The following is a 59,677-nucleotide window of genomic DNA, read 5'->3' on the forward strand; positions in this document are numbered from 1 at the left end:
TATATATATATAAAAAGGATCACCAACTTTAGAACACAGTTACAAATACTCTAGTTCCAGTGCTTGATGGAGAGCCAAGAGGTCCGAATGACTGGATATCCTCCAGAAAGGCATGTTGTGCTGTGTTTGTTAGAGGGGGGGAAAAGGTCAGGAAAGACGAACAATGTGACACAGGGCGGTATATGACACATGAGGCTACTCAGGTTAACACCACACATTTTATGCTACTGTGTTTCTGGATTGATTTTTGCTAGTAAGGTACTGACAAAAATCAGAGCAAAATAGATCTGAGCTTGATAGTTCAACAGAAGTTAAAATAGCTGGATAGTCTTTCTTAATAGTTTCTTTGTAAAAACTCCATTATTTAGTAAGAGCTATTTGCTTATTGTTAGCGTGCAAATGCATATGAAGGAGCTTTAATGGGAAATCCCTTTCTGCTCCACTTATTAGACTTTGCAAAATACCGAATGATCACTTAAAGGGCTATAAGACTTTCCTTAAAAGAGGCCTCAGACACACCACTTTGAAACAGAGTTGAATTACACTTTTTTCCATCGAGGAGATAAAAAGAAATCTTATTGGATAAGAAAATAACACATTTCTGGTTTAAAAAATATAATTTGAGTTACAAAAAGCATCACCATCTGTGAGATATGCAAATATATGCATTATTCTCCTTCAGAAATTCACCAGAATAAAAAAAACCCAACCCATACTTTCATGTTGTGTTCAGATCTATTTGTAATGTGCTATATTCATCCATCTCTCTGAATTCTGTATATATCCATGCAGTATAGCCAACGTTAAGAAAAAAGCATGCCAAACTGGAAAATGCACAATCCAACCATCTCCGTTTAGCACAAGCTATAAAAGACCCATCACCAGAACTGTACCTATATTAAGGAACCATTTGGAATGAGCATTTTGGATATTTTCATTTTGTTTCCATTCCAGCTACAACACTAAAAAGGTTTTAGTATTTTTCTACTCCTAGCACAATGATATTTACGTCACTTGCCCTGTGCAGACATTGTGAGGCAAAGATTTTCAATTTCTGCACACTTCCAAGATTATACTAGGCATTATGGTGCAAATTACTGATTTAAATGGTTTTCGAACATTGAAAACTTTTTTGGTGAAATTTAGACTTGAATTATCAAGAGAAAATTGAATATTTCTAAAGAAACAGTTATTTTGTTTAAACACAGATATAGTGCAAAATCTCTATGCTGTGTTCTTTCTTCTTTTTCAGATATGTCTTTCTTGAAGCAAATTATATGTTCATCATATTTGCTCCAGTAAACTACAGATCTTCATCTATGTTAGTAAAAAATTTGCACATTCCTTTAGATGTTTTTCCACACTCTGTATCACTTCCTGATGTCACCATTTAAAGCAGACCGCCACCCAACCATCATGTCATGGCCCTTTCTATCTCTTCTGTTTTTCTATAATTTTCATGAAGCTACTCAGAAATTTTTACTGCAATAATTTTTAATTCACTTTTAAAATAATTTTACTTTTTTTATTTTTAATTTCCAAACAGAAGTGAAGCAAATGCTAGAATCCAAATGGTTCATTTTACTCTAAGTTTTGATCTCATCATGCTCTTGTTGCCTTGCATCTGTGGACTGAAATTATTTGTCATTCTGCCATTGTGCAACACTGACAGAAATGCAAACAGAAAGGCTTGCATTAGTAGCTATGTATCACACCAACATTTCAGGAGACAGGTTACCTTTTTTGCTGCCTGTTCTTCTTCTACACCATCCCCAATTACAACATATACTACTTTTCTGCCAAACCTTTGCATTATTCGTTCAAAGCAACTCTCTTTTCCTGGAAGATAAATGAGATAAGAGTTCAGAGTGAAGTTACCTGATTAGCTGCATGTTCCTCATCTCGGCCATCTCCAATCACAACATAAGTTATGTTAGTGCCAAATCTGGACACTATACGCTCAAAACAGCTCTCTTTGCCTGAAAAACAATGCACTACTTATTCAAGCTATCAAGTGAGTTATGGTGAAGCCCTACAAAGGTTAATTGCAGTGGTAAGACAGTATTACTACTACTTTTTAAAGTTCCCAGCCTTGGGATTTAAAGCTGAAACTAGTGAGAAACAATTAATTTTCTTAATGACATTAAGCTGCTCCAGGTAAAACTAAATCTCTTTCTTAAGTGGTACAGGAAATCCACTAAAAATGAATAGGTCAGTGAATTAATAATTGAATTTAAATGCTTCCCTATTATTCTGATTTTTTTTTCAAGAAAAGCAGCAATTTTAATTCTAATGTATCTGCAAAAATGGGTGATGTGCAATGGAAAAACTGTTCAAAGAATAATGGACAAGTAAAATAAAATTAGACAGTAGGTTTCTGGGATCACTTCCATGAAGCATTTGGCTCTTTTGGAGAAATGTAGAAGCATGCAGGCTAAGCCAGTAACAACAGTATACAGGATTCAAAGGGACCAAGCAAAGACATCTATTGATCTTCTCATTGTACTGCAGATTCAGTTTTACCAACAAATGCTTGTGCTACTGATCCTAAAACTGTCCTAATACGATGATTTTGCTGTTTCCACAGACAATCTCCATGTTTAATTAACTGTTTCCATCAGGAAGTTTCTTTTTTGACATGCAACCTACACATGCCCTATTGCAAAGAAATCATCAACTCTTGTCATACCTCCCATCAACATAGAGACTGATTATTTTTTTCCTCTCTGCAATAGCTTTTTACCTTGTTTGTTACTATATCTATCCCCAGCATAAGTATTTCAGTCTCTTACACAAGCTCATGATCATTCTAGATCTTTTTCAACTGTCCCACAGAAAAGGGCTTATGATTAGGAGAAGCATTGTATGTATTAACTGCTGAGTGAGGGCCCGATTTCAGTCTGTGCAAGTAACAGCTGCAATTATAGTCTTTTACTCAGCACAGTGCAGAGATGAAAAGTAGAGACATCTTGTATCCCATAGAGATTATTGTGCTCCTGACAGGGGTGTAACAGCAGCCACACTATTCCCAGAATGAATTCCTGGTGCAGAATTATTTTGACAGAGCTTCCAGAGGCTGTGCTTCACTTCAACACCCCCTTCTGTGCTGTTGGCACTATTTCTTAATGCTCCGTCCTTTGGTCCAAGAGCAATATCAGTGGCTGAATCCAACATGTACAGGCTGTATGACAGATGACATTTGTTCCAGAGGCTGCTCAGTACCATGTGGTATTTGGGATACTTCATGCCTTAAGTTTTTAAAGTATCTGAGGCACTTCTGTCTAGGGGATGGCTACAGCTCATTAAAGGATGATTGCAGTAACAGTTTTTCCTCGCACTGTTAGAATATGCATTGTTTATTCATAAGTGAAAATCATTGAGGAAATATATTGTAATGCTTTTGTCATTGAAGTGTCACACTCCACGTTATATAAGGTGTCATAGGTATAGAAATTAAGCATTCCTGAATTAATAGTTGGTACATCATGAAATCTGACAAAATTATTGGTCATTGTAGACTGTGTCACATTTCACAGGAATGACGTGTCTTGGTTTGTAAGAAAATTTTGGATACAATTTCCAAAACCCATTAATTTCTGAATTGTGATACACAAGAGTTACATTATTATCAACAGAATAAGGAAGTGCCCTTGTGGCATCCATCAACACAGCTTCTGTTGTCATTACCACCAATGATGTGCTATGCTTCCAGAAAAAGCTTGTGAAGCAGTAGCCGAGCTTACATAGAGCTGAAGGTCAGAACAGAGACTTTAACAGAATTTCTGCTTAGACTCGAATTCATAAAACACTTTTCTTCATATTTTTTGTTTTCTGCACTGTACTTAGGAGTTTCTGAGGCTTTTAATCAGCACAGGAACATTTATTCCTTCTGGCATCACTGAAAATGAGCTGAATTTGGAAATTATATATGTAAACACCTATAAACATATGCAATGCCTTATAACTAATGCTGTAAGTGTCAGGGAAGTGGCTTGGAATCCATCCATTACTAGCAAAAAGATATTGTTAATCCAGTGTAGTCAGAATGGATAAAAGAATAATATTCTTACCTATTTTGGTTGCACTGTAAATATTTTCAATAGGAAAAGCTCCTCCTAAGCTGTATAGCAGAACTTTTGCAAGTGCTGGGATAAGCTGGGTTGTTGTTACCAATACATTTACACAGTTACTCCTAAAATGAGAGAAGTAGTTTAAGTTTAAATAGTTTAAAGCCATTACACAGATGCTGATGAGGTAAACCAGCTGTGAAGAGCATATTCAGAATTTCTTAACATTAACTTTTACCCACACAGCAGTGCTGCTTAGCACCATCACTTCCAAAGAAATATACAGAAAACATTTTTGGCAAAATACTTTAAAAAATATTTGTAGGAAATATTGCACACTAGTTTATAAAAACCAGTTCCTTGAAGATTGGTCTACTTAAGATCACCAACTACCTCTGAAAATAGACATTCAAATGCTTTGAAAGAATTATTTTCATTCTAGAAATTAATTGACAGTAGCTACCAGACAAATAAAGTGCTGGAATCACTGAAAATGAAATCACTTTCCATGGAATTTTTAATATGTTCTATTCAAGAGTCATATTAGACCTGTCCTGTTCTTTAAAGGAACTAATTTATTGTAAACTAAAAAGTCAAAAAATAGCTATTACGGTTCAAAACTAGAAATTGTTTTACGGTGAACTCAAATACATACCTTGTGCTGATAATTGATAATGATTTAAGTGCATTTGTTAGCCAGGAGTCTGTCAGAGCTTCAATCTCCGCTCTTAATTGCAACCATGCATCTCTTTTAGCGGGACCCAGGAGGCCTTTTATGTGAAGAAGCAAGAAAAGAAAAAAAAAACATATTCTGTATTAGCTGGAATGTATAGACTTTGTGGTCATTGTTTCTATTTTAAATCCCACTAAAACTTGAAAACACATCAAATAGAAAATCTATTGTCCTCAAGGCTTAGTAAATGGGTCTCTGTTTTAATTTGCACTCCACTATATCAAGCAAAGTCAGAGAGCATTGTTAATGTTAAAAATTAGTAATCTGATTTTTTTTCATCTATTCAGCCTACTTTACTACATTTCAAGTATACCTTTCAGAAATACTCATTTTTTAAACCAACTCCTTACATACATCTTGCACTAATTATGAGAGGCAGTCACAGGGAGATCCATGGCATCAGGATCACAGGCAGAGATACTTACAAAAGAAGAGACTTTAGAATAAACTTGCCTTTGTAGTATCTGCATATGTTTAAAACATCTCTGATTATGACTTTATATATCTGTGAACCTCAGGTTACTCATATGGAAACACATTTGTTTGCTGATGGCTTGCTCTTCATGTTCTGTTGTTGTTAATAATGATAGCTCATTTTATAGCATTTACAGCCCTGAAAGGGCTGTATATCATGTGCTCATTTCTCAGTTAGTCCTTAATAGCACCTTAAAATCTCCTTTTGGGTATGAATGGTCAGTTTTTTAAAAATACCCAGACTATTGAATATTGACACATGAGTTCTTTGGAACCAAGCAATTTTAAATTTAGATTTGGTCCCAGAAGAATAAGGAAGCAGGCTTCATGATGTTTGGTGTCTCTCTTTTTCACAACCCATGTTCCCAAGAAGTGGTGATGACTGTCTTCAAAAATCTGAAATGAAGCAACCTAAAAATATGTAGTTTGATCTGGCCTTCTGTTGCCTTCTACCAGCTATTTTGAAATAAACAGATACATATGTGATAACAAGATTATTAAAAAAGCTAAGAAGTAGAGGATGGATGCCCACTAAGGATGGAATATATTTCAGAAGCAGGATTTGTGGGAAAGAATAAAAATCTTAATTCAATGCATCCCTTATCTATACTCTGCCTTTGCAATGATTGTTCCTCTTAGTGTGTTTCTCTAGTCTGTGCTCTTGGACTGAAGCTCTTACTAATGTTAAAGGTTTTATGAAATGTAGCAGGTTTAAAATCTTAGGTGCATTAGGAGACCTAAGAAACACCAGTAAACATTTGGATAGTGCAAAAAGGCAGGGCAAGTGAAAGCCAATCATTTACGATCACCCTCAGATCCTATTGCTTCATCCTGCAGCAAGTAAAGACACTGAACTTCTAAGAGGAAAGAAATATTTCAGGTTTATGTAGTTTAAAAAATGATTAAGGTAATGACTAATTCACTGTCTGTATTAGTAGTACTGTTTCCCATTTTTGAGAGACTACAGGACGTGAACACCAAACTGTCTAGTTTTGCTAAAGGTGAGCTTTACTTTGAGTTTCAGGTTTCTCTGAAATAAATTTGAAATGAGTTGAAAAGGTCCATGCCATAGAATGGGAGTGTTCATTTGGACTCCTTACTAGTGGTGTTGGCCTCTTTTTATCCTCAACTGTGGCTGTAGCAATAAAGCTACAGCAATGTAGCTTGAAGACTTTTAAGTATTCCCTGTTCTCACAGTCTCTTCTTGAGGGAGTCAGTTGACACATTCGTCTCCTCAGAAGAGGCTGTCCACCTGTGCAAGTCACACAGACCAGATTCTTTCAGTTCTGTTGCTTGATTTCCTGCAAGTCTGATGACGTGGACACAAGTCCATGAATGAGAACAGTAACAGGAAAGCTTTCAGTCCAAATGAGACTCTGGACCAAATGAGATTTCCTGCTAACACAATTAACTGTGCAAGCTACAGAGTCAACCAAAGGGGCTAGTCGTATGACAGTGCTAGAGTTTTCTTGAATCCACTAGTGAAAATAGACTAGCAGGTACCCAGCAGAGAGTTCAGCAAATAATGTGTTGTTATCAACCAGATCATGAAAACGTAGGATGGAAAAGGCCAGCCACAATCACTTTGCGCTGTGGAAACTATACAACGTCCTCCCTAGAATAACAGCAGATTTGACCTAAAATAAGTGGTGAAACCAATCAGGAAGGTAGGTATAACCCAGCTGTGTCTGAAGGAGAAAAATGGACTCTGTGGAAATTAAACAGAAGCTTGCTTGGTTTCTCCATCTTTGGTTCTCCTACACAACAGCATGATGTTGGCTTTGCCCTTAGAGTCAGTAGCTTTCAATAGCCCAAAGTCCAGTCACATCACTTTCCATTTTCCGACACATTCCCTTGGCGAGAATCCATTGCCATGCAGTTTAACCTCATCAGCATTCTAAATTGGTTTTGAAAATTAAACTCACCTCCTATGTTGTTCTTGTAAGTATTATACAACTCTTTTACTCTTCTGTAACGGAAAGCCAGCTTCCTCATCCAGTCAACCCCTCCTCTTACACCTGTTGGCAGACAAAGGTTTGCACTACTTGCAGCTGCATGGAAGCCATCAGTTGCAAAACTGTAGGTACTGCAAACACCCAAAATATAGTAAAAATAAATACAATGTATTCCTGTAAATGCTCAATATATTTAATCTTTGAAGGAAAAAAAAAAAGTAAATGCTTTATCTCACCTTAGGTCTTGTCCATTATCATCAGAAGAAACATCATCTATATGAACTTGATCACACTCCTGCCGAAAAAAAAAAATCAAATTATAAATTATCTTATAAAAGCGTAAGGTCTCCGTATGATTAGTACATATGTTAAAGAAATGATCGGTGAAGGCCACTAAATACACCAGAAGATGGCAGCGTATGTACACTTACAGCTTCCTATTACCACCAACTCCTCCTACACTGTATAAATTAGTTAAAATAGGTCATTAGAAAAGCGATATGTAATTTTAACATAATTTTAGAATAAAATTATTTTATTTGAAAAAACCCAACAATTAGAAGTGTCATTTATAGTCTCCCTAGTATACCATTATTCCAAAATCACCTAAACCTTATTTTCCCACTTCCTAAAAGCTGCTGCTGCTGAAAAAAACAGGCATGTAAATTCTGTTAAGTCTCTAGGAGTTTGGATGCTTATCAGAGTCTTTTCTTGATTTATCCAAATGCTTTTGACTGGAAAATCACAGAAGATCAAGCAGTCCTGCAGAATTTCATTATTTCCTGGTTTCAGAAGAGATGGAAGTAACTCCAGGAAACTGAGGTACACTGGAAAACTGAACTCCTCTCCAAGCTGTTTTTATAATTGGATAGCTACCAAATATTCATTTCTGCACAGTGGTTATGGCAGAAAGATAAGAAAATGTGGGAGAAGCACAAATAATAACTCAAGCCACCATGCTGCAGTAAATGTGAACAGGCATCATATTACAGTTTCCTGTAGTTGCTAGAATTAACATCTTAACCCAAAAGACACATCTGAAATTCAGTGTCTGGAAATTTTACTTTCCTGTACATAAGTAATCTTTCTACATTTAAAATAGCTGCCATTAACATAATCCTAATATAATTTCTGAAAAAGTTCAAGGATGTATGTAAAAATTACTCCCCAGTTAATGTTTTCAGATACATTAATCTTATCACTAATACAAAATGAGGCTGAGCTTTCAAAATTAACAGTTCTGTGACTCAAATAAAAAGTCTCCTGGGTCATCTACTTTAAATAAAGTTGCTGACAAGCAGCAGTTAGTCAGACTCTCTGTGACATGCACGAGTATGCAGTCCTAAGTTTCCAATCTCAGTTTTGTACCAGTGCTAAGCTGTCCAGATAAAGGAGAACTCTGAACAGGGGATTGGTTTCCAAATGTGTATGCCACAAATTCCTAGAATGTGAATCTGGGGAATTACAATTTCTCCTTTCCATTTTGTTTCCTTTGCACTGAATGTTAAGACTTTTACTCATGTGAAGTAAGTTTTTTAAAAAATAAATCAGCAATTTTTGTATAAAATAAATACATATGATTTCATTTTCAGACACATAATTTCATTCAATCATACAAGCAATCATAATTTAAAATTTTGTGTCAGGACTAAAAGAATGAGTGGCCAAACTCAGCTCATCTGGCTTAATCCATTAAGACAAGCATGAAAGAGGAACAGAAATGAAGCACTTTTCTCCCCACAGAAGAAATAAAATATTGTAGTTCTGTCTCAGGAGACTATCTGGAGCTGTAAAATATTTTAAAGCAGCTCCTTTTGGATGTAAATAGAAAATGAAAAGAAAAAGAAAAAGGGAAGTGGTAGCTGAAAGGAATAAAATATTTATTTCTTTATCCTTATTATTTACATTCCAGAAAAAAATGCAACTGTACTCCACCCAGTGTAGGACATGCACTCAAAAATCAGAGAAAAAGCTCCACTAGGACAAATTCTAACTGTATTTTGCAATGTCTGAACAATATCTGGCTTCCTTATCAACTTCACAGATTTCCCTGGAACTGGTCAAAGTGTAAGATAGTTTTTAAAAGTTTAAAAATCAGTCCTGTGGATTTCTACAGGTAGTTGTACTAACTAAATGGAGGGCACACAGAAGCCCTGAAGGATAAGATAGAGTGTCTGGTGCTGTTTGGTTTGGTTAAGCCTTTCAGCTACATTGTTCCAACCTTGAAAGTTCCAGATAACTGCTCTGATGGTAATTTCATTATTAAGTTAAACATGAGTGGGTGGCAAAGGCTCAGCTGTTTACTTTTTTTTTTTTTTATCTCACAGTTTGTTCATTGAGTCCAGGAACAAGAGATGAGGGGAACAGGCAGTTTTCTGATTCCTTGCCCCTTGTCCCTGCAAGAAGATTCTTAAGTTTCCAGCCACATAAAAGCACTCTCCAGCGTCCTCCTTTTCCTCCTTCCTCTTCCCCTTTATGGCTCATGTCCTCACCATACTGTCAATATGCATTTGGTGACCAACAACAAACTCACGTGCCCACCAGTCCTTGCTTCGTTTTACTTAGTTTTCTTGTTTACTTATCTACTTCAATGAACATGTTTACATTTTACAAATTCATTTATATGGTGTGAAAAATCTTTCTGGAAAAAAAGAAAAAGTGGAATAGATTTGAGATAGTTCTCTACTTTTCCCGAAAGCAACAGGAAACCGTGGGACTACATTATATCTGAGTTTGCTTTAAAAAAGACTAAAGAGTTGCAGGGAGGGAGGAAGGAAAGCACATAACCTGTCACTTAAAATATTAAGGTGAAATAATTTTCACATCAGCTACAGTACTGGCTACACTCAAGTCACAGTTGATCACTATCAGTGCAAGGTCTAAACTAAGAAAGATAAAATATATTTCATATTACTGAGAGTACAGTAAAGGAATCTAGATACAATAACTGGCTTTATCTTGAAGCAATACTAACTTAAATTATATCTGATTGAAGTCAATTCTTTGCAGCCTAAAAATCTGAGAGTACAGAATCAACAAATTATCTATAAAAATTATCTTCCTGGAATGGATAGTAATTTCATTATCCAGTAATAACACTGAGTCACCACACTGAATACAAAAAAGTTATTATTGAAGGGATATTCAGCACTACGCTTTCTTAGGCTATACAGAACATGCCTTTTATGTATATGCTTCAGTCTCTGTTGAAACTAGTTTGAACTGCCTCCCAAATTCTGATTTACCTATATCTTATCTTTTATTTCTTATTTCCATTTCTAAAGAGAAAAAAATGTAACAAAATCTTATTCAAAATATGGTAGGACTATCATAAAAATGGAAATGTAATTCAGTTTGTTTGAAAGAAATACTCTATTTTCATCATCATCCTGAGAGTGGAGGGGGATAGCGGATTTGGAAGATTCATGTCCAATTTCTTGCCATTTGTAGAAATTTAATTTTTTGTGTGAATAGTATACTCTCCCAATATTTCTGAAATCTGTCTTAAAATTAATACTGAAATAGGGAGAAAAACTTAATTTTATTCCTTACCTGGTTGAGAACAGAATGTGTTAGTTTGGATATTATTACAGATCTGAGTCCCATCTCTAAGGACTGTTTTAGGCACATGAACTTTCTAGAGCACCAGACTCCTAATTTCATGGCAAAACACCAACTGCCCTCCCAAGAGATACTCCTCAAGCTAACTAAAATTTATACACTGAGAATGAAATAGCTGGAGAACAGCTGAAATAAAAGTGCAGCTTGGCTGATTAGAACAAGGGTTACTGGGTCAGCGAGGAATGTCTCAGCAGATTGGAATTTCTGCATCAGCAGTCATTGTAGAGAGAAGGTTTTTCATAGAGGAAGGAAAACTTCACTTTTTAATGTGATAGCTTTCAATAATTAGGCTTTGGTATGTGGTCTTTGCAACCAAGAAAGAGAAGGGGAAAAGAGTGCTTAGAGGATGTAGTGCATGGAGTCAATATTCCTGGAATGTAATATTCATTAGTACATTACAGTTGTCATTGCCAGATCCACCAGGTTTATTGTGGGACGAAGATGAAAGCAAGACAGAACGTATGGGATCTGATGGCTCAGCATTAAAAAAGTAAGATGATGGAAAGGATAAGTAATCTGTCTACTGAATAAAGGCCTCACTTCCTCCAGTAAGAAGTGAAGGTCCTCTGTCTTGATGGCCATGACCACCAGCAGCTCAGCACTCACCTTTCCTCTCCTGGGGGAGGATGGAGAGACAGAGAAAAAGAGATGAAGAGAGGAAGAGGGATGAGAGAGAGAGACTCCAAGTCAGAATTGGGGAATTCTCAGAATTACACAGTCATCATGCAGATGCACTGTAATATTCAGTAATGACTGTGTGCTCTACAAACAAATGTGAACAGACAGATTTATTCATCTGCATATTAAAGAATACCTCTGTGTACTTTGACAGAGGATGCCATCCAATTATATCTTATTTGCTAAGACAGAAAATTGTTGGTCTTCTGGCATGTGCCAGAATGTGTGCATACAGCTCATTTCAGAACAGGAGGTTTTGATTTGGAGTTTTAGTAATATTATAAGAGAGTTGATTTTAAAACAAAGATGAATTCTAGACTAGAAAATATCTAATTGCCTATAGAAATTAGTTATAATCAAATCAAATTGATTGAGTTATGAGATTCTCCAGAAGAGTCCCCGAGTACTATTTTTTTGATTTACCTAACTGTTTGGATACTGTTCAAGCTCTGGAATGAGCAGGAGTATGAATTTTTGGGAAGGATATTACAACTACCCTATGAAGAATATACAAAATGTGATGATCCACCCTCAGCTGAACCTGAGATCTACAAAGAAAACAAATTATGAGCAAAAACAATGAAGCTTTAATGGCAAGATTAAAGAGGTATCGAAAGAGAACATTTTTCTGAACTCTTCCATCTGAACTCTGCACGTTTGAAGAAATCTGGGCATGTGCTGCTGAATGATTTAAAGTTCATTGGGTGCCACATGAAATCTGAACACACAGGAGCAAAGGTCTGCTAAAAAGTAACTTAAACAATACTTTGAAAAATTTATTTGGAATCTATCCCTGGTACAGGGAACCAGAAAGAGAATATTCACTGAATGCACTTGCGTTGTCAAGTGATGACTCACTAAGACTGCAATAAAACACCGACTGGCAAAGGCATGTCCAGGGCTTTACTTTCTTACATTTCTGCTGCTGGAAGGAGGAAGTGCAGCCCAGCTATAGAGTGGAATTATCCCACTTTCTTGACTTAAAAGGAAACAAGAACGAATGAGGTCTGCAAGGGATGACAAAGACTGTCACAGCCTGGTACCTTCTGCTTTTCTTACTGTTTACAGTTGACGAAGTGCACACTAGAAAAATGAACATCCTAGTGAATGGAAAAACCTCACTTACCCTCATTTTTCCTATTCACTCATCATAGACCTTTCTCTGACATTTAAAACAAAACCTCAGTCTTCCAACTGCCATTAGTGGCCAAATATATGTCCACGGAGGGAACTCTGGGATCCACTCCGAATAAGAAAACAATTGATTTAGACCAGGGAAAGATCTGAAAAGCCCATAGTTTAATTTGAGAACTATTTTTCACCGCATGTCTGTTGACACACATGGTTGTAAGACTGTCACTTTCCATGTTAACAGATCCAGACTCCCAGAGTGAAATGAAATGTCTGTAAAGTCCAGCTGATGGGCCTGCTTCCCAAACCACTGTTGAGATCCATCTGTGTGCTTCTGGCAGGTGAGCAGTCCACAGCAGTCACTCCCTAGAAAGAGGTCTCTTCTCTTTCTGACTGGATGCCAAATTGCACACCCTGGGTATGTCATGACAAAACATGTGGGTGCCCGGTTTCCTCAGGAACAGACATCACTGATGAGTTCTTCTGTCATAGTCCTAGCTCTCTGATGTTGCTGCCTTTGAGGTAAACAGAGTACTCTACTTTTGAGCAAGAAAGGTGGTCTTTTGGCCAAAAGTCTACACAGGTGTATGAAGAGAAGAACACAGCCTTTTGTGGTCAGATGAGGGCACCCATTGAAAGCAAATGTAAAGAACTTTAAGAGAAAGAATGGAAGGCACATACATCCCACTGCTGGAAATGACTGCAGACAGCTATCTATGGAAACTGAAAAGATGGCCACAGGACAAAGAGAGGAAAGGGTAGTTTGCAGATTCCCTCTCTCACCCAGTTTCATGGAAGGACTGTGGTGCCACAGGAAGTCACTGCCACCTGGCTAACCTTCCTCTGATTAGAGGGAGGACAAACTCAAAGTCTAGGTATGCAGAAAATGTCACACACAACAAACACTAATGCACAAGAAATCATGACATTAAGAACCCAAGCATAATGGTGTTTATGTTCCTTTGTTTCTTACCTCTAAATCATTAAAAAATAAATGTGTGTCAGCAAGACTAAAAATCATTTCTTCCATTCGCAGTCCAAGGGTCACTGCCATTGGTGGATCCTTAAAAAACAGAAAGCAAGGTTAACTACTCAAATACCTTTAAGTTATATCAGAATTACTTTAAAAACTCCTGTATAGAAAATGTTTTGAAAATTTAATGCTGCCAGAAATTTCTTTAAAATCTTTTAAGTATTAAGTTATTTTAATACAACACTACAAGAAGAGACTGTTGAACTTGTGAGAGAACATTTGGGGAGCTGAGAATGTTGAAACATCAACATCAAGTTTTTTGAAAGCAAATACATTTGTAGCCTGATTAAATTGACAGGAGTACCTACACCTGGTGGCTGTATATAAACCTGCATAAAGGCGGCTGTAAACATATATCTCACAAAAGATATGTGTAAAAAACCCAATATTTATTATAATAACAATACAAAAAGATTTTCATCTCTGAGCCTTTCATAAAAGTATATAAGTATATTGCTTGTCAATTTGTGGACAGAAAAAAGCTGAGTCATGGAGCAGTACCTAAATCTTTCTAACCCAATACACTGAGTCAGAAGCAGAGGTAGGAATAAAATTATTTCATGTGACACTCAATCCACTGCAGAATTCCTCTGATCTCTTGGCTCTTCTTCCCAATTTTTTCGGCATGCAGAAATCCTAACCAAGTTCATGCTAAACTGGACTTGGAAAGGTAGTCATCTCTACCAAATGATTACTTTGTAGGCAATTATCCTACACTGTGACAGGAAGGTGTGTCTTAAGAGGCCTTTTCAATTTCTAATGTCTCTGCTTTATAAAAATACAGAAGGTAGACTGAACCTATGCCCATTTTCCTAAATTGAGTTTCACTTTGAATAAATCATCACTGCCTTGCCTATGCTTACACCTATATGGCTTATTTCCTGTACTTTCTGCTGCTCCATCATGTATCCTCAAACCCTGTGCTTGGTCCTTCTCCATCTCAGTGTTTACCATTCTACCATGGGAATTCTACACACTGTCAAATTTCCAAGCTGTCTTTTATCATTTTATTGCAAGTTTTCATTCAAAAAAGTGCCTGTAATTGTTCTTCTAAGTTCTCTTCAGTGTGTCTACAATCGATGGCACAATTCTTTAGGTGGTCCACAGGAATGGGACAGCATATGCATGTTAGTTTGTTTGTTTGTTACAGATCATCCCTTCATTTCTGATGAAATACAGGATTCTTGTCCCTGAATGCAATTCATTCAAAACATTGCATTTGTTTGTAGGTCAGCTTTCACACTGTCAAATCACTTAAGCTCAGCAAGATAACCCAAATCTATCAATCTGCAATAACAGTTTGTCTGAGAGCATTTAGTGTATAGTAAATGTGAGATAATTAATTTAACTTTGTTAGGCTTGCTAGGAAAGAAGTTAAGCCAATTTGCATGACCTTACATTTGTTTTAGAATAAGAATGCACATGGACAGTTCCTGATACTTAGCTGAGACCTGGAAACTCATTTTATCATTGCCTTAATCATCTGCCTGAGCTCGTGATGTTCAGTTTAAATTTTTTATGTTTAATGTACTGCAATGGACTTCTAAAATACACATGATCCTCTTCTCATTAGAATAAGGAACAAAATTTATATTTCATAATTTAAAACCTGATTGACACTAGCAAGTTTTCAGAAATACTTGAGACTTAAAGTATAAAAGTTTACCAACATCTGGCAACAAAATCACACAAAACCTCAAATGATCATTTGTTAGTATTAGAATCAAAGGCTTCCCAATCAGAATCAGACATCTGCTACTCCAGGGCTTTGCAACGACAGAATAAAAGATGGCTTCTACCCTCAAGCACTTAAAAACTAATGGCAAAATCTGAAACATAGACTTATTTTGACCTTTGCTCATGAAAAGTCAAACTTGAAGGGGAGAATAGTGTATGAGAAATTGTAATGATCCAAAGTTAGACCAAATTCTCTGGCAGTGAAAGGCAATATTATTATGTTGACCCTTGAACTGGTCTAGACTACCTTTCAGAAGTAAAAACCTAATGCAGTGCTTAGTAACATAACTTCACCCCCTATGTCTCATGCAGTCATGTTTACTGGATCTGAAAGTCATGTGTCTGAAGGCAGCAGCAAGAGCAAAGGTCAGTTTTCCAGGGAGATGATTAAGGAACACACATTAGCAGATTTGCTAAACTTCATGTAAGATACTTAGAACACAAATCATCAAAAATACTCTGGACTCAGGAGATTCCTTATCAAGCCATAATGCTTTTATCAAAATGTTATCACATATGAGAGAAACATGTGTTTCTCTCTCCTTTTTCTTGTGTTCTTTTCTGTGCACAGTAAATTATATATTTTTCTTCCTAGATACAACATAATAGAGAGCATTTGCAATGTGCTTCTTTACCTCAATCCTACGAACACTAAGGCATATGCATAACTTCATGCACAGGTGGTAACTCATTATTATTTTTGTGAGTTAAATTATTCACTGGAGTGATTCCAAGACTGGAATCTCATACTTTTGATTCCCAGCCTTTTTTTTCTTCTTCCTGGGTAAAAGCAGATTTAAATGCGGAAATTTGCTGTAACGTATTCCATTATAATCCAATTTATTTTTTACAGAAACTACCAACTATGTATTGCAATTTCCTGCCTTGCCTAGTGTAGTTGAAGGACATAAATGTGACAAAGCTTTTATGATTTTCTTATTAGTAGTATTTTTGTAACCAACTATGCCAGATTTTATTACCATTAAAATGAGATTTCCTATATTCCTGTTTTGACAAAGGCCTGTATCGGATATTGCTAGGTACTATATGTAAAATAAAATACAGCAGAGAGAATTCATTTCAGCTTAGCATGAAATCAGTCTGGGATCTCCCCATAACAACTTTTGCTAAGAAGAGTCACTGGAACTGAATTCTCAAAACTTGAACCTTCCTCTAATAAATCAGCCAAAACTTGCACTGCAACTGGTTAATAAGAATTAAACATCATGTTCTAACTCTTGCCATGTTACATTCATTCCTTCACATAAAAAAACTAGACCGAGAAAGCAGATTCGTCAAGATCTTGGGGTTTTACAATGTTTGTGCAATGTGGAGGAACATCCCAATCATCTTTCAACTCGAAGCAGAAATTGCAGACTGAGTCAAGTGTCACAAATAACTTAGTGTTGAAAAGAAAGCAAGAAGGATATGCAGCTGATACAGATTTGAGTACAGTAAATTGAGAAACTGAAAAAAAGGCAGACAGAACTTCTGCCAAAATGGTATTTTGTGCTACTCTGCACAGGCATATACAAAAGAGGAAACAATAATAATAAAAAAAAAATCTGCACATTTTCCTCAGATAATTTTCAGTCTAAAGAATTGCAACTCTCTGGACTTCAGAGGCATGATTTTAGCCAGTTATCATTAGCATGCAAAAGAGTCAAGGCCAGCTACAGCACTTCTGTATACCAAAATATAAATTAGTTAGGTTAGTATGAAGGCACTACACTGGAGCCAGACTGTCTGTCTATGGACTTCTGTACTAGACTGGTCCATCCACTGGAATGCCTCCTGGGAGAATAGGTAAAAATATCCTGGGAGGACCAGTACTGAAATGTTTTGACCAAGAGGAAAGTGACAGGAATATAGACCCAAAAGTTCAGTGTCCATTAGAGAAAGAAAACTAGTTAATATAATCTTGGAAGGTCAGGTTTCAACACAAAATGTTCAAAATAATGTAATTTAGTGGAAAAATAATGCAAAAAGACCAAGCTCTTTTTTAAATAAAAGCTCAGAAAACAAATAGATAAATAGATTGTCAGGTAGATTCATTGTGACAGGAATTTGTATGCATGAAGCCTTAAAAATAAGCAAGAAAACAAGCAAAATATGAGTAACACTGTAAGACTAGATTTTAAATGGATGGCTGTCCTGAACAGACTTACTTAAATTAACTTCTGGAAAAAGTGGAAATGCTGAAGTTAAGTACCAGTATTTTTAGCTTAAAGACACTTGGCTATGTTATGTAGGAATCTCAGATCAAGTTCAACTCTCACTCTCTCACAGGAGACACTTGTTCATGTGGGTGGCAATGGAGGAAGAGAATAACCATATCTGGTGGCTGATGAAGGAAAACTCATGTATTCCATAGGGAGTTTATGTTCCATGCTCTGTAGAAGGCAGGAGGAAAATGGACTCAGAGGTCTCAGACAATGAGGGAGTGAATGGAAAGGACAAATGGAGGTCATGACAGATACACTATTGATACAGGTGGACAAAAGCATATTTAGGAGTGAATTTGGGAATGTCATCACGGGTGCTAATGGTAACAAAATTTTTCTGTTCAATGACTGGTCAAGCAGAGAGTTAGTAATAAAAAGCTTCTGAGCCCTTTCCAGAGAAGTGGACAAGGTCAATGTGGCCTCCCCAGCAACTTTCTGTCATTGGTATGTACATTGCTATCAAAAATGTCAAAATGTGATGATCAACTGTGGACTTGTTTTGATTTTTGCATTTGGAAATTACATTCTCCCTCTTCTAAGGTCATAGGGGGCTTCCATTCTTTTTTAGCCAGTTGCACCTTGAGTCACAGCATTTCACACAGAATCACAGAATCACAGAACATTAGGGATTGGAAGGCACCTCAAAAGATCATCTAGTCCAATCCCCCTGCCGGAGCAGGAACACCTAGATGAGGTTACACAGGAAACCTAGATGAGGAACACCTAGATGAGGTTACACAGGAAATTTATCTGGGCATCCTTGCCCTCTGGATTGACCTGGGAGAAATGAATGAACTATAAATGCTTGGAGGTACATAAAACTCCAGCTTAACCAGCCTTAAATCAACAAGAATAACTGTAATGCACTGGAACAAAGGATACATACTGTTCACAGGGAATAAGAATGTACCTCATAAACTTTTAACAGATGATGACATCTCCTAACACATGTCCTGTCACATCAACAAATTCTCACTTATGAGCTCAGCACTGTAGAAAACTCTATCTGCCAACTGGTGCTCAGCTGCAAAAACCATCATCAGCCACATAAGTCATAACATAACAGCTCAAATGCCAATGTTCATAATTTGCTACTGCAGTAAATAATTAAAAATAGAAATAGAAATGTACTAGTTTTATGGAGTATGAAGCAGATGAGCAAATGAGCTGAGCAATGAGAGGTACTCTTACTGCTGGGAGGCAGTACGTTTTCCCTGAAACCTAACAGAGGTATAGTGTAGTTTTTATTCTCTTTTTATGTTACCTCTGACCAGCCCAATAAAATAACCACTACACCAAAAGTCAGACAGAAACACCCACAGGTAAAAAACAGCAAGCTCAGAATATTCTTGTGGGTAAGTTTTATATTTTAAATATCGAAGTGATGAATTTACCAATCTCTGGCCAAATCTCTCCCACTTCAGTGGATTTTAAAGCTATACCAGTGCCCAGATAAGAAGTACTAGTTTGCCTTATGTTTGAAATGAGATGCTTATAGCTGCATTCAACAAGTTAAATCTTTCAGCAAATCACTGGTTTTGTTTTTAACATGTTTATTATAACAGCCATATATTATTCTGAAATTAAATAATTATCACACCATGCAAAGTGCTGGACAAGTATATGCCAAGGAGAATGTCCATTCTCAACTTCAGAAATCCTCAGGCATAAATCAGAAATCTGTTTTCTCTTGACAAATATGTGACCAGAAACTTGCCTACTGGATCCAGGCCTTCCCACATAATCTTTGCCAACAAATGCCCCCATTCCCTTTGGGGCTGTTGGCTTGCCTTTCCTTTTTGTCTTCTACTCCAACTACTTGTTAAGCAGTAGAAATCTTTTGAAACTGTTTGTCTGCTGGTACCACTGCACCTCTCAAGTGCTTCTGCACTCATGTACTGGTCTCACCAAATCTGTGTGACATTACATGCCTTCATTTTTTAAAATCAGATAGCAGACCGCTGCAATTAAATAATTTAGTATCAGCATTATTTTACACTACCCTGATTTTTTTTCATTATGAAGTAACTATTTTATGCCACCTTTCTAGGAGAAACCGTTATGTCAACACTATTGAAAGACCTGCGATGTGCTCACAAGACTTCACCTGAGAACCTCCCAATTCATGGACTACTTACTCTCATGGCAACAAAATTCTCATAGTAATCCAGACTGAAGTCTGGATTAAGACCTTGTTTACAGATGTAACTCATATGCAGAAAAGATAAGGGCCACATCTGCTAAAGAGGTTATTCACCAAAGACTGACTGAGGTCCAGCTGTACTATCTTTCCCTTCTCCCTTGTCTAATCTCTTAGGCACTTGGGTTCAGACACATCCCATCTTAAATTTAGGCAACATTTCAATGACATGCAAAAGTTAAAGCTCTCCATTTCCTTTCTAGCCTCCTTGAAGTCAACAATACATATATTTGAGTTTCATTGGCAATTACTCATTACTTTCCCAACAAGTTCTCTATAAATATGGCAAAGGTAGCCACTGCAGGAAGGAGAAAATCGACTACTTTTATTTTACAGACACTGGAAACCAACACATTTCCCTACTTGCATGGATGCCACATATCAGTACAAGAGAGGAAAAAAAAGATTTTAGTTAAGAATTTCTCTCCTTTTTCTTCATGATTGTTCATGACATTTGTTTACTGGTGCTGAGCTTGGCAGTATAACTACAAGAAATTCACTTGCCCTTGAGATACTCTTAGTTTATACAAGTCAACTTTATCTGCTGTCAGTACTACTGGCTGTTAATATGCCATTACTGTTTCGAAGGACTCTGTATGGAGAGTTAATTATAGTAGCAGATGTGCTTTTAAAGAACAGTGGTACTGGTTTTTTTTCAAATATCCCTACTTATAACAAAGTGAGAAACCAAGAGGAATTACATTTCTGTTGCTGTCTCCAAGACAGCTTTCAAAGTTATTCACAGATGTTCGTGAGTTACAAAATGGGCTCTGATTTTTAAAACTTTGTATTAAAGTTTACCTAGACTTTACTCATACTTTATATAAGATGGAGCATGAGATGTAAGTATCCTAAGGGCACAGTCAAAAAAGGTGAAAGGAATGACTACATCACTGGGGCAAGTTCTGTCGCAGTCTGTGGGCTTCACTCAAAAGTGATATAAATGTTCATGTCCAGCTAGGTTTCTCTCTTGCTTTGACAGCTATAAGCTAGAAATGGTTCTGACAGTCACTGTTGTTGCAGTGGTTGAAAAACAACAGAAGAGGAGTTTTTGACAGAGTACTGAATTGTGGACCAATTTGGCACCATGAAGCTGCAAAACAAGCAAGGCTGTTTTTGCAAGACATGAATAACTACCCTTATCTTAGCATTCAAAAAATTTGAATTTTTGCCTAGGCTTGTGAGTTTTCCTGTTAGCATTCTTTTTTAACAACCACAAACAGCTGTCTCAAAACAGGGAGGACTGGACCATCTGTGGTTATAATTCACAGATCTTGCTTTGGACATTTCTAACCCTCTGGCTGGGGAGGTGTGTGTGGAAAGCATTTCTCTCATGTACTGTTTCTCATGTCCCTTTCTTAAGTATCTGATTCTGGTTGGAATAGAGAGGCAGAAAACTTATGCTAAGTAAGCCCTAGTATGGACATAGTTAGGTTCTTAAAAAGAAATATTTTTGTATTAATTACACTTGAATGGCACAAAACCTAGTAAACCTACATCCACGTACGTACATACTAACATTCTCCCTGTCAGTTTTCTTCCCTTCCATACATTTGTCCTATTTTTTTTAGATATAAGATACAGGTGTTAGCTCTATCCCTTCCAGCAGTCTGCTCCTGCTGCTAAGCACTGGTCTTCCCACCAAACCCTACTTCCCTTGCCCAAGCACCATTCCCTGGGATCCCACCAGCAGCCCTGCTGGACTGTAACTGCCTCTCCCTGCTTCTCCCTGGCTTCCTCCTGCTCTCCTGCTCCATGACCCGAACTCCTTTTGGATCTCGGACAACTGTCTGTTTGGGGAGGGATTCACTCCCCAGCATTACTCACTCCAGAGCCAGCCAAAGGAACCAAAGATTCAGTGGAAAAGATGGGGAGTCAAAGAACATCTGCTGCTGGCGTTGAAGCAGGTTTGTCTCTTCCTTGCTCATTCTGATTAATCAGTTTCCCCATAAATTCACCTATCATTTCTGTTTATTTCTTATTTCTTCCTCTAAGCATCCAAATGGTTAGTTATTTCCATTTGTCTATTACCTCTACTATCTCCCTGCAATGTTTCTTCCAACTAATCCTTGTTCCTCTATAAACTCTTCCCTTATTCGCAGCATCTGCTTCAGCTCTGCCTCATGTATTTTTTGGGTCTGTGTCTCATTTCTCTCCTTGATTTTTCCATATTAACCCTCTGAAAATGGGGTTTACTGTACACTTTCCCTCTACCTTTATGCAAGCTATGATGAACATGGAAGGTGAAAAACATGTCCATGTGCAGGCCAGATAGCTCTGATACAGTGGATCAACAGGAATTTGTGGATCACATACCTTGCCATACTTCTGTGCATAGGATCCCGTGAGCAGCGAATGAAAAACTATGATTGTTTCATCCAAATCCCAAACAAATACACGCTGAAAAAGAAGTGGGGACACTATTATTAAACAAATAACATCAAAGTCCTACCCCCATCCCACCTGAGAGGGCTAAAAATCAACTCAGTCATAATCTTTAATGAATCACTTCACCAAGCAGTTTTTCTCTGAAAATCAGCAAGAACAGTGTATCATGCACAGTAAAAAGTCAGAAGGAGAGTAACTTTTGAATCCTTCAACCATTTTTTATTTACCCCTTAACAAGCTTTTCAAAACAGCTGTATAACACAGATTTCAGAAACGTGATGGGAGTCAAACATAACTGTTAATAATAAACATTACTCTCAGATACGTCTCTGCAAGTATTACTGATTCAAGATTCACAGAATCACAGAATCACAGAATATTAGGAGTTGGAAGGGACCTCGAACGATCATCCAGTCCAACCGCCCTGCCAGAGCAGGATCACCGTGACTAGATCACACAAGAATGCGTCCAGGTGGGTTTTGAATGTCTCCAGAGGAGACGACTCCACAGCCTCTCTGGGCAGCCTGTGCCAGTGCTCTGTCACCATTAGAGTAAAAAAGTTTTCCCTCATGTTCAGATTGAACCTTCTTCTCTAATTCTCCAGCATAGCTAAAATTAAGTCTTGGGTAAATGTGCTATATACCACATGTAATGTTATACAGAATTTAAATAATATTATAGGATAAAACAGATTATTCTAATTGAAAAAAAAGGAAAGAAACTCCTCATATTGATAAGAGGTTTATTTTCAACAGTAAACTATAAACAAAACAGGAAAACTGAAATGTAAAAATTTAGAGCCTTTTCACTGGAAAAGTTAAATCTTTTAAAAGGCAAAAAAAAAGTGTAACAATTTCTGTATAAAGGAATGGCATTTACATTCAGTGCCTAGCACTGCAGCCCACCTTGCCACCCCAGGAGCTAAGTTCCAGCAACAGAGGCCCCAGCGCTGGTCAGTGAAGGCACAGCAGTAGGGCTAGCCAGGGCTGCTGGCTCCCAGTGCCAGTCTTGTGGCAGCAGGGGTCACATGGCACTCCCTCCTCCTCCTCCTCCTGTCATTGTAAGGCAGTGCACTGCTAACACAGGAGTAATAGGACTATAATTACTCCCTTGCTAAGAGGTCACCTGTGTTTTAAATCGTCACGCCATATATTAGGCAGATATATTTCTTCACTATGTCACTGATCTTGCATGTACTTAAGTACAGCCATAACTTCAGTGATGTAAGCTGCCTCATTGAAATCCACTGACGTTACTTACAAGCACAAGGACAAACCTGTGCATAAGTATTTGAAAGGCTACAGCCAGATGATCCTGTATATTTATAGTACATGTAATGAAGCTGAGTAATATATTTGAGATTTTCTATTCAAAAAACTAAAAGAAAATGTAACAATTTTGTATACAGAAGTCTCACAATTTTATGGTTCTATTGCATGAGAAACTGAAAGACACGCAATCTTAGAGCTAAAAAGTGCAAGACTGAATCACATTTACTTCTCTGCCTAAATTTTTCATAAAGAACATTGATGTCTCATTGTACATGTACGTTAAAACAGCAGCTAATATCTGTTATGTTTAGTTAGCGTGATGTTTTCTATAATGCCTCAAGCTATTTTCACAGCTGTAGTTTTCAGAAATCACTTTTCATCAGAAGAAACCTCCATATTACCATTCATCAGTTACTGCAGGCATACCTCCAAGTCACTGTCCGGAGGGGGTGATGGATTATTCTTCCGCCCTCTACCCCGAGACTTTGACCCAGAACTCCTACATGTTCTCTCATCAAGATCTTTGATTGGTGTGGAGGGGCTCTGCACTGTGTCAAACTCCCCTGTAAAGTCAACCATTCATGTCAAAATTAGTGCTGGATTTTTAAATAATAAACTTTTTTCTCGTAGCTGGATATTTCTGTGTGCAAACTCAATCACAAGACGCAACTCAAAAAGTCGTATAAAATGAGTGATAACAGGATTCGTCTTATGTAGATGGAATCTGCAGATGCCACATACACCCATGACTGTGTTATGGTTTAAGAGTTACCAGTCTGAAAGGGAAGGACAGGTGGTGTCTGTAGGACCCTGGAGGGTCAGAGATCAGTACTGTTCCCTCCCCTTTCCAGCCACAGTCTATAAAAAACCGAGGTTGTCGCAGGATTTTCCTGGCTTTCCTGGGCTGCTTCCTGTCGCATCTCGGGACGGCTGGGCCTACCTCCACGTGCTTGGCAGCATCCGCCACCATCTGCTCCCCGGCACCACTCCGGTCCCTGGTGATGAGTCACAGCAGTCACAGCGGCCACGAGGCACTGCTTGGACATTTCCACTCGGGACTACTGGGATCGGGTTTTGTATATAATTATCCTTTGTCCCTTATTAATTCCCTTTTCCTTTCCCCTGTTGTTTTCATTAAACTTGTTACAGTCTTAACTTCCAACCTTGTGTGAAGCAATTTTTTTTTTTATTATTATTATTCTCTCTCTATTCCCTTCTCTTAATCCTCCCCCTGGGAGGGGGCAGAAAATCCTGCTCTCTCTCTCTCTGACCCTTAAACGGAGACAGACTGTTGTAAACCTTAGCAGAATAAGAGAAAGATTAAAATTACAAATATGTATGTGCCGACATATATACAAGTACACATAAGCACACGCAAAATATTGATAGATCCAAGGGAAATGTATTTTAAAAGTCACACTAATGACTTCTCAAAACATGAAGTGCCGTTCAGTTACAGTAGTTCATTTTCCATGTTCAGACTCCAGCTAGACTTCTTTCCAAGTCCTGTGTTACTTCTACTAGAACACCCTTTGGCACATGTCCACGCACCAGAAGACCCAGCCAGCTTCCTGATCATCTCCTCTTCCCATGTCACCTGCTTTTTGGTAAAGTTCACTTCCCCCCCCCTCCACCTTAACTCTGCCCATAAATTGTCAAAGTCATATTAAATGCAATATTCCTGTTACTACCAGAAAGATGGTGAAGTCATACTTGTAGTATTCTGATAATCTTTATCTAAGTAGCAGCTATTGTCTGCCGTCAGAGAGAAGATGTGCTAGAAGGACCTTTGATCTGACATAGCATAACTGATTTTAACACTCAAGCCTATCTCTGACTTACCCTTTTAATCTGCTTTGCCTTTGCTGGTAACAAAGGGCTTTCAAGGTGGTCACAAACCAGCAGCCATGTAAGACAGACAGACCGCAGGAAGGATGGCACGGAACTTCCCCTTACAATGTACTTTTATGCCACAGCTCAGTAAATGGAAAATACCCTTTTCTTCACAACACAGTACCTTCAGTGCCCTTTTAAAACTGATAGAAATAAATGCAGTTTGGCTAGGTTCCCAAGTGCTAAATGACATAAATCCTCATTCATCATCTATCCTATTAACTATTTGATTTTTCTCCATTAAAGAAGGAAAGGGTACAGCTTAGAGCTGACATCTGCAAAGTGTGATTCAAGGGAGTCCTCGTGCTGCATATAATTGTGTGCTTCTGGGCCACTTTGGTAATCTTTGTTAGAAGTGCTCATCATGGCACATCTGCAAATGGATAAATTAACACTTGGTACAAACACATTTTGAACTTGCAAGACCACATCTGAAAAAATGTCTAGTTTTGGGTGTCCAAATACAAGAAAGATACTGACAAATTTGAGTTAGTCTGGGTAATGGCCACCAAGATATTTAAGGGGCACAGAGGAGGAAGGGCTGAGTGACTCTTCACAGAGGTATATAGAGAAAAGACAAGCAGCAACAGACAGAAATCACAGCAAGGGATAGTCCTGTTAGACAAAAGATGAAAATCCTTTACTGTGAGAGTGGTTAGGCCCTGGGATGGGTGCCCAAAGGGACTGTGCATTTTCCATCCTTGGACATACTAAAAACTCAATTGGACACAGCCCTGAGCAAGATGGTCTAAGTTGGCTTGTCCATGAGTGGGTTGGACCAAAAGACCTGCAGAGGTCCCTTCCAGCATGAATGATTGAACGTTTCTGTGATCTTCCCCAAGTCATTCACCTCATTATGCCTCCACAACAAAAAAGAAAGCATTTCCAGTCTAGCAGGCTCAAAGAAGAAAAAAATAGACTGCAGTCTCAATTAAGAGTCTGTGCATAACGTAACACAATAGCTAAATTCTTAATCTCTTCCATCATTTATTTATACCTTACAGTGTAACACATACAGAAGATTATTAAAATAAATACACTGGGAAGATATATTTATATGTCTTAACTGGAAAAATACTGTTGTGTTTCTTGGAAGAGTAAAATTTAAGCCCACCATGTCACATTCCTGAATGGGAGCTCTTGACATTGTGAGGAAAGAATTCAAGATTAAAGAAAGGGGGAGAACAGGAAGAAAGTTAGTTCCCAAGCCTATTGGTTAGGACATTTACCTGGAGAAGTTCATATCTAGGTTCCACTGACTTCTCCAGGGCACACTGAATGACTGATAATTATGAAGTATAAAGAATATTTTCATGACTAAGAATCCACATTCCTGTACCCTCAAATGGAAGGTGATGAATCCTCCATGAAACAGTAGGAATTAAAATCTGTCTCTCTCACTTCCAGGGAAAGTACTGAAATTATTCTAATATTGTCTGGAAGAAGAAACTACTACTTTTTTCTCAAACTACGTAATGACTAGTTCAATGTCACAAACCCAATGTGCTTCTCTGTTCACGCAAAATAGAGACACACTTTCAGGCAGCAGATAAGAAGAGATTTTTCAGAACTACAATTTGTTAATTTATTCCAGATATAATTTTAGGTAAGTCTGTCCTAATTTTAGTATATGCATATAATATGCATTCTATAGTATTTTATCTTTCAGCTAAAACTCTTATTTGCCAAAAATTACAGGAAAATTGAACAGCAATAATAATATCTAATGAATAATGTTCCCATGCTGTTTTCACTTTGTCCCTACAGAAAGGAGAGAAAGTTCTTGTTGACTAATCATTTCTATTCCCAGCATGGTGTTGATGTCAGTAAGGGCAGTGCAGGCAGTGCAGCAATCAATAAGGTCACATTATCTTATTTCTTTCCCCATAAGAAGAAGAGCAAAAGGTACTTTGGTAAGCATATAAATGTACAAAAAGTTGTTTCATAGCCAGAATCCTCGTGCAGCAAAAACCTACACTGGCTTCAAAAGAAGTTCTGAGTGTGCAAGAGTTCTGTATGAAAATATAATTTCCTAGATTTTTCTGACAGAGTGGAAGAAATGCTCCAAATCAAAACCCCAGAAATGAAAAGGCAAAAATTAAATAAGTGAAGATGAATGTTTACATTCTTACCACAAAAGTCTTCATATTTATATCATTTCACAACAAAATCAAGACTCATTACTACAGTAATGTATTAAAACATCTGTTCTAAATGACTCTGTTTACTCTAGTCTACTAAAAATAAAATATAATAAAATGCTCTGTTCTACATCTTCTTTGAAAGTATCTAACAACTGAAGAAAATAATTTCAATTTTCATTTAGATAAGCTATTACCAGTTGCCTCAGGCTTCTGCTTGGGTCAACGCTGTACATGATTGCATAATTGTCCATTTATCAGTACTGTAACTAATCACTGCACCTTGTAAGCTCCAGATATTTAAAGCCAACTTTATTTCATTACGTTAATCTCTAAATCAGAATGAACAGCTGTCTCTTACTTGAACGCAAGTTATGCATCTATTTTAGAACTGCAAAAGTGAGTAGGGCATGGGGGTTTTTTATCAACTGTAGGCTTAATTGCCTGATTTGCTTTTTACCAACAGCAGGCTAAAGGAGCAACTGCATTTTCTTATCCTCCATTTGCTTTAGAAATGAGGTCAATGCTGATAAGAAGAAAACTTCTTAAAAATTTGGCCATGTAACATAAAAGAATGTGAGAAATCCTAGTACCAAAGAGTACTGAAAACCTTACCCTCATGAAGAGTTTCTATTACAGCTCATATTAGACAGTATTTTTTATTGCAATATTTGAAATTTTTACACTTTTCCAATATTCAACACATGCCTAATAAATACTTCATAGCCTTCTCCGACTGGAACTATGAGCAGCATCAGAGATTCAATAAAGCAAGAGGAAAATGTTAAAACCAGAACATGGAATGACCTCTTTAACACAGATGTTCATACACATACACTAGTTCAAGTCCAGCACGAGGCCTTCCATGCCGTGGAGACCTTTCAGCAGCTCCAGTTAGAGGACAGGCTGCTACAGCACCACTGTTATAAATGGAGGTGGTTCTTCACGTCCAGAACTGTCTCTCACCTGTTGTTTGATGTGAACTTCCACTCCTCCCTGTCAAAACATAGTTGTGCCACTTAACTAGGAGAAAAGAGGTGTGGGCACAGTCTGCATATAGACTTTTGCTCTGTTTTTCATAATGTCATCTCCTGGAGAAGCTGCAAACAGTGTCTTCACTCTGGGTACCAAATCAAGAGAGACCAAGCTTTGCTGCATTCCAGTAGCCAAATTGGAGCTAACATCCTACAATAACACCTTGCCTGACTGTGGACATATGAAAGTGAGGTGCCTAAACATGAAGCTTTTACCCAGTCTCCCTACAGACCTATTTCCTCTTCTAGAATTTGATCTGCCCTAGATTAAATGTACTCAGGTACTCAGCAAATATAATCAAGCGTACTCATCTAAGACAGAATCCCTTAAAGATTCTCCTGACTTTTCCCAATATGAGATGAATTGGCCCTGGAGATACCTGTTTGTCTCACAGATAAGTCTATGGTAATGAGTGCATTTTGAAAAATCTTAAAATAGGGCAGGCACAGAAGAAAAGTCCATGGGAAGGGTAAAGAGATGAGCCTTACACAGATGTGGGATGGATGAACTTCTGAGTCCCTTCATGGTCTTCTCATGAATTGATTTTATTTATATATTCTTAGCAGAAAGAGCAGTCAGAATATGGCTTCAACATTACAAACATCTTTTTTTCCTGGTTTGTAAGGTGTTATTGCTTGTAGTAGCAGAAAGAATAAAGTCTATTTAAATTTTCATCTCATTTTTCTTTACTTCAGTCAATAAATAAAATTGTAGCTGATATTAATTCTTGATCTGTTGGGGCTTTATTATGAAAACAAGAGCTCCCGCATGTGTTGAGAGTACTAGAGGCTTTGAATAGTTATTTGAACTAATAGCTAGCAGAGATGGCAGAAGAGTGAAGTGCCTTGCTGTGTTTAATTTTCAGTTTTAGTTGGAATAAGTCTTAAGGACCGAGCAATAAAGCCCTTTTAGACAGCACGAGTACATGATGAGTACTGAAGCTCTGCAGAATTATCTTCTGTATTTGAAGGGATCTCCAAGACACTGTACCTCACTGGTGGAAATTTATTTTTACAGTGACACAGAAGGGCACAGGCATGTCACGTATTCACAAAGTGGGTGTTGCACTCTCAGCAGAGGGTCGCATGATCAGTGCAACACTCCACAGAAATAAGGAGCATGTGGGCAGATATCTAAGTTCAGATGCACAACCTACATAACAGGAAAAAAAGTTCATATGCTGAAACAATCCACAAACAAGAAAAATCCTTACTGTTTCATAGATGTGAAGCCTTCAATATTTTTTCAACCTGTTCAAGCTATGTAAGATTCCTTTCTTTTGTTAATGCTACTCAATTCTGAGGAAGTTTGAAACACAACATAAATTTATACAGCATTTCTAGGAAACACAGATAATACAAGGGAAAGACAACAATGGGAAACACCATCTGACTTTCTCAAATAAAATTATGGAGGAATAACAAATGGACAAAGAGAAATACATAGAACATTCACAATTATAAAAACATAATCTGTGAGTACTCTTCATACTTTTCCATAAATATTTTACATATGATTTGTGTCTGTTATGGATGTCCTGCAACTGCTGAAATGTCACAAGAGTTCAAGCTACCTCTTAGCTTTTTCTTCCTAAATTTGCATTCTGAGACTACTGAATAACATTTTACACTTTCATCAAAAACCAAGGGAATTTGTGTCTCTCCATATCCATTCCGTTCCATACCATTCCATACCATACCATACCATACCATACCATACCATACCATACCATACCATACCACACACGTGTGCACACGTGCACATGCACACATACGCATACTTCAAAAAACAGGAGGAAAAGAGCTGGCAAGGAAAAATTTCAACTCATGCCATTAAAATTCCAATGTCTTTAGTAAATTAAGCAGCTTATATGAAGTATGAGGCCTTGCTTATACTTTTCCACAAAGTATTACTCTTCCTTTGTACAAATTCATTATTATAATACATTAATTTTTCTACTATACTTTTCAGTGAGATATTGCAGTCATTAGGATGATAATCAGGAAGACTTATGCAATGAGCTGATTTTGTGATTAAAGTACATTTCCGCCTATTCAAAGCCTAATCCAAAACCTCATTTGTTAGTCTTTTTATAAATACTAACAGTCTGTAGGTAAGGCAAAGACTACCCCATGCTGCATGAGTGAAGCCAGTGTCCCTGGAAGAGGTTGCTCTAGCAACACTGAGCCAGGCAGCTGGCATTTGATAACCTCTCCCATAGATGCTACACCTTAGTAGGTTACTTAGGTTATGAATATAAGACACAAACTTTTCTTTAGTCCAATTTGTATTAATTAGGGGAAAATAAAACAGTGATCTGTTCAGGAACTTAGAAACCTAGCACGAAAAAAAAGAAAGGAATTCATGTTAACATTTGTGTTTTCACAACACATAGAATGGAGCAGGTAAATGGCTGTGAACTGGGCTATGCTGATAATGAGAAAAAATGAAGAGCTGCCATTATGCAGCAGCAGCGCCGAAGGAACACAACCGTGTAACAGAATGCTGTGCTGTAGAGGATGTGCACGAGGGGGCAGAGTGGGACAGCCAAATTGAGTCTCCTCATGTTTCCTGAGAATTTCATTTTTGCAGCTTCAGCTACTTCAATGCTATTTTTTTAAAAAGACACTTGTGCTAATAACTGTATAGAGGTAAAGTGCTGGCCATTGACCGTCCATGCTCTACTCTTACTTACCTAAATTTGTGAATTAGCAAATATGGCTTGTATACATTTGTACAAAGCCCAGGTACTCTCGCTTGCATGAATGAGGCATAATTAAATGAACAACAGTACCTTGTTTCAAATGCATTACAGCGATACTTCAGAACATGTAGATACATACAGGAATGTTCCTCTGTGAGTAACAGAAGAGAACATTGAATTTTTATTTCAAAATTTACTAATGGTGTGTTACTCTATGATTGTTTCCTGTGCTAACACATCCCTACCAGACTGTTGTAACTTTTTTCAGACCTTGTCCTTCCACAGGCAACCATCTCAGTCTGCAAAGAGCTTTATTTAACTAATAAACAAACTAGACAGATTTATTAACAAAAAAAACCCCAAAATCAACTTACTTTGGCTAGTTTGCATGAAAAGGTTTTCTGAAAGGCATGAGCTTAAAACATCAATTCAAACAAGGTGGATATGGAAATATTTTCTTTATAGAAGTACAGAATAAAATACAAAAATTGTTTTCACCTGAATGTAGATCTGTACCTGGTTGACTAGTCAGGCCAGGGAGAGAGTCCTGTAACTGGTAGGTTGATGATGATGAAGTGCCATCAGCTGTGTTGTTTGAGGTCATATATGCACCATATGTTGATGCTGAGTAATACTGTGCATATTGATTTTGGCCAAAAGCTGTGTATGATGGATAATCCTAAAACAGCAAATGCAGAAAGCAAGCAGTGTAACAAGTGATTTGTCCATTAAATATTTCTAAGTGTGCAGTCATATGACTTTTGGGAGGGATTTGGGGGTTTAGTTTAGAATTTTTTTAATTTAAGGATATATAACATTTTTAAATTAAAGGATATGTACTAAAAGACTACAGGGAGACTGCTAAAGTATTGAAGTGCCAAAACAGGAAACATGGCTTCCACTGGGATTTTGATCACTTTCCACAGAAAATAGCATTGTACCACAGTGAGTATAAATCAACATAACAGACTAGATTGAAATAATGTTATCCATGATGTTATATAAATCCTTTTGTAAATGACAAACAAAAATGTTAATATTCATACCTGTTGTGAGCTACTGAAGTTTGTAGAATTTGAAACAGAATTGTTTGCATAAATAGTGGATGATGGTGTAAAACTAGAACCTAAAATTAAAAAATACAATTAACTGTGAGAACTTTCTTGTGAATAAATAAAAAATTCTAAATTCAGTATTCTATGTTAAAATATAGATGAATCAGAACCACAAATAACTTTTACTTTCTGTTTACACAATAAAATATTGTAATGAAATAATAACTGTAACTTCCACTCATACAGACATACATTCCTCTTCACACCATGCAAGGAAGGCATTGGCAGTAAGTGGTTACATTGATCGAGAAAGCATTTTTCAGTTTATTGCAGTGTCTCACCTCTCAAATATTGTTTTTCTCTTTTGCCTTAATTTCTAAGTTCTAGCACTTTAGTGTATGTTCACTCATGAAACAAAAAAACTTTTCCAAGAATGTTTTAATGACCCAGGTGTTTTTAATTGATCTGTAATGAGGCATGTCCTTGTCTTCAATATAAGTCAGATGATTCATATTATAATTTATAATATTTACATGATTATCTGTTGTATAAGAAGCTTGAAGTTATCCAAATAAAACAGGTTATCAGTGATCAAAGGGCAATACATGAATTAATAATTGAATAAAAACTGAAAGAATAAATATGAATTAAAAAGAAATTCGAATAAATTATGTTAACCCAATGAGAGAAAATTAACAAATGATGTCATACTCAGAAATAGGGACTCAAGGAAAAGTGACTTATGTATGCTTCCAGTCCTGCCATGTGATTTCACCCCATAAAATCATGAAGGTGCAAATAGGGACTGCATTACATGACCAGATCTAACTGAATAGATGACCAAAATGAATGCATATATGAATATTAGTACTGGAAAAAAATACTTAGCTTTAAATTTTAGAAGTAAAAGTAGCTGCCAATGACAAATGTACTTGCTGGAAACCACAAAAATGGATGGAAAATACATCATGCATATGAGGGAAGAGGGTGCTGCTGGCAGCAGTGGGACGGGGTGAGCTCTGATAGTGGTGGCTACTCACCTGGCATCTGATAAGAATAGGGTGTTTGGCCTGGCTGTGGGGTGGAAAACCCTGGACTGTAACTGAGGCACCCGCTTTGCAGTGGTGATTGTGTCTGTGAGAGCCCACTTTCCGTCTTGATGCCTGGCAACATTACACCCAAATCTGTATAAGAAATTAATTTTCAACTGATTCTTTAAGATATTTTCTTACAGTTGGGAAAATAAAAAAAATAAAAATAAAGAAAGCAAAAAAAAATTCACATCAGCATTGTTCTTACTTTTATGTAAGATGAAGTAATAAAAGGTGAAATACCATAAGTGGGTAAGCTGTACGGTTGTCCGGTTTGTGAGTAGGCTGTATAGACTGCTGGTTGCTGCATTCCCGAATACTGGGTTTGTCCGGCATAGGCAGACATTGTTTGAGCTGCTGGTGTAGAAAGAATGTGTGGATAGGGCCTAAATATCAGGAAAAATAGCATTACTGTGGCAACAAATACTTTGTATGTTGATTCAAGCAATAAAGTAAAGAAAAAGGTTTAAAGATGTCCAAAGGCAGTTCATTATTCTGCCAACTGTTCCTCTTCTGGGATTTATTCCATCCCCCACTGAAATAAGCTGAAAACCACTCCAGCTTACATTCCCCAGGGCACAGTGAATATTTTGTGCTGCCCCCTTCACTACAATTTAATTCTCAAGCTACTGTGTCCAGCTCTAGGTGGACTATACCAATGCCACTGCTATATGGCTTTATACGGCTTTAATGCCTTTGAGCCAAGATCAGCCTGCTTAAATCAGAAAAGCCCCCATGCTTTTTTAATCCAGTAGAGAAAAACTTGGACTGGAAGACTGAAGGAAATACAGAGGTGAGCATTAAAGTTACTACATTATGTCCTCTGTGTGCAGTTCTGCTTCAACAGGCATCTAGTCTCTGGCTTCAATGGGAGATGGATCGTGCCCATTGCAAGCAGCATGAAAAATACTGATGGCAATACTTTGGTAACCAGATGGGCTTTAAATGTTTGGAAAATATGGGCTAGGGAAATAGAATGGAAATAAAAATGGTCTTTTATTTATAAATACTAGGGTTTTATAGAGAGATTCGATAAAATCAAGTTTAAAATTTTTGCCCTCCAGAGTCGCAAAAACATACAGAGAAACATTTGTCTTGGATTGTTTTGTAAGTCAAATAAGATTTTATGGACCAAGAGTTGAATAAACAGTCTCTACAGAATTACACTAGCTGAAACCTGGCCATTAAAAGCCATGACTAAATTTCAGATTCTATTTTTTTTAAAAATTTTTTCTTTCTAATTAGTTCAGTACAGTTGGCAACAGTTACTATCAGAAAAGGATTACTCATTAATTTAAATGCCAATAAATTATAACAGTAGATTAGAAATTCTATTAAACCTTGTAATATATTTGGCCAAAAGTATCCAATATCGTTTGCCAAAACCTGTTTTAAGTGGAATGAGGGCTGTTCTTAGTTCAGGCACCTACTTTCTGTATCAATAAATATTTGCTACCATGATATGAAGGCAACTTTGTGGAAGAAACCTGAAAAAGCCTAATCACCTACAGTTTCAATGTTTTAGGTAACTGTATCAAATACATGGAAACAAATAGACGGCATACTGAAATTAAACACTGTTGTGCACTATGCTGATCGTAGGACAAGCAAACTAATCGTCTGCCAACAGCATTCTTGGTGCTTTTTCCTAAAGTTCCTACTCCTGAATTCACATAATTGCCCAAGAGCCTGTTTTCCTCCAAAAAAAAAGTGAAAGAAATTTTCTGTTCCTCACAATGCCCACTGTCTAAAAAATAAAAAATGAGATTAAAAGTTAACTCAATTTATTTGATTTTTTTAAAATCTTATGATATTGGAGAAGGAGGAGGAAAGGATGGTTCATGACTGTGGAATGTTTGGAAGTGTTTGACAGTGCTGGAGCTGGGAGGATCTGTGACAGGTTTACCCCTCAGTATGCATCTTGCACAAGAAATTGTGATTTCTAAATTTAAACTGTCTTCTTCAAAATATGTCTGTATACATTGCCAGCACTGTTAAGATGTTGCTGAGATCATAATGGTCTGATTTTCTCCTTCTGTTGTGTGCGGATATTCAAGATAATTTCTTGTGCAGCGAAACCATACTACACAGAGCAGGATCCTATTCTGCAATCAAGTGAGGAAAAAAAAACTTGGAAAGAGAGCTATAATGGAGTCAGTACTGAGGCTTAAGTATTTTCTTTTCTCTGTTTCTTCTGCTGATGAACACTTGTTTGCAAGAAACCACAGAATTGCCTGCAGCCAAGGTCAGTCCCTATAAAAGACCAGAAGAGGTGCAGACACTAACTTGGAGGGATATATCTGTGGAGAGTACTGATGCGCTGATCTTGGGCTGTAGCCACTACTTGTTATTACTGTAAAACAGAAAATAAGAGTACAGCAGTTAGAAACATCATGAGACCAATACAGTCGAACGGTCTGAATACCAATTCAAGCAATATTAGCAAAGCAGCTGATTGAATTAGACAGCAGATGTCTGCAACATCTTAATACAAAAAGTAAAAAACTCACAAATCATTCATTGTTGTACAGAACTCTTTAGTTGGTATTGGTGCATTGTGCTTTTTCAGCCTGAGATGTTTCTGAGTATATTGCAGAGGCATATATTTCATACATTATCTGTGATCCACACACCATAGATCTTTCAAATGTTCAGGTTGTATTAAAATTGGTAGTTAAGGAGAATCTTGTGAATTTACATATGATATTGCACAGTATTGAAATAACATACACATATTTTTAAAGTCTCACATTAACAAGTTTAATTTTAATATTGGGTAGGAAAAATATGTTTTATATGAGTGTGGTTAATTTTAGTCATCTTAGGTGGTGGACGATACCAGATTGATCACTAGAAAATGAATGTCATTACTTATCAACAGGTCAATTAGAACATATCCACTAACAGCAATATTTTTATTTCAAAAGTAAGGATAAACAGTCCTGTTCAGTAGCCATCAAAATTGTGTATGTCTACTCTACTCACAGCTGCGTTCTTCCAAGAAAGCTAACGGAACAATAGTCATATCCCATTAAAATTTCATTCAAAAGCAGTGCTCACACTGGATTAATTCCAAGTGTTTGGAAGTTTCTCTTTCCTTTAGCCATCTGTCTTGACTAAGACAGATGTATTCCAAATATATGTACTCTAAAAGGTTGAACCAATCCCTTCAGAGCAAATCCATACTGGGCAAACACAGAGTGTCTTTATTAGGCCATCTGCTGTTCATTCACTTTTCAAAAGATTAAAGTAGTACGCAACGAAGCACTGGAATTTCTTTAGTCTAATCAATCATAGTTGTACTTCAAAGTGTATCCTCTTCCTGAGTTGTTTGTAATGGCAGTAGAAATGAACTTTCAGAATTATATAAGTGACAAATAGGTTTAGGTTCCTAACTATTTTATGAAACATGATACATTTCTACATCCAGGCCTAATTAACATCTTTGATATCTACTGCTTTGAGCATTTCCAGAACTTCATATTTTTAAAACTAGTTAAATGAATTTAGAACATGTAGGACTTAAAAGGAAAATACAGTAGAAGAAAAAGATTATCTTATTTTTTAAAATGTGCAGTTAAGTATGGCTTGAAAATAAAGAATAATTTGATAATAATTTTTTGAACATGTGCCATCAGATTTTCTAAAAGAGCTGCTGATAGAAAAGGCACTGAGGGTTTGCCTGTGATGGAAATCTGCTGAACTGAATTTTGTGTGGATATCAGTTTGGGTTTTTTTGAGGAAACCTTTTCGTGGTTTATGCTCAAGCCACAGAATGATCCACGAGGTGTGCAAACAGCCATTCCCAGAGTCAGATGAACCTACAGCTGTATATATCAACATAATCTTTCTGCAGAACTCTAAAGGATGCTCTCAGTTATTTAAAGCTTGTAGAGTAATTGGTCTTCCCTGTTGTACCCCTATGACCTTTCTAAAGACAAGCAATATCTAACAGAGTGACCTTGGTGATTCTCAGGGCAAGGAACTTTTGTGATCCATTATCAGCTTATTGGATCTTTTTTTCGCCTGTACTGCTCCACTTTTTGTCTGATCATTTGCTGGATGACAGCTCACTTGATTAATCAGTTTGGTTAAAGCACATTTACCATTCCACCGCACCTGATGTAAACGACGAAAAATGAATGACTGTTCATTTAAATCACTTAAACTATCAAAACCTAAAGTTTTTCAGCAAAAAAATGCCCTGCCTGCTTTTTTATCCTTTCTGCATATGCCTTATTTTTATAAATTCAGACAAGAAAATAAAATACTTTTGGAATATGTCTGGTTTTAAATTCCTTTTTTTCTTTTTTTTTTTCAGTTTTCCCAATGATACTACTGGTTGGAGGGAAGAGAGAGAAAAAGAGGCAAGTGCCCCCAAAGAAAATTGTGTATCTGTCAAACTACAAAGCCTGTTCCTTTCACTCTGTCTCTGGTAACTTGTCCCATTGATCTGCACACTACATTTTATATTGTGATGTTTGAGAAGCACAGAATGTAGGACCTACTCTAAGAGAACATTATGATGGAGTAGAGCCTGTGGACTATGCCTGTGTCTCATAGATCAGATTGGTAATTCTAAGGGTTATCAAACTGCTGCTTCTGAGGACTGTTGGCAGTGGAGGAGATGGTTACAGTTTCTATAACTGCTCCACTTTATGCAGCCATTTATATGGATGGGGATAAATGCTGTTGATGTGTTGCTTATATTAAAACCAAAACCAAAACTGTTTATTCTCTGAAAAACTCAAATAAATCTAAGACTTCTCTAGTTGAATTTACCAGAGGAATGCTCTTCAGAGCAGGTATAAGACCCTTGACTTTTCAAGTGTTATTATGGTGCCGAGGGCATATTCTAGTCCCAACTAATGTTGATACACAGAGGGGATGAAAAGGTGACAGTCAGCTCTTACCACATACCCTGTTAGCTCAACTGGCCAAGGTGGCTGTGGAGAATTAAAATTACCATAAACTGTCCTGATAGCATGTATTAGGTTCAGTATACTAACACAGGCTGGAATTTTGTATTTTTTCATCACACATCTGGAGAATTCTGTGCAAAGAGGTTAGGTTAAAAGGATCTCATTGAAATAACAAATCACAATGTCTACACATAAGGGGACCAAAGGTAGGTTATAAAGCAGTGGCATTTCTTAACTTCCCCTGTATAGCCTTCAGAAATTGTTTTCTATATGCTTTTTGTGGGTAATAAATACTAAGTGAAAAGGATTATGAGAATTTCAAATGTCTCTCTCTCCACTCCATTAAAATGGTAAACATTTCTCAAATCAATCCAGTACTGTAAGCAATTTAAACACAAAACTACATGCACTCACTTTATAGTGGCTGCGGCAAATTCAGAGCATGAAAATGCTCAGCTCAAGGCTGTCCTGAAGCTCCCCATATCTTGCACATACCCATCCCAATGGGAATCTGCTTCAGGTTCACAAAGCTTCAAATCCAGTATAGTGGTGTTAATCACCAATTTCATTCTTCGAAGAAAAAGAAAGAGGGATGCGCAATGTGACTATCCACCTGGCTAACTCTTCCTAAAAGGGACAGTATCTTCCAGGGACAGCTCTGCAAGATGGAGGAACCGGAGCCCTGAGTGTAAGCTGCAACACCGCAGCCTGGGCAAGGTCACTGTGGTGACTGTCACTCTAAATTCACAAGATCTACATGCTTTAATTTTCAACTTTTCAATCAAAATTGAGGTTCATCAGTTACCCATGAGTCCTAATCTGTCTCTCCTTCCCTGCACCTCACACAGTCTGACCACCACTTTCTGTGTTACAGCTGGTCATTAGGGACAGAGCAGGCAACTTCACACCTCACAAGGCTTGTTCAGCCTTCTGCTCAGCTCCAGGACACATCATGGGTTTTGATTGCCCTTAGAGTATGGAAATCAATTTTAATGGGTACAATATGTGAAGGAGAGGATTTCTGCATGGCAGACTCTCAAATATGTCTTGGCACAAGGATCTGTCTTTTCACCCATATCTTATTTAATAAAATGTTTAGTAACATACCCAAACCCTTCCCTACTCAACAAAGGATGCTTGAGTCCCTCTGACCTATGGTTGTTGTATAAGACAGAGTAGATGATATCCCTACTAGTGGTCTATATGTCTAGGCATCCTCATGCAATGAGCTCAAAAGTGCTCTGAAAGCTGCAAGAAAGTGCTAGCATTATCACTTTGTCTCTTTGGGAATAATACATGCATATAACTGAGTATTAGGAAAAAACAGCATTCAGTCCTGGGCTTTGTTATCAATGTTTTCAATTGCAGCTGATTTGTCTGAAATTATATCTCTCTACTAGTCGGTATTTATTGTCTTTTGCAATCCATTAGACTTCCCAAATAGCCAGATAGGTTAAAGAGTCAGAGAAATACTTTTTTGGTGACTTTTCATTGTTCTTTAGCACTCTGCCACAAAATGGTTGCCATCAAATTCTGCTATTTGCAAGTACCAGTAAAAGACGAGTGTGAAAGTAATGGGTTTACTCTTTATGAGTAATGCTCAGTGCATTATTAAGGCATCTCTGCATCTCACTCTGATGATGAAGATTACACATCATTCAGACAGACAGACTTATGGTTTCCCACTGTGAATGACCATACTCATTTAATGCTTGAGTTTGTAGCCTAAACTGAGAATCAATTTCATATTTCTTTTGAGTATGCAGGTGACTAACAGAAAAAAATGATTATGTAAAGCTCAAATTCCTGCCTTTTTTGAAGGCTAATGGGTGAGTGGCAGCTGGGGAAATCAAGCTCTTACTAGCTTGTAATCTAAACCTGAACCAGAGGCTGCAAATTTTGGCACACCTTCATGAAAATTTTGCCTTAGCCATGTTTTACACACTGAATCCAACTCAGATATTTTAAATGCATGGCAGAAGCTGATCAAATTTCACCAACAGTGACAAAATCACATATATGCTTGCACATTTATAATCTGCAATCACTACTAAGAGAATTTTAGGACAGAGTAACAACAGAATTAAAGATAAAAGCTATTTTTTAGCCAAGATTATTACTTTTTAATGAAACTTATTAGACTTTAAGTTGATGGGATTTCTTTCTGTACAATCATAATGAGGACAATGTTTTCATTTTTTCTAATCAGAAATAGTATATACTTTATCTCTCAAAAAAGACCTTTTCTTCAGGCACTAAATTTGTTATAAATACTTTTTTGAATAACCAATTTTGGAGTATATTTACATTAACTGATGCCTAAAAAGCAATTCCAGAAACATACATACACTCAATTTTTAAAATATTTTTATTACACAGGAACACTGTGATTTCAAAGCTATTTTAAACAGGGATTTGACTACCTAAGTCTACCGAAGTAATAGTAGCATCAGCATGGAGCGGCAATTCCTGGCTTCAGTGACATCTCAGTCAGGCCATCACTGATCTGGTATTTTCAGATGCAAAAATTATTCTCCTTCTTCTCATTGTTAATATTATCATTATTAGCAGGATTCAACTTAATGATTAGAAAGCAGATTATTTGTACATTTCCATAGTTCATCACCTTTTAATAATTTATAGAAATCTACTTTAAAACTGCTGTTTGTTTGAATTTTTAAAGAAGTAACTGAAAATTATGATTATTTAAAGTAAAATATAGACTTTATTTTCATGGAAAGAAAGAAGCTTATGTCAATTTGGTCAGTGTTTAAACTAATACATTACTCATAGGAATAAAAAGATTAGCACTGAAATATAACCCTTAAGATTTTAAATTTTACAAATTAGAATGGCTGTTACCAATACAATCCATTTTTTTTCTTCCTAAGATTAGGAATACTAACACTAAGAAAAATCCACAGTGCAATAATAACATTACTAGTATAAGATTTTTGCATATGGTAATGGTCTTATTCATCATTAAACCTTGTTTAAGATCATAAGTCATGAAAATTGTAGATTTTCACTTACAAAAATGCAAAAGCTATTATTATTGTTGTTATTATTATTTATTAAAATGTTACTTCATTGTAGTTTTTAAAGATTGCTTCCATGCAGTGAAATGTTTATTAGTGAAGGTTATGAAGCACTGTAGCAATGTGCATCTATTATTATGTGATCTTATTACAGCTTTACCTGACCCAGTAAAAGTGTCAAGCGATCCATCTCCAGTTGTTGTTGTTGTTTCACTGCTGTTCAAGGGTTCTGTTTTGACTGCAAGAAGAGACACTACATAGAAGAATAAGTAGACATGAGATTTTACTTCTAAATTTATAGTGGAGTCCTCATGCCAGTCTCACTAGTGGTAGTCCAGCTAGAACAAGCACACGGTGCAACAGCTTCAATCTTTGCTCTATCACGATATTGAGACAATTAACATTTGCTCCATCTGGAGTGGCCATGCACCTACACAGCTTTTTATCTGTGCATTCATCTATCTACTCCTCTTAGCAACTGGAATATCTTCTGTGGAGTTTTCAACCTAAATCTAATTGATTCCAACAATTTCCTAAGAGTAACAGAGAGGAAGGAAACATTAGCTGTCAAGGGATGTAGCACATAACAAAAATAGTTTTGCCTGACAAGTGAAACAGTAATAATATGGTTTCATGCTTATATAGAAGCAAATTACTTTCACAGTGCCAGCATTCTGCCTTTTCACTTTCTCTTTTTTGGCGTACGTGGGGAGCTTTTTGAGCTAGGTCACCAGCAAGCAATTTTCCATAAACGAAGAGAGAAGTTTAAAGGGAAAAAAAAAGCAAAAGACCTAGAGTAGGACACAAACAACAGCCACAACAGGTTAGCTTCTTACTTAGAGGTTACCAAACATTAGGGTCCACTGCAGACTCAAGCCAATTCTCATGGATCATCGTGCACTCTTACCAAGCTCTAAGTAAAAGCACCACAGAGGCAATCTAGATTTTATAGTTTAATATGTTACCAAAACAGACCATTTAGAATGGACTTTTGGAATGGAGTTTGTGAACCACCTTTCTAATTGATGTGGTAAGAAACAGCGGTACAGAATGGACTGCAGCTTTTATTAGACTTTTGACTGGCAAATGTGGAAACATTACCACAATCACTTTGTGAAGGTCATTTAGGCACATGCAAGTATTTATCACATATATATCAACAACTTGCTCATAGATATCACAGGACCAGTCGCTGACGGGGCACAGAGCAAAGTGGCAATGAAGACCTGCGTGGACCACTACCACGGTCATATGCCAGCTATTGAAATTCCAAGGATACAGTCTGGGATTTGTGGAGAAGCCTTTGCAGTGACAGCTGGGCTGACAGAGCCCCCCAGCAGGTCTAACATGTGCCAAGCAAAGGCATTTTCTGCCAGCTAGTTACTTGATGTCTCTGAGGGACATCAGCTAAGCTGACCAAAACCCTCACCTCTCAACATCACTGCATCCTTGCGTGACTTCACTGGCAATAGCAAGGGGAGGGGAAGAAGTTTCATGCTCTGAGCTGGCAATGTATTTACAAACTATGGCTTAGATTCCAGTCACCTAACTTAGACATTTAAAAGGTGCATACTAATCTCCCTTCATGTTCAGTTGAGAAAGAGAAGTACTTCCAGAGGGTGATTTAGTCCAAGTACAGTCTGAGCTGCCCTCAAGTTCACCATCTCTCTTACAGCCTGTAGAGGAAAAGGTAGTGGATGACCTAAATAAAGGATTTGGTTTTCTTATGGGAAAAATGTGCAGAATATAATCTACAGAACCATTCTGCTATTCCTCTCTGTGTCTGTGAGCACAACCTGGAGCTCACCAGGAATTGCACAGCTACCAATACAGCTGCATGTGATGGGCCTTGTGTGAGTCCTACAAGTCTTTTCTCCTATTTTGTCTCCTCTGTCCAGCTGAAGAGGAGGGATGGTACAGTGGCTTAGTGGATATGTGGAGTCCAGCCAACGTCAACCCAATACAAGAGTGCGAAAATTTACCTACATGAAAAAACCTACATTTTAGTACCTTTACCTCTTTCTATTCAAGAAGGTTGATCATACCAAGTCACAAACCTGTGTTCAATATTCCATCTAGAAAAACACTTCAGTATGTGCCTGTTTTATTTAACAAAAACTTCAGTAGTGAATTGAAATGTTTACTTTCAAGTTGGGTGTAGTTCTGGTTAATGCTAGATGCAGTGTACTTCTATCAGCACCAATAGTCATAATCTTTTCCTCTCCCTGTCAAGAAGAAAAGGACCTAAACCAAAAGAAACTCAAGTACTTGAGGAAAAACATCATATTGCCACTGTGTTTTGTTGAAAAATACATATAGAAAGTATTTTTATATGTGTTTGATTTTAAACAGTCCTACTTTGTTATACTCAGAATTTTTACAGTAAGGAATCCAGCAAGGTCTTTCCTCAGTGTAGCTGGACGTTTGGACTATTACCTTTCTTTCTTTATGTTGCATGTCATTAAATCAAGAGGGGAATAAGCATTAAACTAACTAAAAAAAAATAAATATGAAAGAACAATCATAACATCAGATCAAAACCCAGGAACATTTATAGCTGAAACAAAAAAAAAACTAACACCCCAAGTGAAAACATAGAATTATCTCTAGGTTTCCTGACACATGTGAGTGTGGTTCTGGCACTCCTGTGGCAACTGCTCTAGACAAAATGCAAAGACTAAGAATTTGAACCACCATTATGGAAAGACTATGTTAAACAGTGTAAATGTAATACTCTATTTTTTAAAGCGTAGATTAGTTTAATGTTTCTACATACTGAAAGACTAAAAATTAAATTAAGAGCAATCTCAATCTGGAAAACATTTGAGTGTTGCTAACAGTGAAGACTGCACATGCTAACTGAGTAGGTTTGCCATTGTGGTCAGGGACTGGGGCATATGGTGTACAAGGAGAGATAGAAGAAGCTGGGCTTGTTCTTTCCTATGAAGAGAAGACTGAGGGGAGAGCTAATGGCTGTCTGCAGCTAGCTAATGGGAAAGCGCAAAGAAGGCAAAGAACAAAGACACACTCTTCTCAAAATGTGCCCTGTGAAATGACAGGAGGCAACTGACACCAGTTGCAGCAAAGGAAAAATACAATTGGATATAAGAGGAAAGTTCTTCACTGTGAAAATAATCAGGCCCTGGGACAGGTGCCCAGAGAGGCTGTGGCATCTCCACCCTTGGAGATATTGAACGCTCAACTAGACATTGCCTTGAGCAACATGATCTAACGGCATAGTTGGCCCTGCTCTCAGCAGGGGTTGGCCCAGCTGACCTCCAGTGATCCCTTCCAAACTTAATTATTCTGAGATAAACTCAGAGTACAGCTCCCAACAGCCAACAGCTTCTATAGCGTAAGTTCTTCACTTGATGAAAGGACTTAGCAGACCAACATGACTCCTACTATGTCAACCTCTTTTTATCCCAAAGAACCTGTCTAAATTAAGGACTGAAAATGAACACAGAGTTTTAGGGGTAAGAGATGCTACTACTGTGCATGAAGCAGGACAAGCAAGTGCAATAGCAGGAGACAATGAGAGTAATTAGAGCAAAGAAGTCTGACTAAAAGCTCACGTAAGACAATAAACCACATAGTTTGTCATAGGAATGATTTTCCTCTTTCTTTTAGCAAGCCGTAAAGGGTTTCCTAGGAATATACTCAACTGGAAGCACAGATCTAAACATTCTATTGCCTATGGAAAATCAAATTTAACTTTGCACCAATGCTGAAGTGTCCTCAGTAATGCAAGAACTTTCAGACTACATTTTCCCACTACTGATAATTAGTACGTAAATTATTACCTTCTAGATTTATCTGAACATGCTGAACAGTTAACTGAGGTGACAGACTATGTTTGCTCAGTCCTTTCTTAAACATAAATTATTGTAGCTGAGCATGGAGTCAGTTATTCTAGTGCAAATGATCTCTTGTGCTCAAGTCTGAACTTTTTTTTTTTTGGTAAATTCTTTCTGGATGTGTGGCTTGCAAACAGAAGGCTAATTCTGAAGAGTTTTTTTAAAAGGAAACTTTTAGAAATCTTCCTAACTTTAGTCCAAACTTGCATAGCTTAAGTACTGGCTTGTAGAGAGTCATGGTGATACACGTTTACAACCATGATTAGTCCCACGTGTACTGTAGCAGTATCACACATAAAATTATTATTAATAATTATAACTCATAACAATTATTAAGACATAAGAGGAAACTCATAAATGAAAACACCACCTTGGAAAATTTAACCAAATGTTTGTAAAGTAGCAAGTTACATATATTAGAATACTGGACATAAGGTTTAATTAATAATGAAAGTAGTAGGAGGAGTAGTAACAATAATGTCAATCTTGTGTGCTCAGGTAATCATGCAATGTTGTACCTAAAGATAAAAGAAAAACAAATGGGCGTGGTGTGGGAAATCCACTGGTCTGACTTCCAGCAATGCTGAGTACTGGCAATTTCCAGCAATGCTGATCAGCACGGGGCTCTCCAAGTCTCTCAGAGCCTGTAGACAGTCAAGCTGAATTTAAGTCTGTTAAAATTCTCCTTGTTTAACAAATGCATGGTAAATTGAAACTTCCTACCCAACTTCTGGTCTTGGGAAAGTCCTCTGAGAAGGTGGGAAAAAAGGAGTGGAGAAAAGAAAACCGTGAAAATGTTCAAAACACATAACAACAGAACAGAGCAAACCAAGAGAGATGTTACACAGCAGTCACGGAGACACACCACCACACACATGCACTGTACCGGGGTCTCTCATACTTGTTGCAGAAGAGGGAGTACTGCAACTCAGCAACCAGTCTGCAGTGTTTAACACAGTCATGTTGTCTCCTGAGAACAGGAATGGTACAACGTTTCATTGTCTCAGGGTACCTGAACAGTCTTAAAGGCAAGTAAGTGATTCTGCACTTTGAGCTAAATCTTTTAACTGCACTGTATTGTTTTTATGAGTATTATTTTAACTGGTTTATTTATGCAAGTATATATAAAGGCATCTACTTAATACTGTTCTTTAATGGTATGCTTGAAGTTTTCCCTTCTCTTTATACCAGAATAAGTATTCTATTTTAAAATATAAATAGGTTGAAGCTTAATGGTTCAATCCCTCTCTGCAGAGCTCCGTTACTCTCACATGCAAATACACTTTTTATTGACATTGATGTATATTTTTTTTAAGTGAGGATAAGTGAATAAAATGTTTAACATTGCGAACAGAAAGAACAAACTAAAAAATTTTCTTGGTGTCAACAGTAATAATAAACAGCAGCATACAAATGCCAAAAATGAGAACTGAAACTCTAGCTGGACTCGTATCCATGGTGTCACTGTCATGGACACTAATGGGAACAGGACTCCACCTTGTAACATGGTACCCTGCCTCCCACTCCTCCAATTCAGCTATGGCAGAATCCATTATCTGAAAGCATTGGAACATTTGTGTGGAAGCTGCATGGTAATGCTGTACCTATAGTAATAGATGCGACAGTATTAACCAGTAAATTTTAAGGAAAATCTAATAATCCATTAATGAGAAACTTTCATTACCTGCCAAGAATTGGAATTAGCATGTTCATCATGTAAAAAAATTACCTGAGCCTAATTTTGATATACTTCTTTTGACAGAGCTTTTAAACTAACCTAAATAGGTGTAGCTTGGGGTATAAGAGCACTCAGCAATGAAGTATGATGCAGAAAATGCAATTTATTTCAAGTTACCAATAGGTGTAGCCAAACTTCTAACATTTTGTTCAAATCTACTGTTCCAAGATTTTCCTTGTTTCACCTTTGTGCAGTTCTGCCTCTTACTTCAACTGGTGCAAATCAAAGAAGTGCTGTTGGAATTCTGACTGTCATGTTTTTTTAATTCTTGCTGGGTTTATAGATGGGTTTATGCTTACCCTTGAAATTATGTTTAAAAACGTATTAAACTGAAAACAACCAAAATTTTCTATGTGGCAGCAGTGTCTTATACGTACCTCCTGTTCCATTTGTCGTAACTGATGTGCTACTGAGATTAGGTTTATCCAGTTTGGAACTACCTGGCACATCACTACTTCCAACAAGATTATGAGGACTGGCTAGATCTTGCATTTCCATAGACCTGTTAAAGAAGATGACAGTATTTAAATGTACTGTGTTACTATTTATAATAACCTGCTTTTTCTATAACAACTGTTTGTTTTTTTTTTACATGGTATGTTTGTTTGTAATGCAACCAGAGTAACAAATCATTACAGGTTCCTTTAAGGTCTTCTTTGATTTTTACCAAACCTAAGACAGTAGCTAATAATTTGATGTGAACAGCAACAAGGCCAGCATTTTTCACTTTTCCTTTAGGTATTACGAAGTAAATGACACAGGCTTATGAAACTGCTCAAAGAGCTTGTAAAACATGTGCATGAGGGAGTGCATGTATATATATGCGCTTGTATATATGGATGGATGGATAAATGTATGTATATATGTATTTCTTCGAGGAAAACAGAGAAAAGTCTGTCATTGCAGAAAAAGTCAGAAAAGGAACTTCTGCCTACCGTTTTCTGTAGACTATGGATGGCTTTCATTCAGTGACAAGAGATCTGTCTTTCTCAAACAAAGCAGACAAGGAGCATTTCTTGTTAGATCGGTAATTGCAATCCTATTTGCAGTTTGTTCTCACCTTTTCCTGGCTTCATTTATAAATTAATTACACAGATTTTTTTTTCCCCAGAGAAACAATTTTGCTATGTATAAGCAAATTTGCCAACCCATCTGTGACAGGAGAACCATTTACCATATGTATACTACAAAGGCCAACAGAAAGATTGTCTTACAGAGCTGTAAAACCCCAATTACATTGTAGAAGAAATAAATGGTTAGGAAAGAGATGAACAATTGGGATAGTTCAGTAAGAGTAACTGCTCCTATTCATATTCTGGTCAATGGAAAATTTTTAATTAAACACCCAGCATCTTAAGTATTTATTGCAAGTTTCACTTGGAAATTGCCTGTCACTGTGCTCCACACATCCTCTTCTGGGGAAAAAAAACAAACCAACAAACAAAACCCCACCATCTCTCTATCAGATGTGAGTCTGCTGTCTGAATCTATTTTTTTTTCTTCAAGATAAGGAAAAGAAAAGAAAAAAACCAAAACAACAGAATGAAAATGTCTCCCTTTTCGTGCTTCTAATTCCATTGATCTCCTGGATTATTTAGCTTACCTCTCATTGCATTCATTTAACCCAAGACCCAGCTTTAGAGTTTTCATGTCTTGAATGTCTACCAGGAAATGTAGGAAATACTGCATCTCAACTGGGAAATTGCACCTTACCCAAAGGCACATGAAGCCCAGGCAAAGAGTGTCATTTTCTCCCATAAATGCTCGGATCAAGCCTGAGATGCGCCAATACTCCATAGGCAGGGTAGGCTCCCCAGCAGCAGTCTGGGAAAGCTGATATTGCAGGAGGCCATGCATCAGTGGGTAAGGATTTTATAGCCATACTCAAGGAAATGCAAAGGCATAAACTGAGATTTGAACTGCCTTGACCCGGATTTCTTCATCTAACTGTATATACATTTCTACACATCTGTCAGCAGTGCATTATATTTATTGTCTACTGGAAATCTGATCAGTGTTAGATGAAATAAAATGAACTGTAGTGGTTTACTAGTCTATCAGTTTTTGTTTAGTATTTTCTGTACATGGATAGCAGCTAAAGATTAAAAAAAGTCTGTGAGTTTCCATCTTGTATATATTTAAGGGAGCAGAAGAATGCTACGCAAAATAAATATGTGTTTCAGTGATATACAGGGTAATACTCCCCACGTGTTCAGTTAGCAGTTTAAGTGGCATTATTTCCTGTTCAAGTATGATCAGCCCACAGATACCTAATGGACAGCTCTAGCTTAGACAGTTCACGTGTGGTTTTTTTTCTTGTTTAGCATGAAAATTACAATAATTTCTTTTCAGACAAGCATATATCATGGCCACAAATGTTTCAGCTACACTTCATAAACAAAATAATCGGTTTACCTAGACAGTGTATTTAAGACTAATACCATCTCAACCACTTTTTCACACTTGAATCAGATTTTCTAAATCAGAAAACGAAGTAAGTTCACCGATTTTTGTTCATTTGGCAAAGAATATAAACAAACAGACACTGTAAAAAGAATAGTTTTTGTTTCATACCAGTATGAAACCTTTTGTGCAGAAAAATACTTCATTTGCCTTATATTAATTTTTTATACCAAATGGCATCCCAGTCCACAGACAAGGCAAGGTAATTAACTAGTAGTTTTTTAAAAGTAGTATATTTACAAATAGACATTTTCTCTTCGTGAGTAAAAGACATACTGTGCTTATTGGTAGTCTATTAAGGATAAAAAGGATATCCAAACCAATAAAAAGTTTCACAAAACCATGCACATACATTATACTTATCCTGGGTGCTCTTCTTTGTGTGAACAAGTAAGGGGATTATTTTAATATATCCTTATGCAATTTATTTATTCAAGTGCACATGTCGCCTTCTGTGTAACAGATGTAATTCAATTCACTTTTCTGGATGCATTTAGTTTACTTTTAGCCTGAAAAAAACCTCAGAAAGATGTAACAGACCTACTAAAATCTTACAATTTCAGTGAAGGGAGGATTCAGGGAAAATGCTTAATAAAATAGATGAAATAATTCCAACATCTTGAATTAATTTTGTCAAACTAAATTTATCAGAGTCCTGCTTTCACTGACTTAATCAGAAGCAGGTTCAGGTTCAGTATGTGCTTTTCTGCACTAAAAAATGTATAAAAGAGTGATCTCCAAAGGATCAATTAATACTTCTATGTTTATGCAGTTACTTATTAAAGACTGTATTCTAGTAAATGCAGTGTGTTTTGATTTAGACAGAAAATAAAGCCTATTGTTAAAGCTGTTTAAAAAACTACATTGTACAACTTTATTATTCATTTTTTTCTCCACCAGGCAAGTACTATTTGAGCTTTAGTTTTCCCCTTACTTTTTAGAGTAATTAGGGAAAATGCTCGATTATATTAAAAGATAAATTTTGAGAGGAAACAGATTACTTAGTAAGAAGATGCTTTTATTTCTTCTTGACCGTTTATTTAAAGAACGTTACTGTGATTCAGTGCTTCTGAGTCAAAACCTGAAATCTGGCAATATGGATTTGTCTTTTATTCTGCTTTGGCAATGCTTTAAGTCTTTGAGAACTGGTATTTGCACATGCTTAGTGGATCATTTTAGAGACTTATTGGAAAAGTCTCTGAAACTTCCTGTTTGCACAGAAGAGCCTCCCAGATCCTCCTGGGCTTCAACTCCATCCTGGACATGTACAACCCCAACAGACTGAAGCGGGTTTGTGTCTAAAAGATGGTACTGTGTGAATCCTGGGCCTTTCACATTTTGTTCTCTGGCTTGAAGCAACATCTTTTCAAGGGTTAACCTATGCTCCGGAGTGGGTTAAGGAACAGAACTTGTGATGCACCCCAAACTTCCAGCATGCACAACCCAGCATCATAACCCAGCCTTGGACAGGAAGGTTTAAGTACAGCTAAATATGATTGCCAAGTTTGACAACTGCATCACTTTATTTCTGCATTGCTTTCACTTGTATTATTTTAAAGGTAAAAAGCTCAAGCCTTGGTTCTAGGGTTGTGTTTTTAAAATTCCTAGGTTTTTTTTTCTTTCATTACAGTCACATATCCACTTGTGCCATTCTTTTCCTCAGCAGAACTAAAATCCATTTCCAGAAAAATCTGTGCTGTTATAACTTTGTTATCCATTTGCATTTCTAATTAGAATACTTTCAATATGGACTAAAAGGCAAGTCCTTCCACAACTCAAAACTCCATTGATTATTCATGAATTCTAAAGTAGATCATATTTAGATAATTTTCTTTTCTCTTTAAAGAGATCGTGTTTTAACATGTAATATTTTTGTGACATAGTTTAATTTTACTGTATTTCAACCTCTTTTACTAACAAGTTTGAAAGTATGAAATAACTTATCAAAGATTTATAAAAGAAAAAATATTCTAATATGAAAACAAAGTACTTTAAATCCTAGTCTAAACAGGACATTTTATAAATACTAATTCCTCATTGTGCAGCATTTGCAGCAAATCTAAAAAAAAGTTAATTTAAAAGAGTGGCTAAAGGGTATTTAAAATTGAATAATTTCATTTAATTCATAAATGAATCAGAAGAAAATTCTTTAAAAGGATGTAAAATTATTTTTCTTTTTAAAATTCTTTAAAAGGAAATTCTTTACGTAATTTCCTCTAGCAGAATCTTTACTAAACTTCACTGTGGCAAACATCTACATCACCTGGGTTCTTTTTTCTGTTTTCCCCTGCTTTTCCTATATCCCTCCTGTTGTAATCACAGTTCCTACATATGCCAAGCTTTGTCACAGAAACCTGGAGCCTTGTCCAATGAAGATGTCATCTACCTTGGAGCTTCTGAAACTAAACAAACAGGAAGTTTCCCTTTATTTAAAATTATCATTTTGAGCAGTATGAAAGTTGGGTAACAGATCTGTTCAGACTCAGCTAAATCTGTTTCCTACTGTTGTCAGCTCAGCCCTCTGACCAACTTTTGAAGAAAGTGAGGTGGGTTTTTTTCCCATTTCCCATTTTTTTCAGTCAGATCTTTCAGCTATGTTCTGGATATGAGTATTGAGCCTAGCTCTCTTCCATATGTAGTTTGAACCAGCTTATACAACCCTTTCAATCCAACAGAAAAATTAGAATAGATGCACATACACAAATTTCATTAGTCCAATAAAGTCTACATAAAATCTGCAACAAAGTTGGAAAAAATCAATATCAATAGACAGAGCATATCTATAGTGTTTTTTTCCTAGGTGGTTTTTATTTTCTTTTTCTGTTTGTTTTAGAAAACTGTATTTTACACACTACATTCACAGTTAGACCAGAGTTTCATGTTTACTTGCACCTACACAAACTGTAAGTAATGCAATTAAAAAGAAGTTACACTAACCCTTTAACAGTCCTCAAAGAATACAGTGGGCAGTAAGAAAGATAGAGTAGAGAGAGATTCTAGATTATGAACAGGTTTCAAGGGAATGTGTGTAAGTGTGTAAATACACAATCAAAGGCTTTCCAACATCTTTCCACCAAAGACTTCCACAGATAGTGTAGTGTAACATTGAGTAACATTTGCAATCATTACACAAACCCTAAAATACAGGTTCATATTTTCTTTTGCAGGTTCTTTTATGCCATGTATGGCAGCCTTTGTCAATTTTTGCCAGTGCGAAAGATAATGAAGAAGCAGCAAAACTGATGAGAGAAATGTGCTCCACTGAGATGACTGTGCCTCTTGTTTTCCCAGGCGCATCCACCCTTACTGTATATCTTCTCAAGCTTAATAGATGGTCAAGCAGTAGATCTTTTACTATTCTAGGTACAATCTCGCAAAAGCATGCCCCTCCATCATGCAAGTCCTAGGAGCTTGCCAGAGGGTTAAAGACAAATAATACTACTGGACACTAGCAAGACCTTCTTTCAACTCTCTTTGAGATCTCATTTCTTAACTTGTAAAGTGATAGACTGCTAAGAAGCAGTAAAAGAAGTCATGTAATAGGGATAAAACCAGCAAATGCTCTTCAGAGTTTTATGTTATTACATTTTTTTTAACAGTCTAGGAAACAAGAGCTAAACTTTTCGCAACAATTTCCAAGAAGGTGGATTCTAGCTACATAATTTCTGTTTCTCATGGTTTTCTAAGTAGGGTATCAACTTTCATTTTAAAAAAGTAAGAGAAAGAAACGAAACTAATGCCACACTGATATTAAAAAGAAATACTTCTCTGTCAATCTACAGCCAATGTCATATAGAGGATATCAGAGGGGGAGAAACCTGACTGAAACTAATAATTGGAATATTAGAGTTTTCTGCCATGTTTAAAAATACCAGAGAGTTGATAAACAATAAAACCATTATGAAGTTCACCTTAGTAGAACTGTACAGTAAGGACTGCGTTAGAGTCCTTATGAATATGGATGATCAAGCCTGAATATCATCATCCAGCTTCTCAGTGATGAGTTCAAGCTCACAGGGAAGTAGCCTTTACCCAGAGATTGCAATAACTGCACTGCAGAGAGGATTCTTCCAGTACAAAGTAACAATAATTTGAGAAAAACTCCAAACTGCCCAATTTTGTTCAGTAGCTTTTTAGACCTCAACACTACTGCTTATTTTGCAGAGGACAGGACTACTTAGGCGATCCTTTGGGACATAAAGTGGCACTGCTTGTGATTGTATCTCAATTTTGCTTTCATGCCTATTGTCTTTCTCCTGGCTATTCAAGCTCCAGGAGAAAAAAACCCTCATGCAGACAGTACTACTTTACAGACGCTGTCTGACAGGCAGCCAGTGTCAGTGCTGGGGCTGAACTTGGTGCAGAGGGCTTGGCTGACAGTGTGAGCAAGCAGGTTCGGTGACAAAGGCCAGCATTGTAGTGTGGCTCCTCATGCTGTTCACAGCTAGAGAAAAAGGATGTTTCTTTTAACAGCACTGCTGCCTCTCTCCCAGCACCCCCTTCCCATTTCCCCAGTAAAACTTTTGCTACCAACATCCCTTTTTGGCCATGTGACACCTGGAGATTTGCTGTGCTTCCTGGCAAGTGTCAGACATTTTTCTGTCTTCATTAAATCTATGCTTCCCTCTCCTCTCACTGCATGAGCAAATGCCAAGGACCACAGCTTTAGTTAACCACGTATATGGCTATTGCTCTGGTAATAAGCAGATATTGCTCTACTGGAAGGGATGTATGTATTCTTCATGGGTCTATTGAGAAAATAGAACTAAATACTGAAAACTAATTGCTTACAAATTCAAGTTTATTTTAGTTGGAAAAGAAAAACTGACATTTTCTTTTCCTGCCTGAGGAATAAAATGAAGGTGAAAAGGTTAGGTTTGCTCTGGTGATGACTAAACACAGCAATGAATTTAGAAGGCTTGGACTGTCATGCTGTATAATTGCTGAAAACTATTATTTGCTTAGAAGTCAGTAAGTGTATGGTTTCCCCAGTTTCTGATTGACTGAGACATTTTATTTCAATTTAATGTCATTTAATGTGGTTTTCAGAAAAGCACAGAAAACTCTCTATTCTGGTGCAGCTCAGCTGGCCACAGATTTGCATTAAGTTATTTTCTCACTGCTTTCTGACTTTTATTAGGAATGAATGTCATTTCCCTGATACAATAAAAATATAATATAAAATTCATTTGGATTTCCACACTTGTGTATAAAACATAGAACAATTTCCAGGAACCATTTCTGGATTGTCCTGTTGGACATGTAGTCCATTTATCCAAAGCCAACAAGAATTAACAAGAATAGATAAAAGTCAAGACAAATCTGAGGTTGGGGGAGGACAGTGGAACTTACTAAATTATTTACCTCAACAAAAACTTTCAGCTCAACCTCTCTATGCTCAAGAGATTTATTCAGCCACAAAACATGGATGTACACTAGTGAAACAGGCGGGCTGTGACTGAAAAAATAGATAACAGGAAACCTTTTTCTTGTGTATGGCTTCCCTTCCACCTCACCTTCCCACTCTGCAGTTTGGGATTGGTTTGCTTTGACAAAGGTAAATGGTGGTTTTATATGGGGAAACTATTATATTCTCATGTAATAAATGGATGCCCAAAGAAAAAAGCAAAGTTACTCAGAGCGATTCCTTTTGGCCAGCTGGATCCCAGCTTTTGAGCTCCTTTTTCCAGGCTATCCAAATGTGACAGCCACAGGTTTGATGTGATACGATTTTAGCTCAGGGTCTATGCTCCAGGCACTGGAGGAAGTATCTGGAAAGAAGTAATGTGGTATCTGAGCAGATACTTCCCATCTTCTCAAAGAAAAAGGCAGCTGGTTGGAGAAAACCACTCCAGGAGCCAGACAGAGAACATCTAAACTAATAAGCGGTGAGGACCAGGGACTGGTGGAATAGCAGAGAGAAGGGTAGGGAGCTCAGCTCCTGAATTTGGGCTGTACGTGAGCATGGCTTACCCCCAGCTGGCACCCACCAAACCCACGCCTAGCACAGCCCCCACAGCAGCAATGATGCCATGCCACAGCTATGGCCCAGGCAAGGGCATGTTTCACACACTGCCACAGCCCACAAGGTGCATTACATTGTTCCTAGTCCTAGTGTGAACAGAAAATACATAAGGGTACACAGGAGGTTAAACTCATGTTTAAACTGCTACTTAAAAAAAAAGGTGACTAAAGTAGGTTTTGAAGTCATTATGTGAGCATTTAAATAAATCAAAAGTGATAATGGCACTGCAGTTCCATGGAGAGCTGTCAAGTATCCAACTTACATGAAATACAGACTACTGGTTTACAGATACATAAGATCTAAATGCAGGTCTTTGGATCACAGGGCCACATTTTCAGAGTAGTTCACCCAACAGCTCCCATTTTCACTTCTGATCACTTCCAGATGTGATTGGCACTTGCAAATTCTGTGGTTCTTACAACATGATGAGCTGTGTCATAAACAAATAACAAACACTTCTGTGGAGATGGTTGAAATGCAAACAACAAGTTCGTGGCCTTCCCTCCCACACCACAACTTCTGCACAACTGCTCAGAGTCCCACCTGAAAAATCTGCCAGGAATTTCAGAGTCCTTTCTGCACCTGCAACAGGTGACCTGGTCAGAGGTAAGGAACAGGTAACAAACTCAATGACTGGAGAATCTCACCGAGTCTTTCTTTGATGTTCTTAAGTCTAATTTGAGCAACAAAGACTATTTCTCACATATACAGGGGAACGTAGAGATGATCAATTACTAATCTGTTGCCAGTCTGTCCTCTGTAAGACACAGCCTTCAAAGCTACGCTGCTTACTGCACATAATTTCAAAATATCTCAGGTAAAACACAAGACACTGTCCCTCATGGCATGGAAGTCTTATTTTAAGTGAAATTAAGAGACAACTTTTGAAAGGGCTGTTTGAAGCCTTCATTTGCTATGGACAACGAGTAGGGGATGCTCTAGCACCTTCAATCTTGAATGGGAGAAAATGCCCTCCTCTGTAGTACATGTTAATGGCAGACTGAGATGGAAAGAAGCTTCAAGGCACAGAAGTTCCTCCAAAACCCTGGTACTTACCTACACATGGGAAAGGGGAATTTCTAGGGATAACTTCATCACTATCTTATCTTCCAACTACCTTCTTTTTTCAGAGGGAAAGGGATATAATTCCTCATAACCTTTCCTAGGGTACTGGTGACTATCAGAAATTTGCTTTTGCTTCTGTTTAGATCTGGTGTACCTGTCAAGTACCCTTCATTCTGGGATTGTCTGTGAAGTAGGTGGAGGTACGCTTTCAGCAAAGGGGGATGTACGTCCTTCCCTTGACCTGCCACAAAAATGTTACCACCAGTGAAGATGGGATGGCTGGGATGCCTGGGTCCAGACATTGGTGCCTGATCCATATCTACATTGTTAACTGCAACACAGTAATAACATTATTAATTGCAATATAATAGTGATGCCAACTTTATTCATGTAGGAGAATATTTAGACAAATTAAAAATTTGGAAATCAAGGATGAAAGCCTGGGAATTTTGCTATTGGTTTCAGTGGAGCCTGGACTGCATGATGTAAGTATGAATTTACATTTTCATAACATGAAAGAAGAGGGTGGCTTGCGTCTGACTTTCTGAATTGAAATGTCTGATAAATTTCAAACTAGTCCTTGAAACATGGTTCTTTGTCAAGGAGTACCCAAGGGAAAAGAAGTTCTTTTAGGTGTGCTCTATTAGAGTGATCATACCTCATTTCAAAGTAATTTCTTTAGTCACCAATATAGGGGCCTGCAAGAACTTCATCTGTCTCCAGAAAAGATGAGTTACGATGACAGATTGGGCAGAATACAGAAGTTGCCAAAATCTTCTAGTTTTCATGCTCAGTTTCAATTTCACATTTTAATACAAACTTTCTGAATCTTCTCTGGTTTTGTTTTTGGTTTTGTTCTGTTTTTTTTTGTTTGTTTTGGAAATACAAAATACAGAGAGTTATTGGCAAACAGTCTTAACATGGGAAACATTAATGCATGTCACCTTTAACAGTGAAGTTCCCCTTAAAAGATAAATCTGATCTAAACCTTGGCTCCCAAGACAAATATTCTGTAGTTTACCTCATGTGGAGCACATTATGTTTGGCTCCAAAACAGTTTGTGTCAAAGGCAATTATTTCTGTTCTCTAATCACAGTCACAACAATGAACTAGGTTTAGAATATAAAATAAATGTATACAATTTTCTGACTGCCTGATGCTTTAACTGTTTTAGCATCTGATCATTCCCATTAAAGTAAGGAGATGTAGCTGGGCATAGCCATTGCAGATGGTAAGGTACGTTAGATGTGTTGCACACAGCCCTTTTCTTTTTGTCCAGGAGACCTTACTACCTTTACACCTGAAAGAACAGGGAGATTATTGCATTCACTTTTACTAACTAATTACATTCAAAACAATTTCTATTATTCTGAGCAAGAAAGAGAGAATGATGCCCTGATAAATGTACCCACGCTGGCTGATCTTTACAATGAATGGGAAATGATGACATTTTGCTTTGCTTTCCTGTTTGATTTCCTCAAGTAATTTTATAATTTGAGACTTAAAGCATATACACAGGTTTTTTTGCGCCTCTTTAATTTGGGATGAAGTGGGTGATTTTTCTAAGAATCAATAAATACATGTCGCTGAGGACTCTAGGGCATAATCCTCCCTGAATTATCCCCTTGAGCCACAAGAAGTGGCAGGTACCACCTGCAAAACCGTAACACCTCCAGTTCCAGCCCTGCCTGTGCCAATACCCCAGCCACAGTGGAAAATGTCCTTTAAGCTCTCTCTGATAAAACCCTTGTTTACACCAAATGGTTTGACCTCACTATGACTTCTGACAGACCTCCTAGCCTTTAAAAATCATTAAATATGCACTTCTGTCAAAGTCCTGAGGAAAAGGCAGGGCAGGAGGAAACAAATGCTCCAGTGCTGTTGGGTTTTAAGCCCTCGCACATCTATGTTGCAGACTTAAGACTGTAACTTCAATGGCTTCAGCACAGGTTCCCCAGTGGTTAGGAACCTGGTTTGCGAGACAGGGCACTTGGCTAAGAGATGCTATTAATAACATGATTGATTTTTATGATTAAACTATTTTTGTTTCTCAGCAAATTTTAAAATATGACTGTTGTGAAACATGGGATCATAATGAAATGCTAAGGTTGTGAATTTGCTCCTCTGGTACTATTTTGAGAAAGCCATGAAAAGCACTGCATCTTTGAGAGCACGGAGGATTTTTTTCTATTTAATTTAATCTACATAGTTAGAAGGAAAATAAGACATAAGCCTGAAATAACATAGGAATAAAACATGATCTTATGTCTAGTCACCTGCCAATTACTTTGACACTGAAAAGCAAATAAAATCCCCCAAACCCTTTAAAATTAAAGTGACAGATTCAGTAGTGAATTGAAACAGAACTAAAATGAAATTCACCAAACAGGATGTTCTTCCTCTCTGCCCTCTTCTGCGCTCACACCACACAATAAATAATTCAGCTAAAAAGTCAATTCATGGAGTTGCTTTATTTATTTGGGCACTGCCTATGCCTTTCTCCATAGATCTGCCAAACATATCTTCCCACAAACATGTTGCTTCAGTCCTGGGCCTCACTTAAATGGCAGACAAGGAATCTCTATGAATTAGATTGAGACCCTCATACTCATTTCACAATTAAACAAATCCAGATTTGAACTTGGGTTTTCAAAGGTGGACAGCTAGTAGAAGCAAGTGTATTTCATGCTTAAAGGGGAGGTAAAGTTACCTCTGCTCTACAAATGACATAAAGTAATTCCCAAAGAAATTTGACAACAATATAGGCTCAGATCACAGTAAATTATATCACTTGACAGCTAAACTGGAGAACTAAGTCTGGAATTGCCAACAAAACTCAAGACACACATTTGGATATATGGAAAGCTTTGCCATTTCGAACTGAAGGAAGCTTGCACAGGCATCTTATGAGACTCATAAAGAACCTTATCAGCTGCAAAGAAGTGTGTAAATTCTGAGGATCAGATGAAAGTTTTTTGCCTTTTTTTAAATAAAATCATTCAAAAGGAGAAGATAGAACAGACAACCATCTGCAGTGTAACCACATAAAAGACCCCATGGCAAATCCAAACCCATTAGCAGAAGTGCTTGACAAATCTGCCAAAGAGCCAGATGCTGCTTATGAAGGAATTTCTTTC

General features: G+C 37.2%; 1 protein-coding gene across 4 annotated transcripts; it reads right to left on the bottom strand.

Moving 5' to 3' along the window:
• Positions 1 to 39: 39 nt before the first annotated feature.
• On the bottom strand, positions 40 to 47,485 carry EYA4 (EYA transcriptional coactivator and phosphatase 4). 4 transcript variants are annotated; one of them, XM_010195028.1, is made up of 17 exons: positions 47,365 to 47,485; positions 41,553 to 41,630; positions 35,719 to 35,785; positions 34,859 to 34,861; positions 33,676 to 33,818; positions 33,382 to 33,504; positions 32,333 to 32,412; positions 31,785 to 31,965; positions 23,940 to 24,076; positions 22,171 to 22,254; positions 13,633 to 13,722; positions 7,466 to 7,524; positions 7,200 to 7,360; positions 4,723 to 4,837; positions 4,071 to 4,192; positions 1,739 to 1,839; positions 40 to 120 (listed from the first exon to the last, which is right to left on the bottom strand). In XM_010195028.1, the coding sequence occupies exons 1-17, from the start codon at positions 47,483 to 47,485 to the stop codon at positions 40 to 42; spliced, it is 1,746 nt and encodes a 581-aa protein (XP_010193330.1). The 4 variants fall into 4 exon arrangements, with proteins under 4 accessions (XP_010193330.1, XP_010193329.1, XP_010193331.1 ...); XM_010195027.1 differs by having other exon boundaries at positions 33,382 to 33,525; XM_010195029.1 differs by lacking the exon at positions 34,859 to 34,861.
• Between the last annotated feature and the right edge of the window lie 12,192 nt (positions 47,486 to 59,677).

This window comes from Mesitornis unicolor, unplaced genomic scaffold (assembly GCF_000695765.1).
Source record: "Mesitornis unicolor isolate BGI_N332 unplaced genomic scaffold, ASM69576v1 scaffold44661, whole genome shotgun sequence".
Taxonomy (NCBI): domain Eukaryota; kingdom Metazoa; phylum Chordata; class Aves; order Mesitornithiformes; family Mesitornithidae; genus Mesitornis; species Mesitornis unicolor.

Excerpts from the sequence above, each read along its gene's own strand:
- EYA4 (XM_010195027.1), bottom strand. The coding sequence starts at position 47,485 with ATGGAAATGCAAGATCTAGCCAGTCCTCATAATCTTGTTGGAAGTAGT. Across the intron at positions 35,786-41,552 it reads TGACACTTTTACTGGGTCAG|TAATAACAAGTAGTGGCTAC; the intron begins GTAAAGCTGTAA and ends TCTGTTTTACAG. Across the intron at positions 7,361-7,465 it reads GATAATGGACAAGACCTAAG|TACCTACAGTTTTGCAACTG; the intron begins GTGAGATAAAGC and ends GGGTGTTTGCAG.